This window comes from Sapajus apella, unplaced genomic scaffold, assembly GCF_009761245.1.
Source record: "Sapajus apella isolate SASKATOON/1434 unplaced genomic scaffold, GSC_monkey_1.0 scaffold9, whole genome shotgun sequence".
Taxonomy (NCBI): Eukaryota; Metazoa; Chordata; class Mammalia; order Primates; family Cebidae; genus Sapajus; species Sapajus apella.
Genome location: NW_022436949.1, coordinates 25141562 through 25194080, shown reverse-complemented (window position 1 = coordinate 25194080; position 52519 = coordinate 25141562). Strand labels below are relative to the sequence as shown.

The 52519-nt window shown below is 39.2% G+C and overlaps 1 protein-coding gene across 2 annotated transcripts; it reads left to right on the top strand.

Annotated features, from left to right (window-relative positions):
* Positions 1-3913: 3913 nt before the first annotated feature.
* OBI1 (ORC ubiquitin ligase 1) lies at positions 3914-43336 on the top strand. 2 transcript variants are annotated; one of them, XM_032277440.1, is made up of 6 exons: positions 3914-3938; positions 16170-16305; positions 18368-18459; positions 21100-21348; positions 24988-25076; positions 40537-43336. In XM_032277440.1, exons 3-6 carry the CDS (start codon positions 18391-18393, stop codon positions 42074-42076), a joined length of 1947 nt encoding a protein of 648 aa, XP_032133331.1. In that variant the 5' UTR covers positions 3914-3938; positions 16170-16305; positions 18368-18390; the 3' UTR covers positions 42077-43336. The 2 variants fall into 2 exon arrangements, with proteins under 2 accessions (XP_032133331.1, XP_032133330.1); XM_032277439.1 differs by having other exon boundaries at positions 3920-4055.
* Positions 43337-52519: the final 9183 nt, after the last annotated feature.

The following is a 52519-nucleotide window of genomic DNA, read 5'->3' as shown; positions in this document are numbered from 1 at the left end:
TACTCAAAAGGCTGAAGTTAGTTCCAAAACAGTGCCTCATAACTTTTCTCACCAAAATGTAAGCTCCGTGAGATGGAGCTCTGTCTGAGTTAGTTGTGCCTTGATGCTTTTAATAAACATACATTAAATGAATGACTGCTAACTTCTAGGAGTTTTACAGTGAAAGCAGACAACATGTGTCAATCTATTCTAAAAAAATCAAAACTGAAACTGAAACCCGTTGTTTGAAAGAAACCCAAATTTCTCTGCTGCAGTAACATGTATCTTTCATAGAACCATCTTGAGATACCTTAGTTCAGAATTCCCAGCCTGCAAGCGGACAGTATACCTAACACCCATGCCACCGGGCCAGCACCTCTGATTAATTTTTAATGTCGTCTTTATGAGTTTCCTCAGTGTTAAGCACAATCCAGATGGGGGTGTACAAATTTAAAACAAACAAAAAAAGTCTTTCAGGAATGAGAAAGAAATGTAAGCTGAAATCAATATTTATGAAGTTGTGATTAATTGACTGATGACCAAATGATTACAAAACGTCTGTCTGAAACATCTACTCGAATTTATTAGCTTTGACCAAAAAAATTAAAAAAACAATCTGAACTGGGTCAATCAAAGAATAATGCATTCCTAATCAATTTTTAATAGCACTTAAGATTTTATATTTTTTTAAACTTGCTTTTAAATAATTTATCATCAAAATGAATCTGATTTAAACATGGAGTAAAAGGTGTTCCATACTATTTGATGGTTTTCTTAGCAAAGAAATTCAATTATGACTGACTTTTTATTACTGAGCCACTTTATTAATAATAATACATCTTGCTTTTACACAAAAGCATTGGGCCAACATTCTCAGAGAGTCTAGCAAGTGTGATCTAGGATTTCGCTCCAGTTCTACTGTTATCTGGTGGTTTACCTTATGTAGGCCTCGATTTCCTCATCTGTGAAAAGAAAGGCCTGCATAACACACATTCCAAGTGTCAAATGTAATAGAACTCTTCAGATCACAGGGCTCCTCATAAAACTAGTACTAAGATGTGGTGATCAAAATTAAGCAGCAGTGAACCACATAATTTTTGTTTTCCTATTAGGGTAATGGTAGGATCATTTAATGGTTTGGGCCAAATGACATCTATTTACAACATATTTGTCAAAAAATGGGAAATGTCCTTCACAGAGCAGAGAAGAGATAATTCCTGACCTTAAGCCACTTGCGTCATTAAAAGCAAAGCCTGGGATCTAGACTGGCATCAATCTGGACCAGGGAAGAGTCCTAATCAATCTATATTGCTAACAATATTATTTGGATATGTGTGTCCATGTGTGAGTGTACGTGTGTATTAATCCATAATATGTTAAGTGAATGAAGCAGGTATGTTATGCTATTGACCTTGTTTGTGCTTATGTATACAGTAAATAGATGAATTAGTATGTTTGTAAGGATATGTTCTAAAAGGTTAATAGTGATTTCCACACTGGATACAGAGGTGAGGCAGAAATATAGAGGAACTTTTGCTTATTATTTTATATACTTTTTAATGGCTTATTTTGTCTTAAAATGAGCATGTGTTATTTTTATTATTCTCAAAAAAGCAATAGAATCTTCCATTTTGAGATGAAAAACAAGTAAAGATAAAAATAAAACAGCCTCGGTTTATTATAAAGGTAGGCTGTAGCAAATGAGAATATTACTATTCATGGAACAGTAACCTTTTACAGATATTAGATAAATTGGTTGCTATCCCTGACCTCAAGAAACATAGTCTGTTGTGAGGACAAACACATAACCAACTATAATACAATATGATCAGCACAGAAATAGCTGTATGGACAGCACACTAAAACACTGAGAAGCTGTGACAATGGTATGAAATGTGGAAAGAGAAATTAGACATAGTCTACATTTGTAAAATTTACTTAAAATGCAGGACATGATTTTTAAAATAATCTTTGTGACTAGGTATTGGCACCCATCAATAAGATGATTACAAGGAATGGACTTGCCCCATTACATAATGGAAAATGTGGTTTCGAAAAGAAATGTCTTTACAATACTATTGAGCCATAAAAAATAATAAAATCCTGTCATTTGCAACGACATGGATAAACTTGGAGGACGTCGTGTTGAGTGAAATAAGCCAGACACAGAAAGACAATTACCACATGATCTCACATGTACAATCTAACAAAGTTGATCTCATAGAAGTGGAGGGTAGAATAGTGCTCATGCCTGTACTCCCAGCACTTTGGTATGCCGAGGAGGGTGATCCATTGAGCCCAGGAGTTGGAGACCAGCCTGGGCAACATGGGAAAACCACTCTCCTACCCTCGAGGCAGGCAGATCACTTGAGGTCAGGAGTTGGAGACCAGCCTGGCCAACATGATATAACCCTGTCTCTACTAAAAATACAAAAATTAGCCCAGCGTCGTGGTGTTTGCCTGTAATCCAGCTACTCATGAGGCTGGCTGAGGCAGGCCAATGGGATCACTTGAGCCTGGGAGATGGCTGTGTTGGTACCACTACACTCCAATCTGGGTGACAGAGCTAGACTCTGTCTCAAAAAACAAAACAAAACAAAAAATGCTTGAAGTCGTGGAGCTACCATTTAGCTAGAAGTTGTTGTGGGGGGTGGGGATTTCTGCTGGAGCAGCCCAAGTCCAGAACCCGTTTCTCTTAACCATGAGGTTGCTTCTTGAAGTCATACCATCACTTTTTCAGAAAGATTACTAAAAGTTTTCCCAGTAGTCTTGTTTTTAAATCTCTAAACTCACAGATTGTATTTGTTAGCATAATTTATCACATCAGCTCTTCTTCACTTAAAGTACGTTGCAGATAAATTCCAAATCTGTTATACTACGTTTAAGATGAATTTAGAAATTTTAGAGGGGTTTTTTTTTTTTTTCTTTTTTGTTGGTAGGAAGCGCTAATTTATAACCTCACAAATTCTCCCTTAGGGTTCAGCAACACAGTGGCACACTTCGTGTCCAACCATGCGCCTGAAATGAAGACGTTACCCAGAAAAGCCCACAGTGAAAGCCTGTTTTCAGGAAAAGCTGCAATTAAATGTATCTAGACAATCTCGAACACAGATGAGGAGACAATCACTTTTTTCCTTTTTTTTTTTTTTTGAGACGTAGTCTCGCTCTGTCACCCAGGCTGGAGTGCAGTAGCACGATCTTGGTTCACTGCAACCTCCGCCTCCCGGGTTCAAGCAATTCTCCCACCTCAGCCTCCTGAGTAGCTGGGACTACAGGTGCACGCCACCACACTCAGTTTAATTTTTGTATTTTTTAGTAGAGACAGGGTTTCACCATATTGGCCAGGCTGGTCTCGAACTCCTGATGTCGTGATCTGCCCGCCTCAGCCTTCCAAAGTGCTGGGAATACAGGCGTGAGTCAACGCGCCCGGCAGACGATCACTGTTTTATTAAGTGAATTATTGTGCCCTCTGGAAGCACATTATATTATTTGAGTGGAAAGAAAACTGACAGAGGTGGAAAGCTGTTTTGAAAAAATTAAAATGTGTAGATAACGTTTATTCTCTTTATGTTTTGATTGCGCTGTGTTGACGGGCTGTGCGGGGTTTAATAATTAGGCGAAAAACTCTCCATCCTTCACCCCATCAAATCCCCGAAAACAATTTGGGGATTTTAAAAAATCGTCTTTCCGTGTCTTCCACACCTCCCTCCAGTACTACGCTTTCCTTTAGATTTTCCAAGATCCTTGATGCTTGTAGTAAACTGCCTTCCTACCCATTCGCAGGAACTTTCAGCTCCCTAACCAGTGATTTTCTTTTTCTTTTTTTTTTAATGAAAGGGAAATGTCTTGGAGATCGCGCGTTTCGAAAGCGCGTTTTCGTTTCCTCTCCTGGGCGGGCTAAATGGCCCTGCCGGGCCGCCGTAGCCGGCCCGCATGTCCCGTTTTGGCGAGGAGTCGCGGTAGGTCGGCGGGACTTCCGTGTTGGCGGGATTCTGAACGCTGCCATGGCTCAGACCGTGCAGAATGTTACATTGTCGCTCACTCTGCCCATCACGTGCCACATTTGCTTGGGGAAGGTAATGGGTGATTGCGGGCACAGCGATAAAATGGGATATGAAGTCGCTCTCCTGGGCCGAGGGCGGTCTCCTGCGGGGGCGGGGAAGGGGCGTGAGGCGCCGAGATGGGAGAAAAAGCTAACACGCGTTCTTGTTAGGAGGCCGCGTCCTGGGAGACTGGGGCAGCGCACCGTGATTGATGGTTTCATCTAGGCGCCTTTCGGAGGAGGGTGACAGCGGCCGGTGGTTGGAGGGAGGGCGGCGAACTGGACCTGCCACCGCCCGCAGTCTCACACGCGGGGCGCTGGCCTCGAAGAAGGCCCCATCAGAACTGCATTTCAGCAATATTTCACTTCCCTGTGCAGCCTCGCGTGGGGTGTAGTGAAGCCCATTAAAACACATTTCCTGGGAGCCTCACCCCGGGCTCCTTAGTCCTCTGTATGACTAGTGTTCATCTTCTGGGGCCTACAGTGCTGTGTATTGAGTCTTTTCCATTTCCAAGACCCCTTAAGGGCCTTTTCTTATCCTAGCCTGGAGGACTACGTTTGCTTTGAGTTCCTAATTTGAAAAGTCAATAGTAAGTGTTCCTGGAGGGTATTCAGAATAAGAGGTGTGGCCTTTAACTCAAAGAATAGGTCAGTCAGGAGATAGAATACTCTCTCTTTGTGATGCAGGAGGTGCCTAATGTGTTTGTAAAACGGGGTGGAAAGTGGTTCTGAATTAGAAACAGAGTTGGGAACTTTCTAATGCATTCCTCACTTTCATTTCCATTTGTACCTCCCTTTCCGTGTTTTAAAGAGCATTTCTTTACCGCAGAGATCGAGGCGGAAAGATACAATCAGCAAATTATTTTTACGTCTGTGGTGTGTCTGGGTGTCTGTTTAGTCCTCTCCCCCCACGCCCCCAGCGCAGTCTTACACAAACTTCCAGAGCAAGCCTTTGAGTGCCAGCCAAAACGATCTGCATTAGGTGTTTGAAGTTCTGTGTGAATTTACTGGGTTCAAAAAGTAAAAGAAGGTCAGGATTGGAAGCAACTGATAATTCATGATAGCAGTCAGAATGAAATGCCAATGAAATAACATGTGTTGGGAGATCGTATATAGGGGATGGCTTGGATCAATTCTGACTGGAGAGATCTAGGGCGACCTCCTCGAGGGTGGTGTTTGAGCTGGTATTTGCTGCTATTTACTGCCTGCCTGCATGGCTAGGGCGAGGGAAGAAGCGATGTTTCTATTTGCCACAGTCTACATTTGGCTCCTAACATGAAGTTCCTGGAAACATGTATTAAATTCCCAGTTAAGTTCCTCCAACACTAGCTTTAACGACTGATGAAAATATTCTTGCGAAGTAATTTTGTACACATTATACGTAATTTCCGTTAGTTAATAGGCTGTCTTTTGCAATTGTGTTGACAATGTGTTCTGTTTGATTTACCAAACCTATACTTTTTGTATTTAACTAAAGTGATACCTCATAGAATATAGTGATTTACAGATTACAGAATGCTTTTTTTGTATGCATATATTATTTTTAGCCTTCACACTAATGCTTTGAGGTAGGCTTGGCAAGCTTAGAGTCTTTGTGGTTGAACCTCTGCATTATCATTTGTGTCTTCAGAATACTAAGGCTTAGAGTCTTCATGGTTGAACCTCTATCATTATCATTTGTCTTCAGATTATTTCCTAAAACACTCATGTAACCTCATCCATGGCAGTAGGCACTTTTAGTTAGTTTTTTTTTTTTTTTTTTTTTTTCCTGTATTGGTTAACTTTATTCTAAAATAAAAATCAGACAATAAAGATAAAAAGAGAATCCCAGCACTTTGGGAGGCCAAGGCAGGTGGATCACCTGAGGTCGGGAGTTTGAGACCACCAACCTGATAAACATGGAGAAAACCCTTCTCTACTAAAAATATAAAATTAGCCGGGTGTGGTGGCACATGCCTGTAATTCCAGCTACTTGGGAGGCTGAGGCAGGAGAATAACTTGAACCCAGGAGGCAGGGGTTGCCGTGAGCCGAGATTGCCCCATTGCACTCCATCCTGGGCAGCAGGAGCGAAACTCTGTCTCGAAAAAAAAATTAAAAAATTAAGGATTTTTGAACAGGCCCTCTTTTTTCCCCCCCAGGTACTGTGGAAGCAGATAAGTATGCTGACTGAAGGCCTGAGTTCTGCCTTCAGACTAGCTGGGCTTTAATCTAGATTCTGCCACTTACCAGTCATACAGCCTTTTACAAGTTACTTCACTCCTTTGAGCCTCAGTTTCCTTGTCTGTAACAGTAGACATATGGTAATAGCATCAGCTTCCCGTCCTTCCAGTTTTCAGAAGATTAAACAAAGCATGTGCAATAAGTTTAGCATAAAGTTTGGCACAATAGCTGTTAGACTTTAGACGTTGAGGCCAGCCCTCAAATTGAGGTAATCAGCCTTTTCCAGTAATTGTTCTTTTTTTTTTTTTTTTTTTTTTTAGCCAGAGTCTTGCTGTCACCCAGGCTGGAGTGCAGTGGCTCAATCTCGGCTCACTGCAAACTCCGCCTCCCGGGTGCAAATAGTTCTCTGCCTCAGCCTCCCAAATAGCTGGGATTGTGGGCGCCCACCACCACACACAGCTAATTTTTGTATTTTTAGTAGAGATGACGTTTCACCATCTTGGCCAGGCTGGTCTTGAACGCCAGACCTTGTGATCCTCCTGCCTTGGCCTCCCAAAATGCTGGGATTACAGGCATGAGCCACCATGTTGTGCCCAGCCCAGTAAATGTTCTTCTAAATGAAGATTTGCATTCCCAACTAAGTGAGACCTGTGTGCTTTGGAAGTTGTCAGAGTACATCCAGAATTTTCAGCTGGTTCCATGACTCTTGCCTTTTGTATAGTGAAGGCAAATTCAGCATGATTGTGCTTCTCTCCCTTCCACACATATTATATTGGGAGGTACTAAAAATGTTGTGTCCCCAGGTTCACTTCTGCTTCCCTGACGTAGAGCATCTCTGGCCATTTCTGAGAATGGCCCTAAGGTTCTTCGTGCCTAACTCTTTTTAAAGAATATTGGTCATGTGCCACTGTCACCATATGTCCCCAGATCTCACAGTTAGCATCTTCTCTTTTGATTATTCAACAGAATTAAGGGCCATTATTCCTGGAGGATCGCTTTAAAAGGAAAAAAAAAAAAAAAGTGGATACCATGAAGGGGCAGGGGTGGGACAGGGAATTAAATCTGAAGAGATAGTTGCCAATTGAGATGGAGAAAAAGGAGAGAGAGCCTAATTATTCACCTGTTAATGTTTTGTCTTTGCACTTAAAATGGGAAAATTTAGAACTGTCTCTACTTCAGTGTGAAAGGTGAATTTCTCTCTACCCAATAATGTTTTTAGCAACTTTGCCAATATTTTAAGTAAGAGCTCTATGTGGCCTGAGGCAGTTAGGTATGATCCCATGGGGTGATTTATGTATAACATATTTTCTTGCCTTTTCTTCTTGCATTTTTTGTTCTATTTCTTAGACTAATGGGCCAGCAAGCAAAAATGTGGTAATGGTCTATCCCAGGGTATTTGTTAAGTGACATTTCATAGTGCTACCAGGCTGTTACAAACCAGTTTACCTCTAGATAATTCCAGGGTTTATCTTTTGAATTAGGACTCAAGCTGTGAAACCAAATTATGGCATGTAATACTTTTTATTGGCTGTGTATGTGTTTCACCATGAGTAAAAGCCAAATGTGGCCCGAAGTTGGTTTCATGAAAGGGTGAAGGAGATTCTCAAGAGAAGTGCAAACCAACTAATGCTTTTCAGCATTAATGTATCATATTCAGTTATTTCTCATTTGACTATGAGTCCAGTTTTGGGTACTACCTTTTAAGGTAAACAATAAACCAGAGTATTTTGAAAGCATTTGGAAGAGAATGAAATTGGGATTGGAATGTAGTTGGACTGGAATAGTGCTGGAATGAATGGATATGATAGAGAATCTTTAAATAATTTAAAAAGTTTTCATTTGGAAGGGAATCAAGCTTTGTGTGGCTCCATAAAATTAAGGTTTCTACTTAATATTAAGAGCAAGCTTTCTGGCTGAAATAACCAGAAATGAAATCAGCTTCCTTATAATACAGGAGTTCCTGTGTCTTGAAGTATCCTGTTTCCCATAGGAATGCTGTCAAAAGGATCCCTTCTTTCAGGGATGCCTCTCTGCTTCTCACCCTTATTTTTTATTTAAAATATTGAAAAGATAGGGCTAAGGACAAAGCCTTATGCGACTTAGAGTCCTCACTCTATGATGACAAATTCATTAATCACTGTTTACTTGGAGCTGTTGATTGACGAGCAAGCCATCCACATCTGTACATGGAGCCCATGTTTGAGTGCTGATTGCCTCTCAGTTCCCAAGAGTGGATTTAAGAACCAGCCTTGCACGTCATTGTCATAGGCAATTTACTTTGGAGAAAAGCCATATGGACTGCAAGTTCTACATTTTCCTCTGTTTTCCAGCTTAAAATAAGTTTGAAGGATTCAGTCACTTTCAGAAAAATATAACAATATTTGTATTTTTACATAGAGTATAACAAATTAATTAAAAAATCATAGATATATCCTAGTAATTATCAGGGTTGGTAAGTAATAGCTTACTTGACAAATAACAATTCTAGTTCATCTTAAAGTATTTCTGGTAGGGATGATGGCAGGAGAGAAAAGATGTATCATTTCTCCTTTTCTCCTTTTACGTGGACAGGAATGGGGACCCAGTTCTATAGGCATTAAGTGACTTATTTCATAGGGTGTGTGTGTATGTGTGTGCGTTTAGGACCTAAATTCTGGCCCAGAGCCTGGGATTTCTTAACCAAGAGCTATCTAGGAATTTTATTTTTAAAAGTTTCCAAATCCCCTACCATAGTCATTTTTACACTGAAGACTAATTAGTTTTCATAGTCTTTCAAGCTCTTCACTAGATAAACCCATAAAGTTTTGACAAGGTGCAAAAAATAATATTCTTTTTAGAAGCAGAGTTGGCTCTTGTCTCTTGTGAGGGGAGGATGTCAAAAGGGCATGGGAGTTGATTTTATAATAGGTATAATTGCAAGACCAGTTGGTAAAGTTGATCAATACTCTCTTCGCTCCCATCACCTCCATGTGTCCGGGATCTCAGTTCCTCCAGGCACATTGTCCTGTATTACTCCCTGATTATTGTTTGCTAACCCTGCTCCAAGGAAGAAATAACTGTTTCTGAGTTGAAAGAACACCTAATTTTGCAGTTGAATCAAATCCAGTACAAATCCTAGCTCTACCATTTATAACCCATATCATTATTTCCTAGATGCTCAGTTTCCACAACTGAAAATGGATTTGTTACTACAGCCCCACTAGCTTATTAGTGAGATTCCTGGGAATATCCCAGACTAGTGGTTCTCAATTAAATGGAGGTAGATTTTGTCCCGCAGGGACATTGGGCAGTGTCTGGAGACATTTCTCATTGTTTTCAAGAGCGTGCTACTGGCATCTGGTGGGTAGAGCCCAGGGATGCTGCTGGCTAAACATCATATAATATGCAGGGAAAGCCCCCAACCCCCGCCAAATTTCTTCACTCCAAATTTTAGTAATGGCAAAGTTGAGAAACCCTATTTGAAGCCAATATATAACTCTTAGTAGGTGAGTCTGGGACGATATGGATATTAATGGACAACAGCTTTAGGCATGGCTCTGCCCAAATATACTTACTTTTTTAAGAAAGGGTATTTGGTGGTAGCATGGAGTCTCTTGGGACTGAAACTTCTTGAAAAGAAGTTAAATATCAGAGCAGAGTAACAGATTGTAAGGTGTTAAGGACTGCCCCCTTAGGCCTATTCCAGTAAGAAGGGCCCATTCTTTACACCTGGGGGATACACCCTAGGATAGGAGTCTCCAGTCCATGTCTGGTACTGGTCAGTCAGTGGCCTGTCAGGAGGTGAGCAGGGAGTGAGGTAGCAGTACCATCTGAGCTCCGCTTCCTGTCAGATCAGAGGCGGCTTTAGATTTTCATAGGAACACAAACCCAGTTGTGAACTGAGTATGCAAGGAATCTAGATTGTGTGCTCCTTATGAGATTCTAACACCTGATGTTCTGAGGTGAAGCCCCCCAATCTGTGGAAAAAATTGTCTTACACGAAACCAGTCCCTAGTACCAAAAAAGTTGGGGATCACTCCCTAGGATACCACTTTAATATGCTTACTCCAGTTGAGTTTGGAATTGTATGTTACTTACCATTGCCATTTTTGTCTTGTATTTTTATTTCATGAGTACTGTTTTATTTCCACAGGTCTCATTTGAGAGTAAATTGGATAGAAATTCTAATAATGTGGCAAATGATGACTTTTTATTGTCTTAGGAAGATCTTATTAAAATCGTGTATGTGTTGGTATTGTATAGAGGACAATCTGGGTACAAGAGGATGGGTACTAGATTCTTTGTATTTTGCTATCAACGGTTACAGTCAAATATATAACAAGTAACTTGTTTTAGTAGTTCTTTAGAAATTTCTGTTCTCCCAAGATAAATTATTCCATTGTCTAGAAGTCATCATCTGATAAACACTCATTCCAATATTCATTTCCAAAGAAATGAATTAGTCAACTGTTTCAGGGAGTGTCCAACACAAAAGTGGTGATAATACTGGGTGTCCAAAAGTGAAGAAAATTTTCCTGTGGGTCACATTGTTAATGACTGTTAGCACACAGACCCAAGCAGTCTGCCTGTGGTGGTGGTTCCGTATCATTTTGGCATATTAAATGGGGAGGTTAATCTTCTGCTTTTTCACAGTTTGACAGTAATCATTGACCTTTTGCTTCTTGAAACACTTTTAGGATTATTGTCTCAGCCTTTCATTATAGTACATCAAAATTCACTTTTATTAATCTTATAGCTGCTGTTAGAGATGAGAAGGACTCACCCTGCTGCCAGTGAGCCTGAAATCTAATAAGGCAGACAGGATGTAAACGGTTTCTAAGTACAGCACAATGCAGAAAGAGGTGAACATTAAATAAATAAACAGAGACTGCTTGGTTAATTCTGAAAAAGATGAGTGAAGGCCTTGCAGAGGAGGTAGCATTTTATTCGCATCTTAAAAGGAGGGAAGGATTTTTTTTTTTTTTTTTTTTATTGTCTGGGGAGGATGGAAAGACCAGGAGGATACATCAAGCTAAGAAATGGGAGCTCCATTAAGTAGGGAGCCCCCAATGTTCTTATTGGTGAACACAAGTAGATTTGTGAGGTTGAAGTGTGCATTGTGTCAAATGTTGAAATGGTAGGTCAAAGGAAATGGCTGTTTAAGAACTAGATTATGTTTTTTGAAGGCTATACCTACAACTATCAGCAGGAAAAAGTCATTGCTGTTTTGTAGGAGAGGAGTGAAAGCTGCTCTTTCATGTTTTAGGAAGGTAGCTCTGGCATCATTGTGAAAGGTGTACTGAAATGAACATTTGGAATCTAGGGAGGTAGTCATTGCAGTAGATCAAACGTGAAAGAATGAGAACCTTAAACTCATTGGGGTGAGGATGCAAAGGAAAGGGTAGATGAGAGGTAAAAGAACATTTGAAAGTAGATTTGTCATGTTTTGGCTATTCCAAGACGTACATTTTGTTTTCAAATTATGTAACATCTCTGAAATCTGGTTGTGTCTTAACAATTGTAATTGAGAGTCTTTCTTTCTTTCTTTTTTTTTTAGTGATACATAAAATATTGGTAAATCTTCAAATCTGTGGCTTCTTAGACTTTATAATACCAGCATCTGATGACAATGTGGATGGTAAGGATAAGTAAAAAGAGTGATTCAAAAGCCAGGCACGGTGACTCACACCTGTAATCCCAGCACTTTGGGAGGCTGAGGTGGGCAGATCACAAGGGCAGGAGATCCAGACCATCCTGGCCAACATGGTGAAACCCGTCTGTACTAAAAATACAGTAATTGGCCAGGCGTGGTGGCATGCGCCTGTAGTCCTAGCTACTCAGCAGGCTGAGGCAGGAGAATTGATTGAACCCAGGAGGCAAAGGCTGCAGTGAGCTGAGACTGTGCCACTGCACTGCAGCCTGGGTGACAGAGCGAGACTCTGTCTCAAAAAAAAAAAAAAAGTGATTTAGCGACAGCTTTGTTGTAACTCAAGTGGAGAAGTAGTTATCTCATTAACTTAGGTGAGAGGGCATGCAAGTGTGTAGAGGAGGCCAAGTTTGATTTTGGACATGTTATGGTTGAATCAGCTACAGGATCCTTATATGTACTTGGCTCCTGGGCATTTGAATATAGTAATATTATTACTTTTTTTTTTTTTTTGAGGTATAGCTATGTAGAAGTGTCCGTGCTAACATCCATTATAGTATGTTAACACCTGAATAAAAAGGTTACTAGGTTAAACCAGTTTTCAGAGGCAGAAACCGATGCCCACAGTAGCTAAAGGGCTTACCCAAGGTCAGACTGCTCCATAAATGGAAGAACTGGAGTTGGCCTCAAGTTTGTCTGTCAGAGCCTAAACTCTGCCACTCACTGAGGTCCAGTTACAGAGGGAGACTTGGGAGTTGTCAGCATAGAATAGATGTTAATGACATGTGACACAGGAGATTGTGAGAGAAAATAGAACATATCCGATAAGATGGCCCAGGACAAAACGTTAGAAAAAGTAGTTACACCACCTTTAATATCTAGACTGTAAGCATCCCACTCTCTGATCCTGTTTCCATCATACTTACTCTCTACCATTACTTCAGCCTTATTGAGACATTTTTGTTGACTCTATCACTTTTTCACTGTCATCATTACCACTTATGTACTTGTTTGCTTTATTATTCGTGGTCATTTGTTATCATCAGTTGCTGTCTCTCCCTCGTTGGCAAAACCCCAACAGTGGGTAAACCAAACTACTCATCTATTTCCTGCCTGAATCTGCACAGCTAAATATTGATAAGAAAAATACACACCTATGTTAATTGATCTTACTTTGCATTAGAAACCACAGACCTGGAAAAGGAACACAACAATGTGTAGCGATCCTACTACATATTCCTAATAAGTTTGCTTTCTCACTTTTCAAAATTACTGCTTTATTCTATTCTCTTGTTTTCTCAAATCTGTAACCCACCTGCCTTCTCATTTTCTAACCTCATCTCCTATTTAATGACAAAAGAGAAGCAGCTGAGAAAGTTGAAACATATATTTCCTCATCTTTCCATCAACAGATCTTCCATCCCTTTGTATTTCTTCACACATCTTCTACTTTCTCTTCTGTTGCAAAAGAAGACAAACGCTCACTCCCATGTAAGCCAAAATAGCCCTTTGTGCTTTGGATCCCTTTCCCTTCTTGACTTCTTAGGGACTTTGCTGCCTGTTGCTGTAATACCCCTACCACTCCTCCTCCATCACTAATACCCCCTCTTTATCATTGCCATTGGCATTCCTAACCATGGTCTCATTTTTATGCCCTCTCCTTTATAGCAAAACGTGAAAGAATTGTCTGTATTTTCTGTCTTCACTTCTTCATCTTTCATTGTCTCTCAACCTCTAGTCAGGTTTCCATCCCCACCATTCTCTGAAACAGTGCTTGTTAGTAACTGATCACTGTGACTTCCAAGTAGTTAAATCCCATAGTCACATCTCAGTACACATCAAACTCAGTCTCTCATCAATATTTTACTCATCTGGCCACTGTCTCTCTCTTGAAAAACTTTCTTGCCTTGACTTCTGTGATAACATATTCTTCTTTCCTTTATCACAGGCCCCCTTCTTGTCAATTTCCTCTGCTGGTTGCTCTTCCTCTTCCTTTGCTTGCTGGAATGCCTTCTTTTTTCCAGCTGTTTTGTTAATTCGGGGGATCTCCTCTGGTCCTTTGGCTTTACATGCTCATATCTTTGGTGCCAGTGACTCAAAACCTGCCTTGCTGAACTTGTCCACTTAAAAATGAGCTTAGCATCACAAATTTAACATGGCTGAAACAGAATTCTTGATTTTTACCTTGTATGAAATCTGCTTCTCTTGTCTTTTCCACTTTAGTATATGATCTGTAAAAGTAGATAACAGTCCAAGTAGGTAACTTCCCTTTTTACGTGAGCTTCCTAATTTTGGTGTACATAGTACTTTTAGGAATATTGCAGGAATATGATTGTGTGTGTGTGTGTGTGTGTGTGTGTGTATATGTGTGGGGGGGCGGAGTTACAGAATAGATAAAGCAGTATCTTCTTGATTTGGGATTTTTGTGTTCTTAAAAGATTTCATGACATAAAGATGAAATTAAAACATATATGAATATATTATAGGTCTGGACTTGTAAATTACATGAATTTTTGAGACAAAAAAGATAGAACCTGCAAAGAAAGTTCAGATTTGTCTGCCACTTGAGACTCTGACTAGGAGTCCTTTATAGATAAGCATTCAGTCCTGACTGCTGCTTAAGAGCACTTTGAGAGAAGAGTTTGAAACACTGTGATTCATTTTTTTTTTTTTAATGAATCTTGTTAAACCAGTTGAAATAAATGATTAGAATTACGTTTCTCCAAGAGGAAGTTTAAATCTATTCCACATTATCTTTGTTTAGTTTTCTTGGGTTAGTGTTCATAATTAAGGGAGAACCAAAATGTTTGGAAAGCCAGACTGAGACCAGAGAGCTCTTTGTAATGAGACTCAAATGATTACCTGCCTGTCATGAATAGCCATGCATCTGTTATTTCTTTGAGAGGAGGGACTCCTTTCAAATTAATGAATACTCAGAGTATCCTTTTAAGGCAGACATAGAGCAGCACAAGGATTTTCTCTGAGAAAAAATGGCTTGTGGCAGTTCTGTCTCTTCATTCTCCCTCTTCTTACTCTGCTTTTCATCGGCCTTCTTGGCTTCCAGTTCCTAGTTTACAAGGGTTCTACACTGTAATTATTATTAGAACAGGGAAATATTTAAAACGGCTATGAAATGTTTTGAGTCGCACAGTGAAGATACCGTGTCAATCAAGTAAAAGACTGCATTTTTCTGTGCCGTTTTTGTTTGTATTGTTAAATTTGTGCTGTTTGAAAAAACATTAAATCATTATTTTCTTCTGACAACTTTCCCAGCTAGTTGAATCTTAATACTATCTTAATAGCAGTTAATCATTCAACAAATCTTTGTTGAGTACCTGCTAAGCACCAAACTGTCTTCTAGGCACTAAAGATTTAGTTATGAATGAGAGTAAATAAGTTCTTGCTCTCGTGAGTTTCCATTCTGATAAGGGAGACAGACAATAAATATGTAAACACATGTATAATATCAGGTAATATAAATGCTGAGGAGAAAATCAAAGCAGCTTCTCTTTTTCAGTTTTCCTCCTGATAAAGCTACTATACAGTCAAAACACCCATTAACCCTGAGCAAGCTACCTAATTTCTTCATGCCCTTGTTTTCTTATTTGTAAAGTATATTTACCCTGTTCACCTCACAATGAGTTGTATTTTTGTAAAGAGAGTTGGAAAGGGTTGGGGCGGTAAAAGATTCATGTGAAAGCCCTTTGTAAAATATGACTATAAATGTAAGTATTATTATTTGTGCTTGTTTAAATGGAGTCAAGGATTTGTGTATTTGGTATATCTTAGTGTTTCTGTCTGCATTGTTTGTCGTTTAGATTATAAACTACTTGAGAGTGGAGCTCGGGCCTTTTGGGCTGTTTTAGCTTTCACTACTGTTTGGTTTTTGGGAGTTGCTAGTAAAATGTCAATACTTAATGGTTAGTTGCTGTTACTCTGTAACATAGGAATGAATTGAGAAAAGGATTCAGGCATCAGATGGATGATTATGCTAAATGATATTTTCAAAAACCTAATCCTGCCGTACCATAATGCTAAAGTAGAAGAGTTTGAGTGAAATTGTCCCAGCCTTAGTGGAACAAAAAGTGTTTTCTTTTTGACATGAGTTCTGTGGTTAGGTACAAAATAAAGCATTTTATATGTCAAAAGCTTCAGTCTCCATGACCCGGTATCTCAGGTAGAATCTCTGTTAAACATGTGTAAAAAGAAGTGTGGTAAAAGGAAGTAGTGTTTTTAATGGCCCTAGATAACCCTTCTTAAACACCTACTTAAGTTTAGAGCAGTTTGCTCTAAACTAAACCATTTGGTCTTCTAGTTATGACTGTTGTTTTGTGCTAAAAGTGTTGTTTCTTTTTTCAAAGGTCCGTCAGCCTGTCATATGCATCAACAACCATGTATTTTGTTCGATATGTATTGATTTGTGGTTGAAGAATAATAGCCAATGTCCAGCTTGCAGAGTCCCCATCACTCCTGAAAATCCTTGCAAAGAAATTATAGGTAAGGGCCTGTTTTTATACATATAGGAATAGGTTTGAAACAATCTCCAAATAATGTATATTTTGGGAAAGGCTTAAATATAAGACTATTTTCAGTCATGCTATTTGGCCAACATAATGCTGAGTGGATGAGTAATTTGTGTAATGTATATATGTGGAGCAGCTGAGGCACAAGGCACTGAGAGGTGCTAAGAGGAATAACACTGAGAGCCTCATGGAACTTACACTCTTGTAGCAACTGAACCAAAAGAAAAGCAGCAAGTGCTAAGGCCTCCCCTAAAAACCCAGAGAGTCCAGCGAAGAAACTTCAGCTAAGAACATTGAGAAGGGCTTCATAAAGTAGGTGGCCTTTAAACTGGACATTTAAATTTAAGGATGGATAACATTTCAACTGGTGAAAATTAAGGAGGGTGTTTCCTGCGGGGAGAATAGCATGAACTAAAGTTTAGATATAGGAAAACATAAAGCATGCTTTTAGAAATGATCAAAAGTCGACTTTGGGTCCGACTGTTGAAATAAGACAAAAGGTAAATTGAGACTTTAATGCAGAGAACCTTGAATGACAGCTAAATTAGGGACTTGCTCTGGGATTGAGAAGAAGGGTGTAGTGGGCATGATGGTTTTGAGCAAAGAATGGTATGAATCAAAATGTGCATTACGAATATTACTCATGTGGTAATAAATAATGTTGGACTATAGGATTAGACAGGTTGTGAGTAGGTCTGGTAGGAGGCTTTTGCCTAGGTGTGATAGGAAATATAAGTCTGGATTAAGGGTATAAAACAAAGTCAGTATCACACTAATATCGGTGGGGCAAAGGAGGAATAAAACTTGAACTAGAGGATCCTTGAAAAAGAAAACTTCTAAAGAGCCTTTTTTTGAGTTTGGTTTTTATTCCACTCATATAAGTTATTTATTTTAGATTATAAAAATTAAAATGATTTCTACTTGTTTTTGCTATAGGAAAAATTGAAAGTGAATCTATAATTAGCCAAATATAGAAAACATCTTTCAGAAAACTTAAGAAGCCATTGTAATAGTACCAAGTTAGGGAAAATGGATTTAAAAGATTTTTACAAGGGAAATAGAAAGGAATATATATGCTACAGAGCAAAAAAAGAACTAGTAGGACTTAGGAAATAAAAGACCTGAAGGAGGAATCAGAGTTGGCTTTGGTACCTGGGTGAAATCTGGTAGAGGACTAATTCTCTGCTTTGTTGCATGCTGTGGGATTAACCTCTGTTTCTTTGTTTGTTTGTTTGTTTGTTTGTTTTTTACCTGCTGAATTTCACCAAGGAGTCAATTCTTTTCTTACAGAATATGAGCTTCGATGATTTGAATATTTTACCCATTTTTCTTCTTATCCCATATCCTACCTTTATTATTCATACCTAAATGATATTTCATGAATTCTCTCAAGGGAAATAGTTCATCCATTTTTGCATTTGGATAGAACATCCTGAAAAAAAAAATCTTTAAAAACCTTTGCTATTATCATAATGCTAAGAAGTACAAAGAAGGTAACCACAGCATCAGTGAAGAGCTCTTGGGAAGAATTCATTGTGAGTGCATTTGTAACAAGTCATGATATACAGTTAATGCCATGACTTATAATCCATGGTAACTAGGTTGTTAGAATCCATGAAAAGATATTAATCTAACTAGATACGCATATAGCAGGAATATATTTTTTTATAATATTTTGGTTAAATGTAAAGGTAATAATTGATTTTATTATTTAAATATAATCTGTTTTTCATAATTTGAAGTAGTCCAAATGTGATAATATATAGCCCTTTCCTCCACTGAGTTTGCTGTGATAAGATATATAGATAGGTAAACACAATATGATATATTACTGAAGGTATTTCTTATGGTATTACTTGATATTTATTTTTTTCTCAGGATTAGGTAGAGAAAAGGCCTAGTTGTTAGCCCCAAGTGTGTATATAAGGGAAAGGGTAGATACTAAGCTGGAAAGCTATATAAAACAGTAAGGAAAAGGTTCATTTTCATTCTGCCTGAATCAGGATGAAAAATTAGGATTTTTTTTTTTCCTATAGGAGGAACAAGTGAAAGTGAACCTATGCTAAGCCATACAGTCAGGAAGCATCTTCGGAAAACTAGATTTGAATTACTACACAAGGAATATGAGGTAAACATTAATTAAAGTTTAAAGTTATGTCAGCAATGAATTCAAGGTAAAAATTGACCTACCTCAGTCCCCAGACTTCTTAGACTAAATATCCAATGAAACTTTCAATGCCTATTTAAAAAAAAAAACACTTATTTGGTAAATTCTTTTTCTTTTTCCCTTTCCTATTTTAAATAAAGAGGTTTTTTTGCTTTATTTTTCCTTTCAGTACCAAGGAAAGGGGGAATGGGATTCCAGAAAAAAAGAACAGATGGCAGCATTTCTTTTTTTTTCTTTTTTAAGTTAAAATTTGCACCTCTATAGACATGTCACTTTATATTTGCTTCCTCAAAAAGTTGGGAGAAAAAGGAAATCTTGTGAAAGCCCGTCTGACCTCTATAGTCATCATTTGCTTTTGCCTATTAATTTACTGATGATTATAAGCCTGATCAATTCTAGTGAATGCTATACCTAATGTCGACTGCCACACAGAGATTTTAGTATGAAACATGCTATTTGCTAGTTATTGTCTAAAGGTGAATTAACAGGCTGATTAGACATAGTGATGCTACTTTTACAAATAAATTCGTGCTAATAGAATACATACACTTTTGAAGAGCATACATTAAGCCCAGTTTCTTTTTACATTGACTTAAGAGGAAGATATTATCGATCCCCTCTTTTGACTCAAAATATCTTTCAGTTAAACTGTATACATGGAAGCTACTTCAACTGCCTCAAAAATTTTTGGAGTGCAGTGGGGCATAAATACATGATTGAATATGTGTTTAGTCATTTGTGTGTTCCCCACATATATGAATTTGTTTGTTTTATAAAAATGCTATATAACTTGAAATGTATTGCAATTTAAAACAGTAAGTAGTACTATCTGTGTGACATTTAATGCTAAAATGTATTTTTATGTAATGAATATTTATCATACTTAGTAAACAAATTAATCCTTTGGGAGATCACTTGAGCTACTTGGGAGTTTATTTTCTAACAGAATTTTTAATAACCTCAGTTTAAGGTGACATTTATTATAGATGAATAAATGACATTATAGTAAGGAGTTCTAACCCAAATGTTTAGCAACTGGTTTTAAGATAATAAATAGTTCCAGAGTGGGAAAGCTAATACTTGCAATGGTCATAGTAGTAATTGAAGAACTAGAATCCAGAAAAGTAAAAAATCAAAAATTAACTACAGGTATTATTCTGAAATGGGTAGATGGTTTCACTCATACATCAGATATAGAAGTGAAAATATAAATGTCAAACAAAACCCTAACAATCTTTGTTTTTTTTTTTGAGACACCCTCACTTGGTCACCCAGGCTGGAGTGCAAATGGTGCAATCTCAGCTTACTGCAACCTCCGCCTCCTGGGTTCAGGCAGTTCTTCTGCCCCAACCTCCAAGTAGCTGGGACTACAGGCGCCTGCCACGACACCCAGCTAATTTTTTTGTATTTTTAGTAGATACGGGGTTTCACCATGTTGGTCAGGCTGGTCTTGAACTCCTGACCTCAGGTGATCACCCACCTCAGCCTCCCAAAGTGCTGGGATTACAGGCATGATCATCTTGATAACTGTACAGTCAGCCCTTCATGTCCAAGGGTTTATCATCTGTGGATTCAACTAACTAAGATTGAAAATTTTTGAAAAAAAAAAAAAAAAAAAATATATATATATATATATATATATATGTAAACAATGCAGTTTACCAACTATTTGTATAACGTTGACATTGTTATTAAAAATAATCTAGAGATGATTTAAAATGTATGGAAGGATGTACATAGATTACATGCAAATACAGCACTAGCCATTTTCCACCAGGAACTTGAGCATCCATGGATTTTGGTATCCCTAAGGGTCCTAGAACCAATCTCCTGTGGAGGTGGGGATGGGGTGGGACACCAGCTGTACGTTTTTTTTTTCACCCTGCTCCACTCAATGTACTTTTTAATTCCCCTCAGTAAAGCAGTTTAATATACCTCAAGGGGGTTTTTTTGGGGTTTTTTTTTTTGTTTTTTTTTTGTTTTGTTTTGTTTTTTTGAGACAGAGTTTTGTTCTTGTTGCCCAAGCAGGAGTGCAATGACACGATCTGGGTTCACTGCAACCTCTGCCTCCTGGGGTCATGCGATTCTCCTGTCTCAGCCTCCCAGGTAGCTGGGATTACAGGCATGCACCACCATGCCCAGCTAATTTTTTGTATTCTTAGTTAAGCTAAGGCGGGTGGATCACCTGAGGTCAGGAGTTTGAGACCAGCCTTACTGACATGGTAAAACCCCGTTTCTACTAAAATTAAAAGGTTTTTTTTTTTTTTTAATGGAATGTACTTTCCTGTTGGAATTCATGCAGCTTTTCTTATTTTCTGGATGATATCTTAAATAGAATCAAAGATTTGGCATTTTTAAAAATCAGAACTATCATTGAATTAAAATGAAAGCAGCATAAATCCCAATTTTTATGTCAGGCCACATTTTGAGAATTTAAACTGTATGTGATTTTCTCCCAACAAAACTATTTTGATGTGTAAAGAATCTGTATATCTACAGAATTTTAAGTACAAAATTCAAACCGTGTTGGCTTCAGTTTAGCATATGTATATATGTATTTAGTGTCTATGCCTGCCTTATGACTATGCAATGCTTTTTCAGGATGAAATAGATTGTTTACAGAAAGAAGTAGAAGAGCTTAAGAGTAAAAATCTCAGCTTGGAGTCACAGATCAAGACTATTCTGGATCCTTTAACCTTGGTGCAGGGCAACCAAAATGAAGACAAACATCTAGTCACGGATAATCCAAGTAAAAGTAACCCAGAAACTGTAGCAGAGTGGAAGAAAAAACTCAGAACAGCTAATGAAATCTATGAAAAAGTGAAAGATGATGTGGATAAGCTAAAGGAGGTAAGTTGTGGTTTTTAAAAATCTATTATGGTTGTTTTTAAAATTATTTTAAGTATCTTCAAAAGTATAAATAGCCATATGATCTTGACTCATCATCAGATGATTTGTGAGGAAAGAACAGAATTTCTGGATAAGCATTTATATGCAATAAGAAGACTTTTTCTCATTTAAATATTATTAGCTGCCAAGAACTATCAGGTGGTTCTATTTGTAACTATAATTGGAGACTGTGTAGTGCTTCTGTATAAGATTGCATCTTCTAGAAGAGTAATATCAATTTAAAGGATGTGTTTCTGTTTCCTCCTCTTTGTGGTTTGCCTTAGTTTTTTTAAACTTATGTCAGTGACTTCCTCGTGTAGGTATAAACAAGCACAAACCCATTTTCCCGTGTATAAAAGGAAAAGTTTTGACCTTATCTTTTCTGTTGCTACAACTGTCTTATTTTTAAGATTGTAGATAGACAAATAAAGGCTTAGTAACCAATTCCAGGACTATTTCATGCAAAAGAATATTGTGGTTTATGAAACTGGTTCATTTTTTTCAATTATTTGAACAAGATAGAGCATGGTGAAAAAGGCAAACTTCTAGGATTTTTCAGTCTAGAAAGGGAGACGAGATCCATGCCATCAGCAAGATCCATGCCATCAGCTAGATGTTATAGTCAACTGCTGCAATGCTGTCTGACCCAAGTGACCAGCCTTTAGCTTGAGTTCAGGTTGATCCACAGTAGAGTCGTCTTGTGCTAAATGGAGATGGTTTTATAGTACTCAGTTCTACAATCACATGCTCAACTATTTGCATTTCGTTAAAATACTATTTCTGTGTGAAATTACTAAATCTTGCTTCCCCAAATTATTAATGACCTCCATGTGATATTTTAAAGAAGTTCCCCTGTATATTGGCTCTCAGGTCCTCAGGTTAAGTAGCAGAGAAATACCTGCAACTTAGATGTAAGCCATCTTCCACATATAAAATAAACGTTCTGTTGCTCTGAAAAGGCTAGGGTGAGGGGAAGAAGATAACCTAGTGCTTTCAGAGAAAAAAGAAACTACAGACATAATTACACTGAGTTTGTTATAAGTGTATAGGAAGGGGAAGTATGTAGTTTCTTTGATTATTGATGGCCATCATTAGTATGTTGATTTATTAGAAGACGAAAGGATACTAAAAGGAATACCAACTGGGAAATTACAGTATTTATCAATTTGCCTTGTTTCCTTTAATTTCCATGGTTCTTCTTGAGCTATTGGAAAGCACTATATGGTCTACTTTATAGTTGTTAAACTTTGTTTAAAGTTTTGGCAGTAAATACTTCTTAGAATATGAAGCTTTTAAGCATGATATGAGGGATGTTTATTAAAGAAGAATACATAAAGCACAGTTAATTTTCCTTTGCTCTTTTAATGATCACATGTTAAATTCAATACTCAAATCTACCCTGGGACTTCAGAATTATTTGGGATATTGAATAAGCCCATTTTCTATGCCTACTGATGCCAGTAGGTAATAGGCTATAAACTGGGATCATAAGTGAATGAAAAAACATGGACTGCAGAGACAAAACTAAAGTATGGAGTGCAAAATAGTAACATACTATAAATCAAATACAGGAGTATCAAAGATTCAGAATAAAGGACTGCTTAGCATGAATGAAGTGCTCTTTTTTTCTGATGTTACCTGGAATGGGTGAGTTTTGAACCATCACAAGGCTAGTCTCATTACCCAGTCAGTGTTAAAAATGCAGAAGTATTAGCTGAAGTATTCATTACTCTTTTAGGTGCAACAGGTAGGCAGAACTCTGCCCTTCATAACTTCAACTCGCTTAACCCTCTTGAACTTAAAAATACCTTTGATAGTTGAGGAACTAGCAAGCCTATAATGAGAAGTATTAGAGAGTCACAGGACTGTTGAGAGACTTTGAAGCATAGCCATACGGTAGTGGTGGGGGCCAGGGAAGGAGAAAGGCAGTCAAATGAGTTTCTAATTTAAGCTTGTCATCATCATCAAAAAGCATTCACTAAGTGCCTCCCCTTATGGTGCTATGCTTGAGAGCTTAATTCATTGTCTGCATATATGAGGAAGTAAATGGCTTTCCCTATAACTTCAGAGAAGCAGTAATGGTGTTTATCAATCACTTAAAGAATTAACTCTTCACAGTCCTGGTTGGTGTGCCTCCATGAAGATAAGGAGGTGCTTAGACCCTGCAGGGAAGCTGGATGAGTCTAAGTAAGGGAGTTAGAATTTTGCCAAAATAATGTTCTCTACCTTATTTCTCCTATGATCCTTGTGATGCAGCTTATGTGGGTAGATAAATAATACAGTCAGAAGTTCTGGAAATTTGTCAAAGTAATGACCAAATTTTTGAAATACGTGTTTAAGCCTTCTTGGTTTAAACCTTTTTTTGGTGCCAGTTATTCTTGAGACCCATTTACTTTGAACGTAAATGCTCTAGTCAAAGAATTTCCCTTGCCCAAGTTAGTGAGGTTGGTTTCTAGTCCAGGAAATGTTATTTTTCTTTGTAATACAATACATAAAAGCAATGGCTAGGGAATTTAAAGGAAGTAGCTTCTAAGACGACCCTAAAATTTGAGAACACTAGTGTTTAGTATGTCCAGAATCAATATTGAGCCTCTAGATTTTCTAGCAATTGGTGTCCTGTTAGGTAATTTTTAGGTATTATATAATTCAAGAAAGAAAATTATGCTTGGAAGTTTTATTTATTTTTTTAATCAAGGAAGTTTTCATGTAATTTATTAGAAAATATTGATCCATGCCAGGCGCAGTGGCTCATACCTATAATCCCAACACTTTGGGAGGCCAAGGCAGGTGGATCACTTTAGGTCAGGAGTTCAGGACAAACCTGGCCACTATGGCCAAACTCCGTCTCTACTAAAAATATAAAAATTAGCCAGGTGTGGTGGCACATGCCTGTAGTCCCAGCTACTCAAGAGGCTGAGACAGTAGATTCACCTGAACAGGAGGTGGAGGTTGCAGTGAGGCAAGATCATACCCCTGCACTCCAGCCTGGGCGACTGAACGATACTGTCTAAAAAAAAAAAAAAAAAAAATAGGTAGGTAGGTAGGTAGATAGACAGATAGATAGATAGATCCAATTTTGAGGATCCTTGTTGTAAATCAGGACATTGGAAAACCCTTTTGAAGAAAAAATCAAGTGGCTAAATCATATTAGTTTTGTTATCATTAGAAAAAAATATTTTTAACAGCAACTCAGAAATTAATCTCATAGCTCAAGAATTCTCTTCAGCATTCATTTGCCGATACTGCATGTGGTATAATGTTACCTTGCCTAGAGTATTCAGTTATGTGAAAAAGAAAAAAAAAAAACATGTTTGCCATTAGTATGGTCCCTTAATGACTCTAAGCTAACTAACATAGCTTCGTTTATTTCCCTGGATGGGAGATCTGCAAAGTGCTTGGGGAATATGGATTTAAAATGCTCAGTCGTATTCACAGTTTCAGAAGTCATTCCCAGTAGTAATTTTAGGTTTCTGAAGGCCATGTTCTACTATTCAGTTTTCTGATATTATCAGCCTGAAAAAAAAAAAGATGGCTCATGTAATTTTTACAAGGCCCTTTTGTTTTAGCTTGTGCTTACTTATTTTCAACTTGTTCTTTTAGGCAAATAAAAAATTGAAATTGGAAAATGGTGGCCTGGTGAGGGAGAATTTACGACTGAAGGCTGAAATTGATAACAGATCACCTCAAAAGTATGTGTTTTGCTCACAGAGCAATGTTTCAGATTATGTCAGTATTTTAGACTAGGCTGTGATGGTTTGTTTTTTGTTTGACTCTTCATTTAATTGTGTAGATTAATTTAGAATGTCTTGTTCGAAAAGTCAAGTTTATACTTCCTGTTATTGACAAAATTTTAGTCTCAGTGAAGGCTAGTTTTAAAGAATTTTATGCCTTTCCTTTTTTCTTATCTGATGAATAAGAGAATTGTTTTATGTGACCTGACACAGGTGAACATTGATTTGGTTTTACATATAACTGTTTAATAGAACTAACAAATAATAGTGAGATTAAGGTAATACCCTTTAGCCATTTTCTTAGATAGTCTTAGTAATAGTTAATGTTCATATAGTTCCTTCTCTTTGCAAGGTACAACAACCTGTAATGAAGAACTATTATTGTTTTCTATTTTCAGATGAGAAAATGGAGGCATAAATAGATTAATTTATCTAAATCTGCATGAGTGGAAGTGTTAGAAATAACATTTGACTGGCCAAGCGAGGTGGCTCATGCATGTAATCCCAGCATTTTGGGAGGCTGAGTTGGGCAGATTGCCTGAGGTCAGGAGTTTGAGACCATCCTGGGCAGCATGATGAAACCCTGTGTCTACTAAAAATACAAAATTTAGTCAGACATCATAGCAGACGCCTGTAATCTTGGCTACTCAGGAGGCTGAGGCAGGAGAATCACTTGAGCCCGGGAGGCAGAGGTTGCAGTGAGCCAGAGATCACGCCACTGCACTCCAGCCTGGGTGACAGAGGGAGACTCTGTCTCAAAACAAACAAACAAACAAAAGAAATAGCATTTGACCTTGAGATAGCCCAGCCCCAGAGTCTGTGCTGTTACCTATTATACTAAAAAGCCCATCTGAAATAGCATTTAAGACATTGTTCATTGAATTTTTTTACTGATTTAAAACTATACAAATAAGTGAATTTATTCTTTCCTTATGGAATAGTTTCTATTCTATTCCAGAAGGTAATAATTTACAGCTATTGGACTGCTTAACAATTTGTTGAAAATTTTAAGAAACAGTTGGGATTTAAGGGTTGCAAATGGAGGAAAGATCACGGACAGCACTTAAAGTTCTTCTTTCTCTAGAAAAAAAAAAGATGACAAATGAGAAGACAATATGGCCCTCAATGTCCAGCACCCTCTCTGAGGGATGGCATATGAGAACTGTACACTTTCTTCCCTTCCAACCAGTGGACTTCATTTCTTTCTAATGGAAAAAGACAATGCAGGAATAAGCAAACAATGGAAATTTATCCTATCAGAAATAGCTCTTTGCTTGTCATTTTAAAAGGAGGAAATGTTGCCCTTGGTAAAACCAGATGTGGTACCAGGAAATGGCAGAAACTAACCATAATTACTGGAGGAGAGATAACTAACCAATGAGAAAGAAGCATAGCTTTAACATTTGAATAGTTTCTTCCCCTGTGCTCTCCAACCTCGTTTTTCTTTCACTTCAGATAATGTCCTACTTTGACAAATTAGTGAAATAAGCTTAGGAAGTGTTGCTGTTATGTAGTGGTTTGAATCTCTGCGCCTATCATTTATTGGCAGCCTGCCTTGCTAGTCATAGTAATGCTTGTCCATTAGCCGTTTCCCACAGCATGCTGAATGGAACGAAAGCTATTTTGTTTGTAGCTCTTATTTCTTGAAAACTTGCCCACCAGATTTCACATTTAATGCCAGCCACAAGGCTGTGTGTTTTTAAATATCCATGGCTCAAACTGGATAAAGAACTGAAGAACCTCACCTCAGGAGACTTGGCCTCTGTCTACTCTCGGAAAAGGAGCTGCACATCTGAATCCAATATAACTTGAGGATTTTTCCATCTTTAACTTCCATTGCTTCCCTTTAGGGGAAGGGAACAGTTCACTTGAAAAGCGATTTGGACTGAAAACCGTATTCCAGATCAATTTGCAATGCATTGAGGTATTAAATGCATCGCATTTGATTTATAGCCTTGTTTACTCTGCATCACCAAACCCTAGTGGATTCAGAGAGAAGCTGACCACAGCTGAAAATACCCAGATCTGGTTCACCTGAGGAGAGCTCCTATTTGTATGGAAAAGAAGAAGACATTTCAAGAGTTCACAAATAAAATCACCCATTCCATTTTATTTCTTTGATTTAGGAAATGCCTTGACTAATTATTTTTCTCTTTTTTACTTGGTTAGGTGTCAGGGTATACTTTTTTAATACACTTGGTCTTAATCTTCAGTGTATCCTGCAAGTTGAGCAAACATATTCTACAAATCATAAAGAAGAGAGAGCTTTAATACACCTTCCTAAGATTTTTCCTTCTAGAAGGAAAAATCTTAGGAAGGTGTATTAGCTCAGATTGTCATAACAAAATGAGCCAGATAAGATAATTTAGCCTTAATTGCCTCCTAAAGATCTTATCTCCAAGTACAGTTACATTAGGGATCAGGGCTTCAACATAGAATTTGGAGGGGAGGGTTAGGACATGGCTCAGTCCATCACAGAATGTATTTCTTTCTAAAATGCTCCAACAGATATCATGCTAGTTCCCAAAAACTTGCCTAAAATTTGATGTTACCTTAATAGTATGGGAGTACTATTAGGCCATTAATATCAAACTTGGTTATAATCCGGTTAATGGCTTTTCTTTCTATAAATATGTATGCAGGAGTGTTATGTGTTCTGTTATTGTGGCTTTAGTGAGGTCTATGGGTTTGATAATGTCTCCCTGTGTGCAGCTCATTTTACTGCACATCCCCAATCCTTGTCATTATAGACAAGTCTTACCTGTGCCTCAGCTCCTTTTGGGGGAGGATAAAGGTTCTAGATACTCTGGGCAGTAATATTCCCTATTACTAATATATGAAAAGAAGTCTTCTGAAGAGGAAAGAATAGACTTCACTGATTATGACCTGGGTGTGCTTCCGTTTTTGCTGTATTTGTATTTCTTGAGCGATCAGAAATCAAATTTAAAATCAGTTATCTTATGGCTTTAATAATTGTCTGCCTGTATGTCAGAGATTACAAAACAAAATCAAAATCTTTGACCTCAACTTCTCTACTGAACTAGCTTTATGTTTTCATCTATCTTTTTTGTATCTTTGCCAGAGATTCTGTACCTTAAATTAACCACAGAACATGGTGGTTAAGAGCTTAACTCTGGAGTCAGACTTCCTGGATTCAAATTTTCCTTCTTCCATTTTGTCCCTCCTTTCCCTACCCAATTCATTTTTCACCATACTCAAAAGTGTCTTTTAATAAAGTACATGTCAATTATTTAAATCTCCTGCCTAAAACTATTCAGTGTTTTCCTAAAATAAAATCCAGACTCTTCATTGGCTAGTCCACGTCTGCCGCCTCTTATTAATCTCATTCTTAACTCCTCCAGCTCATCCTACTCCAGTTCTACTGGACTTTATTTCTAACACATGCTGGGTTTATTTCCTTTGCTTAGAATATTCTCCTTGCAGATCTTTACATGGCTGTCTTCTTCAATTCTCAGATGCAGAGAAGCCTTTTCTGATCATTCAATCTAAAGCTACCCTTTCACTTATCACCTTCTACTTCCTTATTAGAAGACCATAATAATAAAATCATGATTTGGTAAAATAGTAGGGCATGGTTTGGTAAAATATGAACACAAACCTTGGAGCCAGACTCCGTATGACCAAACATTGGTCTTGTCTTACTTACTAGCTGTGATTTAGACAAAGGTATTTAACCTTTTCGTATCTCAGTTTTTGTATTCTGTGTAATGGGGTTAATAGTACTACCTATCCTATAAGTAGTAGTAAGAGTTAAATGAAATCAAACTTAAAATACACTTAAAACAGAGTTCATAGTTAGCAATTAATATTATAGCATTGTCTTCATAGCCTTTATCACTGTCTGAAATTATCTTGTTCACTTAATTGCTTGATGGTGGTCTGTCTCCACCATTCTAAACTCTAAGCTCCATTTTAAACTCTAAGCTTCTTGCTGCCTATCACCTTCATTTCCAAAGCCCCCTGAAGATACCTGATAAATATTTTTGAATAATTAAATGAATAAATAAGTAAATAACATTGGATAAATTAACCTCTTGAAGTTATCATTTTTTTACATAAAATGTGCCTGTGTTATTGTGAGGATTAAAGGAAATCTATTACCTTGACACAATATGTTGTATAAAAAATGAGTAGACAAAGGAATATAAATCATTTCCACTATAAAGACACATGCTCATGTATGTTTATTGCAGCACTATTTAAAATAACAAAGACATGGAACCAACCCAAATGATCATCATTGATAGACTATGGATAAAGATAATGTGGTACATATACACCATGGAATGCTATGCAGCCATGGATGAGTTCATGTTCTTTGCAGGGACATGGATGAAACTAGAAGTCATTATCTTCAGCAAATTAGCACAGGAACAGAAAACCAAACATCACATGTTCTCACTCATAAGTGGGAGTTGAACATTGAGAACACATGGACACAGAGAGGGGAACAGCACACACCTGGGCCTGTTGGGGGTGGCAGGGTGAGGGGAGGGAACTTAGAGGATGGGTCCATAGGTTCAGCAAACCACCATGACACACATTTACCTGTGTAACAAACCTGCATGTTCTGTACATGTATTTCTTTTTTTTTTTTTTTTTTTTTAGAAGAAATTTTAAAAAAGGGATACAGGTGGGATGGGGAGAGGTGGTATGGGAGATTGTGTATATCTAAAAAATCGTATCCATAATCCCCCATCCCATGCAAGAGTATTTATCCTCTCCTTTTGTTTCTGTCCCTCTTAATGACTTTAGTACTTATCTATTTGCCTGAGATTAAAACCTAACTCTTCTGTGCTTCTCTACCCCTTCTCATATCACACCTGGTGTTTTTTAGTATGTTCTCTGTAGCCTACTTTTTTAAAATGCCTCTATAATCCACCTTCTCATTTTCACTATCTTAGATCCATATTATTTCTTGCTTAGCCTGTTGTAACAACCTTCCTACTGCCTACCTTTCTTTTCTATGCTGAGCTCTCAAGTGTTGGCTTTATTGTTTCCTGAATTCTGAAATATAAATTTGATGATCTCCTTTAATAACCTTTGGTGATTCTTCATATTCTGTATATTAAATCCCAGTGTTCTTAGTCTAGTATAAAAGGGTCTTTACTATTTGACTTTGGTTTAATCTCCTTCCCTCTTTTCTAGCCCCTCTCTTCTGTGCTCTGCTCTGGCTATGCTGAAGTTCTCACTGGGCCCACATTCATCATATTGTGTCTTCCCTGGTTCTCCACATTAGCCCGTCTTGTTTTTATTCTTCCTGGTTAATCACTGTTTGTCCTTTGAGATCTAGCCTGATTGTTGCTTTATATGTGAAGCCCTCCATAATTTTCTCAGACAGAGGTAGCATTTTCTTTTTGTTCTTTTGATTACTCTTCTACTCTGTGGTTTTAATGATCATGTTGTATATTGATCAGTTCCATGACTATTGTACCCAGTTAATCTGGCAGCTCCTTGGCACCAAGACATATTTTTTAAATGCACATTTGTTTATTTGTAGAAAATATGTATACATGTGTGTGTTTCTTCCTTTTATGGGGTCTTACAGAAGGAAGGAGTCCTTATACTCCAATATAGTACTTGAAGCTTATAGTACAAAGGATATAAGAGAGCAGGAAATCAGAGACTCCTGGAACTTTCTTCAAATTAGAGTAAAGGATTTCCTGAAGCTTCTCTTTAAGTTTTACCAGAGATTTGGAGTTAGAAAGAGAAACAGAGGAGGTAAATAGTAGGGACTTGCCTGGCTACAGTCTTGAGATTGTTGTCTGCATCTATTTACTTGGACCAGATATTCTTTCCTTTACCTGTCTCCATGCTGACTGTAAGCTGTACCCCAGTTCCAGTTCACAGGTCTGCTGTTTCTAAACTATGTCTCAAGATGTTAGTAGTGCTGTAACCTTCTGCTTCCTTATCAACACTGCTGGTCTGGCTGGCTCTTGCTATTGTCCCTTCTTGACCTTTTCTGGCCTTTTTTGTTTCTCATGATTCTTCTCTGACAAATGTAGTGTTTCTTAGTATTTGACCCTAGCCTGATCCAGTGACTGATTCTGCTATGCCCTTTGGTTTTCCCGGAAGGGGAACTTGTAGACTGTCAGGGGAGCCTGATGATACCCTGGGGCCAGACTGTGACAGCCAGTTGTGCTATGGCCCCTTGGCTGCCTGAGGGACCCTTCTCTAGATATTCAGCTAATTGGGGAGAGACAGGTACTGCAGTTTTCTGTCAGCTTGTCTTTATTGTATTGATAAGGTACTTGGGGAGGTGGCGGTGCATGCTAATGACTAAACAATAAGGTTGTCAGAGAGATTATGAACTGTTTGAGAAGAGGAATGATCACTTCTAGTCCTTTGTTTTCCCTCTTCATAGCCCCTGAGCACACATTAGTCCTCAGTAACTGTCATCTGAATAATAATTACAGGGTATCTAGATCAGTTTTTTGTTTTGTTTCATTTTCTTTCAGATTTGTTTCATGCTGAGGGAGAATGAGAGAGAATTTAGTTAAGGCAAAAAATATATAGACAGGTAGATACTAATCCAGAGATTTTTAAGTATTTTTTTAATCACTCAACAGTAGTTGGACTGTTTTACAGTATTGAGATTTTGTCGTCGTTGTTAAGGTTATTTTATTTTGGGAAAATATGTAAGTCCTTTATTTCTCTTAGAAACAGAAAAAGTTATGACATAGCGTGTCTTAATGTTCTCTCCTTTCTGCCACAGATTAGAATCCCTGTTAATGTCATGCAAGTTTCAAGCCTGGTCTTTGTTGGCAGAGGGGGTCTGGGGGAGAAAATGAGGGCATTTCTGCATTAAATCAAAATGAAATATATTTGTCAAATAGAATGGAATTTATTCCACAGTAAAAAGAGTAGTCTGTCTTCACAAACAATGCAGAGAAAGTAGTAATTAGGGTTAGGCATCCTGTTTTGAGCAACTTTGCCCAGTATGCTGCCCAGAGAGAAGGAAAAGAAGCCTTGGAAATGGAGAGAAGGAAAAGAAGCCTTAGAAATGCAACTAACTAGTTGGCAGTTTCCAGACAGGAGAACAGGGACCAAGTCCCAATTGCCGTAGAAGCAGGTAGGGTGAAATTGGCCAGCATGGAACACAATTTAGTTCTGTATTTCTCCTTATGCATCTGCTGACCCAGTACCACGTGGGTTAGCCCTTATTAGAGGCTAACCACAAAAAGGGCTATTGCTCTTCAGTTCACATATGCTGCTCATGAATTCAGGTCATTTTTATTAATAATTTGTAGGCATCTCAGCTAGAATTTTGAACACCACAGTTTTTCACTACAAATGCATAGTTGGTTTAATAAAACAAACAAAGGATTTCCTTTAAAATTTTGTTCTGCAGTGAGCTGTGATCATGTCACTGTATGCCAGTCCTTTAGTCTGGGTGACAGGATGAGACCCTGATCAAAAATAAATAAATAAAATAAAATAGTGTTAATAATATGAGCTATTAGTTATTAACCCTGCTTTTCATCTGAAAACTTGCAAAGCAAACTCTACCTTGATTTTTAAATGGTACTTTTAGAAGATGGAGGGATTAGGAATTACTGCAAGGGCCTAATTCTTTGTCTTATTCCCCTGTCTTTATCAAGGTTGTGTTTAAGGGGAAATACTGGCTTTTTTATTCTTGCAAATATAGGAACACTTTCTGTTTTGTGATAAAAGATGCAACATAACATAGCTTGTATTTTTTTAATTAATTATACCCCGAGATAAAGAACCTATGTGGTGTTTAGACCCTAAGATTAGTTGAAGATACCCACCGATTGTGCATGAGCTAGACAAGTTGGTCATATACACTTCCTGTTTATAGCACATTTAAGCATTGTGTTTTCAGCTCTGTTTCAAACTTAGTCTTTATATCTCTGGTTAAATATTTGGGTTGGCATTTATCAGGATGGTCTCTCAATGCTGTACTTTCATGCAAGGCCACATTAATAAATGATCTTTTAAAATTTCAAAATATTATCGGACTTATTTCTAAAATATGGCGGTTGTTTGATAAATGTTTACTGAATTTTTGCATACATACGGTATGTCTTACTACAATTTTTGTATTTCTGCTCTGTGTTTCTACTAGCAAATGTATGTACCAATAAATAGCACAATAATGCTAGTTCATTGACCGTGTATACACACTTTGTGCCCAGCAAAAATCTAGTCTATATTTTGATATGAAATGTAAATAGGTGCTGATATTATTTAAGAAGGGACCTTATGTTCCAGTATTTAATATGGTTTGAAACATGATGTATGTGTCAGAAAGACTTGGATTCAAATCCTATTCCTGCCCCTACCCCCTTTTTAAGCTTCTCATTTCTTATTTTTAAGATAAGAATAATGGATCTTGCTTCATAAAGTTGACATGAGGATTAAATGGGATAATATATGTCAAGTATATAGTGCTGTGCTTGATATCAGGTAAACGCTTAATGAATTGTGGCAGCTGCTTTTCTTTTTGTCATTGTTGTCAGTAGTAGTCAGTTGTAATTGTACTATTATACTATTAAAGATGTGTTTGTTACACTTACTTTTGGTAAATTCCAGCCAAAAGTTCACTTTCCTTTCTTTTCTTTTTTCTTTCTTTTTAATGTTCTCTTTCAGCATACCTCATTTAACATTTTTGTGGAACCAGCATGTGTGACTAGGAATGGCCATAGATAGTACTTTTATGATTAACAAATTTCTAGGAGTGTAGCATTTTTGTAACTGAGAGTTTAATTTTAAAAAGAGAAAACTCAGGCCAGGTGCAGTGGCTCACTCCTGTAATTCCAGCACTTTGGGAGGCCAAGGCAGGCAGATCACCTCAGGTAGAGAGTTTGACACCAGCCTGGCCAACATGAAGAAATCCCGTCTCTACTGAAAATACAAAATTAGCCAGGAGTGGTGGCACATGCCTGTAATCCCAGCTACTCGGGAAGCTGAGGCAAGAGAATCACTTGAATCTGGTAGGCGGAGGTTGTGGTGAGCTGAGATTGTGCCATTGCACTCCAGTCTGGGAAACAAGAGTGAAACTCTGTCTCAAAAATAAATAAAAAATAAATTAAAAAACAAAGGCAGGGCGTGGTGGCTCAAGCCTATAACTCCAGCACTTTGGGAGGCCGAGGCAGGCGGATCACAAGGTTAGAAGTTCAAGACCAGCCTGACCAAAATGGCGAAACCCCATCTCTACTAAGAAATACAAAAATTAGCCAGGTGTGGTGGCAAGTGCCTGTAATCCCAGCTACTTGGGAGGCTGAGGCAGGAGAATTGCTTGAGCCCCAGAGGCGGAGGTTGCAGTAAGCCAAGATGGCACCACTGCACTCCAGCCTGGGCAACAGAGTAAGACCCTGTCTCAAAAAAAAAAAAAAGAAAGAAACCTCTCTTGAGGAAACAATGGCAAATTGTACAGTTCAACCACAGTATAAATGTATGGGTTGCTTCCCAAAGCTTCCCTAGTAGTTTAAAGACAGAATGGTTCCCCTCTACCCTCTCAAGGCATATACAAGGATGGGCAATGCACAAATGACACATAGGAAGCAGGTGAGAGAAAAGGGATGCCAGAGACTTTGAACCTTTTCCCCTACCACCAAATACAGTTTTGACTTTCCTACAGCCCTGGTCCTCCCTGTGCGCTTTTCCTAAAATGTGTCCCACTCACCAAGTCTGCACACACATAAACGAGATAGATGCTGGTACCAGGACCTTTCATTTTTCTTCCCAATATTGTCAAAATTCAGATTTCTAAAGAGCTCCTGTTAAAGCTACTCACTTATTAAGTGTAATCAAAAAGAGGAGTTAGGAAACTCAGAGAATCTGAAACTGGTAGATTGTGCTTTGGGAGATATAATTAAGAAAGGAAAGGGCTAATGGGAGGCTCTTTTCTCTGAAACCTTACCTTTCTCTGTGTTTAAAATAAAAAAGATACTTTCCTAATATTTCTGAAATTCAGGAAATGAGAAGCTACTATAGCTGTGTAGACAGGCAACTCCACAATATGGATCATTCTTTCTCAGATTAACTGACAGTTCTTTAAGGAAAAATATTTGAGACTCACATACATTTATTTGGTTTTCTCCCATATCGACCATTACTTTATGATACCCACTGCAACCTTGATCTCCCAGGTTCAAGCAGTCCTCTAGTTTCAGCCTCCTGAGTAGCTGGGATGACAGGCACATGTTTCTATGCCTAATTTTTGTTTTTTTTGTAGAGGCGTGATCTCATTATGTTGCGCAGACTGGTCTTGAACTCCTGCACTCAAGCCGTCCTCCCACCTCACCTCCCAAAGCATTGGGATTACAGGCATAAGCCATGGCCCAAAGCAATCTTAGTAATTAATGAGAAAAATCACAATTGTTCTATGACCTTTAGCAATTTTGATCAAAATATTTAACTCATAGTGTTAATATATGTATATGGACAGGCAAAAACAGTAAAACTACTACTTAGTACATTATTATATATGTAGTACAACTTGAAACATGTGAAACATTGAGAATTAGTGGGTTGTTTTGTGAAAAGCTTCTGGAGAATAATTTGAATAGTGCTTCCCTTCTGATATAATTTATGATAGGAAGCTAGCAGCATTTCTGATACCTTGATGAATTTTCACACTTCTAAGTTTGCATCAACTTCCAACATTTTATCCTTTGCTCTCAATGTTGTGAAAGAGCTCCACATTGCTTTAGCGTGAAGTGTTTTGTCAGCCCATCATTTTCTCTCGACATCTTCATGCTTTTCACTACAAAGTTTTTCTCATCCAGATTAGTAAGTTTGCCTCTACAAAGTAGAGGCAAACTTAATACTTCTGGCATATCTAGAATCTCTTGAATGGACTGACACTGTTGTCATAGTCCCACAGTCAGTGATTGGGATTGGTGATTTCTTCCATAACTACATTTACATTTGATTCCAATTTCACTTCCAGTGTTGTCATTGTTTATTTCTTTGCTACACCTTCATCTTTGTTGATCAGTTATTTTTATTATCTGTTTTTGTGAAACGTCATGTGGGTTTTTTACTAGGAGACGAGGAGGCAGCCCAACTGCATACTTTGCTATCTGTGTGTTAACTGTAAAACAGGTAGATGCAGTGACTAATCACTGACTGACCTTGAAAGAAGTGACTTGATGGGTCACTGATCATGAAGCACATCTATTATTTATATAGCGTTTTGTGAACTGAAAAGCTAGAAGTGAAGGTTTTACTTTATGTAGTTACTCATTAATATGGTGTGGTAACTGAAATTTGAACCATGTTGTTGGGTGACTGGTGTTATTTAACTAAACCATGGTAACTGAAATGTGTGCATATTCAAACTATATAAAGCAAGGATATCAATACTGAAAACCTGTCAGATAGGCCAGACCGCAAAAGCTGGTCCAGGTCCAAAGATTGCTTTCACTTTGTTTCATTATTACCTCAGCTACCAAATAAGGAAAAGATAAAAGTCAAAGTTTGAAGAGGAGGCAACTGGACTGACTTCCCCAGTGGCCCCTTTGTTCCTCAAGAAGGCATTTCTGAATTTTGGCAGTCTTGGCCACCCATTGGGCTTGCTACATTTACCCATTTTGTTGGAATTGCCATTGAGAACCAGAAAGGCAAAGTGGGTTTCTCAAGGTTCATAACTAGTTAATAGTAGCGTAGCACTAGCACTTTAATAGTTTTTTAGTACTCAGGTGTGGTGTTCTTTTACCATATTTGTTTTCTTCAAACCCCCTTCAAACACATCCTGTTTTTCTATGTGATAGACTATGAGAAAATATGGTCTTAAGAACTTTCTGTTGTTAGAGATGCTTTTTAGTTATATTACCTCAAAGGTCATACCAATAGGACTTCCATTTCTCTTCTAGGGACAGAAATGATCTTGTCTCCTTTAGCTATTTGAACAAGGAGAACTCTCATCCTTTTCTCTCATCCAGAATGTATGTATCAGTTAATATTGCAAGCTGAAAAAAAAAATCCTTTAAGCTTCTGTTAGATTCTGGCAGAATACACTTCCGATATCAGTTGTAGCTCCCAGACTGCTCTAGTGTTTTCTCTGGCATAATGAAGCCCTTGGCCATCACTGCTACTTTGAAAATCAAAGTCTTTTGGTCTCTAATGGAATGTTTATAAAAAATACTCCATTTTGAAATTTGCTCAGGAAAAGGAAGTATGGTAAATGATATTAGAAATCCCTCCGGCTTGCCTTGGCATCGCTTCATTTAATATTATATACTCGAAATGTCTGGAATTAGTATGAATATGAAAGTACTAAAACCCAAAGATAAATAAGCTCTTGCCCTCCTTGTCTTCTATGGAAGTATAGCATCAGATACTTATCCCTAATTGTTATTTCTGTATAATAAGGTAAGTTGCCCTTTGCCAATTTTAATATAGTTACCTTGGATAAACTGACAGTCTCCTGACACCTATGTCAAAAGTTTCATCTAATTGCAGTCTTACTAAGGTGAAGTTTTTTTGGATGGAGCACTATAGAATGCCAAGCCTGTAGCAAAAAAGCTATACTGTATATATGTCAGTCTCTGTTGCCTTCCTGGGTGTCAGTGAAAAAAAGAACCAGTCAAATGCAGTAAACTAAACATGTTTAGTTTAGTAATACAGTGACTGTCATAATACTTAACATGTAAAAGAAGGCCAAGGACCTTTAGCTTATCCTGCGGTGTTAACCCTGTCTTAATGTAAGGCACTAATATATCTTAAAGTAAGAGAATGACTTTTATTCAGGAAATATACAGCAGACAAGTGCTGTATACCATCAATTGTTCTAGGAATCTAGCAGTGAATATGACAGACTCCCTGCTCTCCTTGAGCTTCTATTCTAACGTGGGAGAAAGAAAGCAAATAAATTATATGAATTGATTAATTGATTAGTTGCATAGCTTTTAGTATACATTTCTGTCAGTCTGCCTACCAGCACAGGTCCCTTATTACCCTAGGAGAAGGATCTGATCACTGAAAGTATTATAGATTTATAGAGTATTGAAATGAAACTTAGGGAAATTGGGGGCAGTTTTAGAAAACAGCCTAACTCCATCAGTGTTCCTTGGTTGTTCTTTGCCTATTCCTCTCATATGTGATCTGCTGCTGGCCTTTACTATTTCTCTCTGAAATAACACAAACATTATGTTTATGGCTCTCACTGACTTCAAACCATATATGTTACATCTTTTAAAAACATGATTTCTAAAAAAACAATATAGAGGCAAATACAGTGTCTTAAGATGATATTGTATTTGAAATTCCAAGCTAAAGCCCTGGAACAAGGAGCTGCTAATATTTTGGGAAGCATTCTTTATTTTTTATTAGTTTTTCTGTGTATAGGCCTCTGAGTTCCCAAAGATGTCCTTTGGCAGCAACTGACTTACTATTTAGTAGCATTATTTGATTTTAAGTCATTTGATTTGTTTTTATCTGAGGAGATACCTTTATTATAAAAATTTTGCTTGAAAAAATTATCTTAGTAAGCAAATGTAAGGCTGTCACTTTTGCTTATTTGCATTAAATAAACATGCTACACACTTTTTCCATTTAAAAACATGTGGGTTATTTGATTATGACAGAGTAGTTACAGTCAAGTCAAAAGTTACACAAACATTTTTAGTGTACTGAAAGGTCTGTCCACTTTTGAAAAATTCCCTTAAGGAACTACAACTCTGTGAAGTACTACATTTATAAGACAAAACATTTTTAACAAAGAAGAAAAACTCCCATCGTTCATTTACCAAATACAGGGTAAACTTTTTCTTTAAAACGGGAGGCTTGTTATTATAGTTGCTTTTGTTTTTGTTGTACCTTTGTTTTTTGCTTTGTTTTTTTAGAAGTGGAAGGGAGTGTGCTCTCTCTAGGGGTTCAGTTAATTGCAGTGAGTAGATCGATATTCAGCCATCATGTCTTTTAAAGCCCTTTCTAATCTTGAGATTTTATGATTCTATATTTGCCTTTGCCTCTGCCTTTTCCTTCAGTGACAAGAGTGAAGGGATTATGTAGGGGTTGGGATGGGGAGTGAGTTAGGCTAGTGGTTTGGGAGGTGATGGGCATTAAGTGGGAGTCTAAAACATGTTGTGGTTGATTCTAAGAGGGGCAATTGCTATTGGCGTCTGCTTTTTTGGTAGTTTTTTTTTTTTAATACTAAATTATGTTCTTAATTGTAATTATTTTTTAAATTAGGGGGAGAAAAGGAAGAAAAAGATAAACCCAAAGATAAAAATACTTTTAAAAATCATCTTCTCATATCTTCCTCCAAACAGACAATCCCTTGATTCTTAGAAATACATAAATCATCTAAAAGATGTAAGAATAGGCTTTTGAAAATAATTTTGAAGGAGATAAGGTATTTTTCATGGGATTATAACAAGGCTTATGTTGTTTCTTGGCTTATAAGAAGTTTCCTGAAAGACAGAATTTTTTCAGTGATGTGATTGAATTTAAGGTAGATGTTTTATGTCCTTTGGAGCTGGACAGTCTTTTTATCTTTGTGTTTCCAGCCCCCAAAATACCACCTAACCTACACTAGGTACTCAAAAATTGTTTCCTGAGCTTAACCCAGCATTCATTCTTGATGGAAATAAAAGCAAAATAATTCCAGGTAAAAGGAGTAGTTTTTTATGAATAAAGGAATTCTTTTTCAGCCACTCTCCAACATGTTCTCTTTCAGAAAATGTGCAATTTTTTTTTTTTTTTTTTTTTTGCCTAGTATATTGGAATCACACTCACTGACTTCATATTTCAAAGTTGAAAGAAATGAGATTGATGTCCCACACAGTTGTAAAATACCAAAAATAAGTAGTGCTGACATGAATTAAAGGCCAGTGCTCTGAAAGGCCACAGAAAAGCTTCAGATCAAGGGTGGCTATAATTGAAAGGGCCCAAATAAGTATTTAAAACCACCCCTCCTGGGACTGCTAAGATTTCTGAATTTCAAATTGGCATTTTATGTTTGACAAGGTGACATTGTATAAGAAATGTATTGTAAAACACTGCTGTATGATAGAAAAATGATTGAATGTAAATATTTCAAGATGTAGACCACTGTTCAAATGTTATCATAAATCTTTGCCATTGTTTTAGGGGATAACTCTTCATGCATATATGAGCTGAATTGATAGAGCCAGCTCTTTGAGGGGAAATCATAAGTCCGTTTCTACCTGTCTGCTACCACTAGTCTGATTCAAACACAAAAATATCCCATTAGGTTTTGCTGTTATTGTCATATGTTTATTATTATGTAAGTGGGAAAACCTTTTTTTGAAAATACACATCTGGCATTTGCTTTGTTCATTGAGTGGTCTGAAATGTCACTGTTATGTGAAATTAGAATAGCTTGGGACAGTTTACACTCTCAAACCTTGAAAAGAAAAAAAAACTTGATTTATAGGATTAACTGTCTTTTCATTCTTTGTAGATTTGGAAGGTTTGCAGTTGCAGCTCTTCAGTCCAAAGTAGAACAATATGAGCGTGAAACCAGTCGCCTCAAGAAAGCCCTGGAACGAAGTGATAAGTATATAGAGGAACTAGAATCTCAAGTTGCACAGCTAAAAAATTCAAGTGAAGAGAAGGAAGCTATGAATTCCATTTGCCAGAGAGCACTTTCTGCAGATGCCAAGGGGAGCAAAGGCAGTGAGGAGGATGTGGCATCAAAGAATCAAGGCGATAGTGCCAGAAAGCAGCCTGGCTCATCCACCTCCAGTTCTCACCTAGCAAAGCCTTCCAGCAGCAGACTCTGTGACACCAGTTCTGCGAGGCAGGAAAGTACCAGCAAAGCAGAACTTAACTGTTCTAAGAACAAAAACCTATACCAAAAACAGGTAGAAATAATGTTAGATGTGACAGATACAAGTATGGATACTTATTTGGAAAGAGAATGGGGGAATAAACCAAGTGATTGTGTACCCTACAAAGGTGAAGAACTTTATGATCTTCCAGCTCCTTGTACTCCTTTGTCCCTTAGTTGCCTTCAGCTCAGCACTCCAGAAAGTAGAGAGAGCTCTGTGGTCCAAGTAGGAGGCTCCAAAAAGCACTCAAACCATCTGAGAAAATTGGTATTTGATGACTTTTGTGATTCTTCCAGTGTTTCTAATAAAGATTCTTCAGAAGATGATACAAGTAGAAGTGAAAATGAAAAGAAATCAGAATGTTTTACTTCCCCAAAGACAGGATTTTGGGACTGTTGTTCTACAAGCTTTGCTCAAAGCTTAGATTTTGAAAGTTCAGAGGGGAACACGATAGCAAATTCTGTTGGAGATATATCTTCAAAATTGAGTGAGAAATCAGGCTCATGTATATCCAAGAGGTTGAATTCTATTCGCTCTTTTGAAATGAACCGAACAAGAACATCCAGTGAAGCATCAATGGATGCTGCTTACCTTGACAAAATCTCTGAGTTGGATTCAATGATGTCAGAGTCAGACAATAGCAAGAGCCCTTGTAATAACGGTTTTAAGTCACTGGATATGGATGGGTTATCAAAGTCATCTCAAGGCAGTGAATTTCTTCAGGAACCGGATAAGTTGGAAGAAAAAACTAAGCTAAACCTTTCCAAAGGTTCTCTAACTAATGATCAGTTAGAAAATGAAAATGAATGGAAACCCACTTCTTTTTTTCTCCTTTCTCCATCTGACCAAGAAATGAATGATGATTTTTCACTCCATTCTGGTTCTAGTCCAGGAACTAATGAACTCAAACCCCCAAGCTGTTTGTTTCAGACAGAGTTTTCCCAAGGCATTTTGTTAAGCAGTTCACATCGACTATTTGAAGATCAAAGGTTTGGGTCATCTTTGTTTAAGATGTCCTCAGAGATGCACAGTCTTCATAACCACCTTCAGTCTCCTTGGTCTACTTCCTTTGTGCCTGAAAAGAGGAATAAAAATGTGAATCAATCAACAAAAAGAAAAATCCAGAGCAGCCTTTCCAATGCCAGCCCATCAAAAGCAACTAAAAGTTGACTCATTAGAAAGGTGTCATTTGTAGTTCTGTCCTGAAAGAAAAGTTGTTAAAGTTACTTTTTATCCTCATAAAAGTTCTATACAAATTTGAATTAATAATCTTTAGTCAAGTATCAAGTCAGGTGGATTAACCTGTACACAGAATGCTTTTCCTTTTGAAAAGACTTTGGTCTTTTCATTTTTATTTGGGGATCTTTGTGACCAGGGAAGTTAGAAAGGTGGTTGTTTTTGTGTTTTGAGTTTTTTTTTTTTTTTTTTTTTTCCTCTGAATTTGATGTGTATCTCGGTTGGGTGTACATTAAAAAAAATGGTTTTTAAAAAATGTTATTTAACTGTTTGGTACAGTGGCCTGTATAAACCCCACTTGTCTTCAGAACTTAGATTTCTTAAATAAAACTTATAGTGTTGTCTATACACTGCTCAATAAGAAATTTGAGTTTCTTTAAAACTTTTCCTAGGGTGGAAATTATTTTACCTGTCCCTTTTTATTTATGTTTAGTGATGGCCTAATTTTTCTGTAGGGCTATGACAGAGAAACAGCACTCTAATGTGAGTCTACTATCGATTTACTTTTTTTAGGTTTTATGTATATGTTTGCGTTTTTTAGCATTGTGTTTTGTCCAGTTTGTGAAAATGTTCTGCTAGTATGAAAGAATACATTTTCTATATGAAAATATTTGTTTTATGTTAGCTTATGTTTTCTTGTGTTTATGTGTGTGTGTGTATGTGTATAAAATCAGAAATTGAGCATACTTTGGAAAGAAGGCATGAAGCACTTGGGTTTACAGGAACGTAAAACATAGCTTCATTGCTCCAGATGTACAGGTTTGAAAGAGTTCATCACCAAGTTCTTGATCCACTTGTATTCCAGGGGAGTTTTCTTTTGAGTAATGTGTTTCTTGTTTGCATGTTACTGTTCCTTGTGGAAACTGTATGCATGGTAGCATTTTTGCTATATTTTCCATACTTAAGAAAAAGAGGTTTCAGTTTGGCTAATAGAATATCTTTTATGTGTGACAAAACTTTATTCTGTGAAGAGTGTTGGGATGAGAATAGGTAAGAGGTAAGCACAATTTTTAATTTAGGCTCTGAAAAAGTGTATTGTTCTAAACATATTTAGTATGCCTATATAGGCCTTTAAAAATGGGTTTGTATGCTGTTTAATGTGCACTGAACATTTTACATTAATATTATACTGTTTTACATTAATACTGCATGCTTTTCTATGTGAATTGAATAAAGGATGTCATAAGCACTGTATTCCTTGATGTTGATGATGATTCTTTGTCTCATATCTTGAATTAGCCTACAAGGACTAGGAAAAACTACCATTTTTAAATTGATGTTATACTGCAGACATTGACAAACTATGGTCCATGGACCAAATCTGGCCTGCAGCTGTTTCTCAGGCTGGAGTGCAGTGGTGCAGTTATGGCCCACTGCAGCCTCAGGTGGGCTGGGCTTAAGCCATTCTTCCCACTTACCCTGCCAAAGATCTGGGACTACAGGCGTGCATCACCATGTCAAGCTAAGTTTTTAGTTTTTGCAGAGGTGCCGTCTCGCTATGTTGCCCAGGCTGGTCCTGAACTCCTGGGCCCAAATGATATTCCTGCCTCAGCCTCCGGAAGTGCTGAACCACACCTGGCCAATTTTATAAAATTAAATTTTATGCATTTTAAACTTTTTAAAAATCTCTTTTGAAAGTCTTGTGAGCAAAAAATGGTATTTACATTTGTAGATGGTTCTTAAAAATCCATAGATTTTTGCATAACAGGAAAATGAAAGTCACATTTCAGTGCTTCTAAATAAAGTCTTATTGGAACACAGTCAAACTCATTTGTTTACTATTATCTGCAACACCTAAAATATTTACTATCTTCTCTTTTACAGAAATATTTGCTGACCCTTTTTATAATAGACAGGATTCAATGAAACCATAAATATGTAACAAAATCACTTGTGATTTGGAGAATCATGCCCTTTACTTATACAAGTAATAGCCAGAAAGACCTAATTTAAAGCAGAATTTTGCTTTATGAAACATATATTTCAATAATTATTCATTATTTTATTTTTCTTATATGTTAAAGCTAGTGGATACATTCAGAGCCATTGGCACTTTAAATGTCTTTGATAATATGACTACACATTAGAAACTCAAATGTAGAAATTAAGATTTTTCTGTCACAGGTTAAATTTAGTGGTGTTATGGTATAAATCTATATGTTCCTCCAAATTCATATGTTGTAACACCCAAGCTAATAATACTAAGAGGTGGGGGCGTTTGGTAGGTGATTAGGTCATGAGAGTTTTGCTTTCTAAATGGGATTAATGCTCTTATAAAAAAGACCTGGGGGCCATGCAGGGTGACTCACACCTGTAATCCCAGTACGTTGGGAGGCCGAGATGGGCAGATCATGAGGTCAGTAGATAGAGACCATCCTGGCTAATATGGTGAAACCCCATTTCTACTAAAAATACAAAAAAATTACTGGGCATGGTGGTGCATGCTTGTAGTCCCAGCTACTGGGGAGGCTGAGGCAGGAGAATCACTTGAACCTGGGAGGCGAAAGTTGTGGTTAGCCAAGATCATACCACTGCACTGCAGCCTGGGCAACAAAGTGAGGCTCCGTCTCAAAAAAAATCATGGGGTAGTTTTCCTGCTGCTTCAATGGAAGGAGGACACAGCTAGAAGGTACCATCTTTAAAGCAGATAGACCTCACCAGAATCTGCTAGTGCCTTGATCTTGGACCTCTCAGAACTGTGAGAAATAGTATTGTTTAAAAATTACTCAGTTTAAAGCATTTTGTTATAGCAGCATGAATGGATGAAGACAACGGGTATTTAGTCCAAATACACACTGACATTGTGACATGGATATCTGGAGTGTGTAACCTGATTTACTAATGACTAACCTGGGTGAGAGCATCTATGTTGGACCAAGGTATTTCCCTACTGCTTATATTCAGAAATACCCCTCCATTCTCCCTAAAATGGTATTGCATACATTAGTTAAACGTGTGCCATTCTTTATTTAAAGGGACGTTAATCTTTGTAGGAATTGATTTTAATCACACGTTCTCATTTGTACTCTACCACTTTACCATAATGTGATGTCATGGTAAATATGGTGGTTTCATAGATATTTAAATATATCTATTAGGTATGCATACTCCAAGCAAAAAAAAAAAAAAAATCCTTATCTTGTACTAAAACTAAGTATCTTGCTAAGCTAACCTCTATTTCATCTAATCCCTACTTAAAACCTTGCAAGCCAATAATATTGTCCCCAGTTTACAGAAAAGCAAATCGAGGAAGAGTGATCACACCACCGGAATAGATAAAACCATATCTTGGAGCTGGGTCTGTGGTTCTAGAGCTTCTGCTCTTCCTTTCCCTTGTGTAATAAAGAATTCACGTTTATAGACCAAAGGATGAACAAATTTGAAATTTGCCACCAATTATTTTTAAAGTAGTATTTTGGAAGTATTAGCTGTTAATTTTTTATTTTTACATTTGAGACAGGGTCTGGGTCTTGCTTAGGCTGGAGTGTAGTGGTGCAAACACAGCTCACTGCAGCTTGACCTCTTGGGCTCAGCATGTTTTTTGTTTTGTTTTGTTTTGTGTTTTACAGTAGCATTTAGTTCCTGAGTCTGACTACTACACAGAAGCTCAACGATGAGAGTTGTGTGTGCCACATTGACTCTGACATTTAGATTAAATTAACCTTCCTGTCTTGGTCTTCACTAAGGCTATGATAGAAAAAGATGTACTCATGATAAGGAAGCAGACAGTTCATGTTTTTAGAAAAAATATCTTTTGTCTGCTTATCTAAAATGCTTTGGCTATAGGAATGTGACAGGATGCTATCGAGTTTTTTTTTTTGGGGGGGGTCATGGCTTAGTATTCATTTCTTAGTTTTTAAAATCATTCCATCCAGAAATGACAATTCTTTTTCTTGTTTTATGGAGTCAGCTGACACAAAAAAAGAAAATGGTACAATAAGATTTACTTAATTTCAAGTCTGTTTTGTTTCCCAGTCATCTCTTATGCATCTATGTTGGTCTGAAAAAACTACTGAAAAAGAGACGAACTTGGTCTTGAATCTATGATGTTTCAGGAACTTCTTGTCTCTACGTGAATGGTTTTCAGTGATTCAAAGTGAAATACATACAATAGATTTCCACCCCCCCCTTTTGTACCTTTGTAGGATATTTGTAGAGAAAATCAAACCGAGATTAACTTTATAGGATGTGCTTTATTCGATTAGAAGGTTTCCCAAAGCCTCGTAAGAAGGTCTTTCATTCCTATTTGTGGGAGTCCTACAATACAGCTTTTGCCTATCACGATGTAACCTGATCCTTTTAATAATACTTGGCAGAGAGAAAACCTTTTAAGCAATGATCTCAAGAGTGTACAGTGAACATTTATTGCCTAATTCTCGGAACCCCACTCATCTGGGAAGCATCTGTGAAGATGCAGATTTCTTTACAGAACCCACCTGGAGTGCAAGTTAGGGCAATTTTCAGTTTTATATGACTGAGGCAGTCTAGAATGCCTTCAGTTACAGCTCCACTTCTGAAACAAGGTGGATTCTTAGGTCTGCTGTGTCTTTTTATTTCATTATCATAGATTTCTAAGTGCTGTGTCTTAATAAGAAGCAGACCCTCTCTAATAAATGTTAGTGTTAGTTTATTGGTGTGTAGAAGTGTGGGCCTTATGCGACGTTTGTAATTTGGGGATATAAAGACCCTTTTCCCAAAATTTCCCAAGGAATTTGACTTAGACATTTACTGGGGGTTGGGGGGGGGGGGGGGGCGAGGGGAAGATGCAATTCTAATGCATTTTGATTCTTACGACATTTGTGAGTAGGAAAACGCCCCTGTTGGGGATAGCGTGGAGCCGTGGGTAAGTCTGGCGTCTTCCTAGAGGTGTCATTTGTACTGGATCTTGAAGGGTGAATAAGAGTTCTGCGCGAAAGAGGACAACTCTCCTGCGTGTCGGGATGTGCTGGAGGGGACGTCTATTTAGCCGCTGTCTCAGAAAAGGTGCTGAAGAAACCATTCCTTAACGTCAGGGCTCCTGTTTGAAAAAAGGTTTCCCGGATTGCTTCAGCCTGGGTTTATAGGTTTGGCTTTGCTCCGCCTCCTCTCGGAGTCCCCTGAGGCACTTGGGCTTGCCCCAGCCTCATGAGCCGGCGGCCTGCTGGCGAGACGGAGGCTCCCCCGGGGCTGGAAGGCTTAGGCATTGGTGGGCTGGCCCATCATCTGTCCATTAAGACGAGACCCGGCCTTTTGAGGGCAGGAAGGGGCGACCTCGCCTAACCCCCCGGGTCATCTTTGTGTTCGGAGTGGGGAGGTGGGGTCCGGCCCGCCAGCCTCGGCTCTAAGCCCTCTTCTCTCCCCGGGATTCCAGCGAACTCGGCCTTTTCGGATTCTCGCCTTCGGTGCCGGCTCTTCCCTTCCCCTCCAGCCCCCACCGGACCCCCGCTTCCCAGCCTCCGGAGGACAGATGCGCCCTCGCCCTTCCAGCCCGAGTTTTCCGCGCTCTCCAGGGCGCTCCCGGCTGGTCTGGCCCTAGCCCCACCCGAACGGCCCGCTCGCTCTGAGGTTTCCTTTCATTTTATTACTGCTTGTGAAACCTGGCGATTAAGACGCGAAACCAACAAAGAGTTTTCTTTCCACCTTAACCTTGCACACAATCCTTTAACAAATTAATTAATCCTAATGAATTAACACTTCATTTATTTAAACGCGCTATAGTCCATGAATTAAATTTTCATGCAGTGATTAAAGGCTGTTAAAATATGCATGATTTCGTTAAAATTTTATAATAAATCAGGGCAATGTGTTACATGACAAGGCAACTATTTCCCAGTCCCTCGCAAGGGGCTTTGATTTGTGCGGGCGGAGGGAAGGAGGGGCTGCTGGCGGCGGCGCCAGCGAGCGTTGGAGCTGGGCGACAGGACCAAACTCTGCACTCTCGGGTTTGGACTCGCGTCCCCGCGGTTTCCTCCACGGCTTCCAGACCCTTTGGGGAATCCTGCTCCTGGAGGCACAGCGGAGCCTGCGGAGAGCGACCGGCACCAGCCTCCCAGTCCTCGGAGCCGCGCTTGTTGGGGCGGCGGGAGGGGCGGCTCTGCTGCCCACTAGCTCCCTCCACCCAGGGCGTGCGTGCGTTCTGGTGGCAGCAGCCGGCAGGCTGCTACCCGTGGAGCGGGAAGGCGACAGAACTTCCCATGTCTTTGCGTGGGGTCATGGGCAGGTGTGTCTGTTGTGGAGTTTCGTTTGTTTGTTGTTCTAACCCAGGACCTGGAAGCCCCTTCTCTGATCAGCGCCTCCTTCCAGCTTTGAATGGGGCAGGGCCAAGGCGGGGCAGAGACGCCTCTTCTCCTGGGACCTAAATCACAGGGGTGCGTGGGCATGCTCAGACATCAGACATTGTTCACTTGTGCAGCGAAGCTGGTTCTGGCAACCAGCAGACAGGGGAGGCCCAGCTCCTGTTGGGACAGAGACGTAGTAGTCATGTTTTACCTGTAGGGCTTTCACAAGGTAGGTGGGTTTCATGTCCATGGAGAGATTAGGGTGGAGATATATACATAAGTCTGTATCTATAGATGTAACGCCCAGAGTGACAATGGTCAGCAGTGAACTTTTCTGGGACGCGTCATCTGGGTCGCTAGGTCATCGAGGACATCTCAGGGTGGGGTGGTTAACGTCCAGGAAAAGGTCCCCAAGGGAAGTTGCATTTAAATTAAACAACCAGAAGAAAGGAAACAGTATATTTCCCACCGGTTTCCTTGAGTCTTCTCTGCCAGTCCCAGCTGGAGCCCAGTCTGAATGCCCAGCTGGGAGCTTTGGAAGCAGAGATGACGACGGTCCCCAGTACCGACAACCACCCCCGGCCTCGGGGACCTGGGGAGGGGAGCGGCCGCAGGAGCTCGGCAGTGCCGAGTAGAAAGGGAGGACGATGGCCTCCGGGAAATCTCCGAACCTAAGCGATCCGGAGCTTGGCCCGGGGAACTCCAACCTCAGTGTTGGGCTGGGTCCCGCGGGCCTCGGAGGGCAGGGTCACTGCCTGGGAGGGGAGGAAATCTGATGGCCGGTGAGAAGCCCGGTAACCATCGCCCGGGAGGTACGGGAGTAAGATGCGAGAGTGGCAATACGAGACTGGGATCAAAGCAGCTCCAGCAAGACCCTGGGAAGGTGGCCCAGAGGGGAAGGGAAAGTTTCACCGTCCCTTCTCCATTCCTTTCTCCTTTCCACCCTTCAGTGTCAGAACCAAGGGCGCTGGGACAGCCCAAGGGCAGAGCCGGTACCGAAACCCGAAGCCCTTACCCTGAGCCTGTTCCCCACGGTCTGCGCCTTCACCGGTGCTTAAAACAACCTAAGTGGCTTCTAAAGCCGGCCGACCCTGGGTCCTGGGGGCTTCTCCTGCATGCAGGGCGCTAGCTGCGCGGTGAAAAGTGCCTCCTTTCAGACTAGGCAGTTGCCTACACCAATGTGGAGCCCCGAATCTGCGAGGAACCTAGCTCAGGCTTCGGCCACATGGACCCGAGGTGGCTGGGCCTGCAGGTGGGGCCAGAACCCCGGGTTCCAGCAGGAACGAGGGGCCCAACGCAGCCCTCCACTGTATACCCAAAGCCTCCACGCACGTCTGTTGACATCCCTCAGGGCCGATCCTGAGTCCCTAAGCCCCGACAGACAACTCGGGTTCAACCCCCCGCAGGTGAGGAAGTGGGGGCGAGTAGTGGCTGCGGAGTCATATACTAACTTTCTCCGCACCCGGTTGGAAGGAGGAAGTCAGTGCCCAGGTAGGCAGCAGCTGCCAGGCGCGCTCTCCCGAACTGGAGGGTGGGAGGATGGCGGAACCGGTCAAAGGTGAGGAGTGTTCACCCCAGACATTGCGGATCCTCGCACAAAACCTCTCCCGCCAGTCCTCACGCCAACCAAGGAAGGTCTGTTCCTTAGCTCCGGAAAAGGACGCTGCCAAAGGAAATGAGAAGTGAGGCCTGCCAAAGGAGGAGGAGAAAATTAATTAATGAGGGAAAGAAATGTGTCTCTGATCCAGATGATAGACTCCCTGTCCCTGGGGGCTGAAATTCCTTGGAAATCAATAGCTGTGCATTCATTATCCCTCTCTTGATAAAATGCAAAGCTATGAGATGAGGAGGAGGAGGGGATCTGTGTTGGTCATTAAATAAGAAGGAAAAAAAAATGCCCAGGAATCTATGCCAAGACTCAGACCCCATGTGGGTATCATTAGCACAGGCAGGGGCCAACTAGTTACAGCAGTTGCCAAACCAGGAAAACAAAACAGTGACATATGGGTGAGCTGAGCCCAAGCCTGCCACCCTTTCCTTTTACCCATCAGGAGGAAAGTAGGGAGAGGCTTGATATGGTCCAGGGAACTGCCTGCAGATGTGCCAGCACACCCCATTCTTTAGCCTGGGGCTGAGGACCAACAGGGAGGAGGTTTGATAACTGTTCAAACATCACCCGCCCCATATTTCTGTATAAGTCCCTCTCATCATACCTGTTATACCTGTGCCATAGATGCCTTTTATCCATGGCTGCCCCACACACATACACTGTCACCTCCTGCAGGGCAGGTACTCATACTGTATGCCTCATTTTACCTCCAGTGTCTTGTACTGGACCAGACTACTGCTCAGCAAGCATTTGAGGGAAGAAGATAGGGTAGCAAGTTAATGAGGGAGGAGTGAAATAATTGGCTCCTGAAAAAGAACAGGCTGAAATCTAAGTGTACAGCTCTGCCTGGGGAAAACACACCCCTCCTTTTTAAAGAGAATGTAGACCACCCCCCCTCCCCGGGATCCTCCTGCAATCTCCAACCAGCCCTGGATGGTTGAACGACCCCTGGGCCACCACCTCTGCCCCACGCCACCCCAAACTGGCCTCTTCCATCCTACATACATGTTGTTTGGTGGGGCACTTTTCCTGTGTGACAAACTCCACGCTAAGTGCCATAGTGAAGATGTATGCGTCCGAGATGGGCTTCCCATCCACGGTGGGAGGGGGCAGGAGGATTGTACCCACAGCCTTCATATTTCTGGTTCCATCAAAATGCCCAATATCTTGAGCAAAGATCTGGCCACATCCCAAGGTCGGGTATTCCTGTTGTAGAAGAAGAGGTAAACAAGGAAGGGAATCTTGGTGGGACCAACTCCTAATTTCAGGCTAAGCTGGCATCTCTCTGCTGGGTTTATTGGAAGCCTCCTAGGGTTGGAGGGTGAACGAAGGTGATTTGTGGGTACTCTGGAGCTCACCTGGCGCTCAGAGGTCCCACCCAGCCACAAACCTGTACTGTGTGCCTTTCTGCCGGCCCTGAACCCTTCAGGGTCACTAAAGACCAACGTTTTTGGGGGAGGGAGGGGCAGGCTCCAGGCTCTCACTCTCTTTGGGAGTCTTTCCTCTCCCCTCAAGGGAGAGTGCAGGGAACGGCCACCGGGGGTGTCAGGAAGGGTTAGGTTAAGCCCCGATGCCGGGCGTGATGACTACTGTAGGACTCACTCTTTCCCTCTAGCGACGTCCCGCTCACCGTCCACTCCCTGTTGAGATAAAGTTGCATTTAGCGCTCCCAGGGGACCGCATAATGGATGGAGCCGGCTCCTTCTCTCACCAGCAAGTGAACATCCTTCTCACTTCCCTCTGGAGCTAGAAGGAAGGGAGGGGGTGGGGAAAAGATGAAAAGAAAGAAAGAAAAAGCCATGGTGACGCCTGTGGGCTCTTCTTGGAATCTGAGTAGGTGAGTGGGTATGGTACATACACATGTGTTTGTGCAGAGGAAAGATAAAATCCACGGAAACGCAAATTTAGGTTTATAGAAATGAGATCTGCTCTTTGGTGGAAATACAGACCTCCTTGGTGTGAGAGAGACCAGAAAGATTTATCTGATCTCTGCTTTCCAAAAGCGGCCCCTTGCTGCTCTCCAGCTCTCTTGCTGCAGATGTGATAACATCTGGGCGGTTAGGTTATTATCACCGCGAGCAAACGCTGCATCCCTGGGGACTTTGGCACCTGAACTGTGGCTCCCCTGGGAGGCTCTTGATCCGCCTGCCACATTAGGGCCATAAAACAGGTCGGCTAATTGATTTGTTCTTTTTAGATCTTAATTTCACAATAATTAAAAAAAAATTTAAAGCTGGACCAGAGCTTGTACCCGTTCTTTCAAATTGGCTTGAATTAATATTTTTGAATCGAGTTTTCCTATAAGTTAGCTTGATCTGTGTCCTATTGAAAAATAATATATATAAGCAAGCAGAGATAAGGAGCAAAAAGCCAAAACGAAGGAAGAGAAAAGAAAGTTCTCTTTTCAACATCTTATTCCCTTTTCTCTGAAGCAGTTTTCTTTTCCTGGAGTTCCCAGCATAAAGTGTGTGTGTGTGTGTGTGTGTGTGTGTGTGTGTGTGTGTGTGTGTG

Excerpts from the sequence above, each read along its gene's own strand:
- OBI1 (XM_032277439.1), top strand. The coding sequence starts at position 3,984 with ATGGCTCAGACCGTGCAGAATGTTACATTGTCGCTCACTCTGCCCATC. Across the intron at positions 16,306-18,367 it reads TCCTTGCAAAGAAATTATAG|GAGGAACAAGTGAAAGTGAA; the intron begins GTAAGGGCCTGT and ends TTTTTCCTATAG. Across the intron at positions 18,460-21,099 it reads TACTACACAAGGAATATGAG|GATGAAATAGATTGTTTACA; the intron begins GTAAACATTAAT and ends ATGCTTTTTCAG.